The following is a 72,089-nucleotide window of genomic DNA, read 5'->3' on the forward strand; positions in this document are numbered from 1 at the left end:
AAACCTTCTGAAAAAAACAACAACCCAGATTTTAATTTTACTAGTCAGGAAAAAAGTGGGTAAGTAAGAGAAAAGGGAACTCACTGAGATCCATGTCCCCAAATTGTTTTCCCCAGGAGGCATCTGGACTTCCTTGTTTTTTCTTTTGAAGACGTTTTCCTTCTCATCCCTGAAGCTTCTTCAGCTCTGACAGGATAGTGGGGAATGGAGGAGCAGAAGAAGCTTCTTGGATGAGAAGCGAAACGTCTTCCAAAAGAAATAACAAAAACGTCCAGTTATCTCCTGGAAAAACTGTTCTGATCCAGGCTTCCCAAGAGCACGAAGCAAACTCTGGGTCCCAACAAAAACCTCTTTTATTAATTGACTGTGAATTCTGCTCGTTCACATCCAGCAAAGTCTTTCAAGGGAGGATTTACAGTCACAGAGCTTATCTGGCTTGGAGAGCCGATATCTGGAAAACTTGGCAAGGAGTCTCGGAGAGTCACAAACCAATTAAGCAAACTAATTGTCTCCTGCAAACTCCACTCCCCTTTCGCTCCTTTTTTATTTCCTCTGGGAGGGGCCACTCATCATCCACCTGTGGCCTTGCTCCCAAGTCGACCCCTGTTCTTTAGCTGTTCCCTTCATCTGGCAACTCTGTGCATGCGCACACTGGGAACAGGCTCCAGCTCTTCATCTGCCTCACTGACTCTGAAGGCAGCTGATAACTGGCATATGGCTCTGGCTTCCTCTCTGCCTCCGATGCAGAGCCCTCGTCAGAGCCTTCCCCAGACTCCATGTTCTCCCCAATCTCCTCACTGTCCGAATCTGCTGCCAGCTCTGCTGGCGGGCCACAACAAAAAAGGACCTTTGAGACAACCATCACCTGGATGACTGAGAATCTCTACAGACTTTTAACTGAGATCCATAATACATTTGAATCCATGGCTGTTTGTCTTGTGATCTATCAATGAGCTCTGGTTAGCATGACATGTATCCTATCACTCCTGTCCTTATTTAAGTCTTTCACATCTGGACCTTGTACTCCTACTGCCTTCCTACAGGGCATCCTGTGAAAACCTCTCTGGTATTCTAAATTGTGAAGAAGTCATTTTCCTCCCAATTAATGCAAAAACTTCTTCAAAGAAATTCAAAATGAGTTTAAGGTCTTTTTATTTCGGCAATCTAAGGTCAGCTCTCTTCTCCCCACCCTCCAGTATCTGGGTTGTTTAATTTATCCTGACTTTACTTTTATAAACTACTAGCTGGATACCTGTGCTTTGCTACCAAACCATGTGATCGAGCCAGCCCCCAGGCTGGCTGAGTTACGCGCTGGACACGCCCATATAAAACAACTGGCAGTTGGAACAGAGTTCCTTTCAGGTGGGGAGGGGGAGTAGAATGTTTAACTCCTTAGCATTGGTGTGTGTTAATATAATACTGTATAAGACATAGGGATGATCTGATGGTCATTTCGAAAAATCCTTTCTTAGCGGGCACCTAGAAGCCAAGAGGTTAGCGATTTATGCTAATGGTTCGAATGAACTGGTACGATCCGGCAGAATACTACCTCTGCTGCTACCGGGCACAGGTGAATGCCGAGTGTGTAGCTGCCCTACCCACAAAGCGCCTGATGTGATCAGGTTTCTTTTCACATAGCACAGCACAGATGTTTATATATAAGAAAAAAATAAAGGACAACCTTGCTCACTCTGACGGCCACACACGGATTGCTTCAGCCTACGGATTCCATGCATATTTCTCCAGAACTCTCCTTCACCCAAGAGACAGACATCAGTTTAATCCACTGTTTTAGGATTGCATCTGCCTTCCAATCCTTATTTTATCTTTTTTTGGGGGGAGTGGGGGGTTGGGAAGCCCCCTCCCAAAGCTTTTTCCAAAACTCAGGGGTGAAAACGCTCTCGCAGCAAAATTCCCACCCGTTCGAAGAGCGAAATATATGAAAAAGCAGCAGAGCACCGAAATGAGCAGGTGTGTGCAGTTTTATAGACAGGTCTCCAAGAGTCAAGGCCGATCTATTTTCCACTTGGAGATTTGATAACTGGAGACCCAGGAGGCAATTCCAGACACAGTGGAGAGCAAAGATGGGGATGCAGCTCCAAGACCTTTTCTCTGGCAAGAGGGAAGCCATTATCTGCTGAGAATAGCAGGTTAATACATTTGCTCAGCAAGAGTCCTTCCCCATCTTATTTTAAAAGATGCCAGGATGTCTTTTATATTAAGACTATGTTAAAGGAGGTAACTCAGTAGGACCTGCACTTTGTGGTTGGTCATAACTGGCTTTCTTTGGCATTGGCTTAGTTTTCCCTTGTCTGATTGGGAATGAAGGCTTGTAAGGCAGGGTTTGTGGCCATCCAATCCCAGCCAATCATAGTTTGTTCGTTTAAACAATGATTTGATGAAACAAGAACTTACAACAGGCCGAATATAAACCACCTGACATTATTTTTAGTTTAGCAGAGCGTAGTGTGGATGGTCAGTCAATCAATCAGCCTGTTTTAAAAGTGGATCTCTACCAGCATCAGAAAGCATAGATGTAGCTCTCATTGGGATATAATATTCCTCTTGCTTATACTCAGGGTTCAAATCATTTAGCACCCGGTTCTCTGCCCTAATGAAAGGCTGGGTAAGCGTGGCTTGGTAGTCATGGGACTGGGTGGGCGTGGCCAACTCAACGACACTCACGTCGATGGGTCTTGGCTGTTACAATGCAATAAGGTTTAACTGGAGAGGCAGTTTCTATAAGCAGGGCAACAAAGATGAGGCTAGAAACAACACCAGAATGTTTCCTTCCTGCCTTCCTTACAGGATTAGCCCTGTAAAGTGGAAAAAAACAAAAGGAGATTTCTTCCAACAATCGGTTCTATGAACTGCTTAGAAAGTTAAAAACCGGTTCTCCCAAACAGGTGCAAACTAGCTGAATCCCACCATTGCTTATAGTTCATCGCAGGGGTGTCAAACGCAATTTCATTGAGGGATGCATCAGGGTTGTGTTTGATCTTGGAGGACCAGGGGCCTAGTGTGGCCAGGGATGGCTGTGGCCAGCTCAACATTGCTCCTGTCAGGGGCACCTGTGGTGGCCAAATGCTAAGGCAGGATTTCCCTGAGACCCTCCCTCTTTCTCATTATAATCTCCTTCTGCGGGTGGCATCCCTGAGCTCTGTTTTCACTGACAGAGGGCTGCAGGAGGCCTTGAGTTTGACATCTCTGCTTCATCATATCTTCATTATGTCCAAGTAGCCCTGATCCCAAATTCTTCCTTGCTACCTATGAAAAGATGAAGAGGGGACTCGTCCAGGGCCTGGATGAACTTCAGTTGGGTTTACTCTACTAAACAAGCGATTTTTCAGAATTATTCTTTGGACTGCCACTCTTTTTTGATAACAGGGCCGACCATCTTAAAAATCCAAAACTACAAGACTTCCAAAGGTTCAGGTGTTCCTTCTGAGCCCTTCAAACAGTTGTTCGCGAATTGTAATTCTTAAATGTTTCAGGTTTGGGATATAATAATTCATCAAGATATAGTGAATGTCTGACCAGTGGTGAAATTCAATTTTTTTTACTACCGGTTCTGTGAGCGTGGCTTGGTGGGCGTGGCATGGCTTGGTGGGTGTGGCTTGGTGGGCATGACAGGGGAAGGACACTGCAAAATCTCCATTCCCAACCCACTCTGGGGCCAGCCAGAGGTGGCATTTGCCGGTTCTCCGAACTACTCAAAATTTCTGCTACTGTTTCTCCAGAATGGGTCAGAACCTGCTGGATTTCACCCCTGTGCCTGACCCACCAGAACAGGGAGGCAGGGCATGCTGTGGGTCCCATCCCCAAGGGAGATACAACTGGTGAGACCCAGAAGAAGGGCCTTCTCGGTGGTGGCTCTTTCTCTCTGGAACATCATTCCCCCCGCCAAGATTAGAATGGCACTCTTCCAGAAGGCACTAAGACCTGGTTCTGCCAGCAGGCCTGGGGAACCCAGAGTGGGATGGAGCCCATTAAATGGGTCCTATGATGTATTCTCACCGGGGTGGGGAGGGTGGGAGGTTATTTTATTAAGTACAATTCTCTCTTTTATTAGTTTTATTGTTTTTTATATGATTGATGTTTCTACGTTCTTGTAAGCCGCCTTGAATTGCCATGTGCGAATAGGCGGCAATATCAATCTCCTAAATAAATAATGCTAGCAGTATTCACGTTCTTCCAAAGTTGAATTTAAACAAATCCTGTGTAGCTTTGATCCTTCCCTGTCTTTGGGATGTGAGCTACAAGTTAGTCTGAAAACTCCCTAGCATAAGCAGTATCTTTTTGAGCCAGAAAATATTCTTTTTTCTTTGATATAATCCATCAGCCTCTGTTTTCATGCATATCCAACTGTAGGAACTTACTTACATTTGTTATTTCAATTTTCCTTCCTTCCTTCCTTCCTTCCTTCCTTCCTTCCTTCCTTCCTTCCTTCCTTCCCTCCCTCCCTCCCTCCCTCCCTCCCTCCCTCCCTCTTTTCTTAGAAGTCTTCCCTCTTAAAATGTGAGAGAGCTGAACCCAAATTTCTCAGGGGACATTTCTTAGGCAAGGTTTCTGAACATTTCATTCTCTCTCCTCCCCCTTCCTCCCCCCCCCATTTTAAAGGACGACTCTTCCCCTCCCAAAAGCTGCATCTATGTTATTGAGACCTCTGCTTATGACAATTTCCCAAAGAGAGCAATTAGGATACCACTTTTGGCCTGATTTTACAGCTTATGGATGAGGCTAAATGTGTACCTATATGATGCATCTGTGTGTGTGCCTTTGAAGTAGACAAAGCTAGATATTACATCTAATTAGATTTTAGAAGGGAGATTGCTCCTGGTGTTAAAAAGGTCTATTTGATGCCTGATCTCTTTTTCCATCTCCACCTGCCATCAGCTAAGGAATCATAATAGAACTGTATTAGTTCCAGGTTTAAGATGATTGAGCTGAATATGCTTGTGAGTAGTAAGGGGCATTTGCGACATTAGATTGAGTGCATCATTTCCCCCACCCCGCTTTTCAAACAGACTTGGGTCTGTAGCCAGAAATCTTTGAAAATGTCTTTCCTTTCTCATATATTTATTGGATTATTTGAAGAGAGATGCTAACGACTCTTGCATAGAAGTGTAAGAAGTTAGCTTTCTTAGAAAAATGAAATATTTTAGGAAATATTAAAAGGGCAGAATATTTCCCCTAAAAGGGAGGCAGAAAATCAGCCCCCCTACCTTTGTCAATGGGCCATTAAGGCTTGAGCCAGTCTAGTCTACATAACAAAGATCGACCTCCTTCAGGGAGAGCCATAATAGGAATCTCAAAGCCCTTTCATTACATCGTCACCCAGCAAGACTCAACCACGTCTGGGACTCAGGACAGCCTATAGAGTTACCCCTGCAAGGCCCCATGGGAGTCTGACAACCAATCAGAATACAAGCTCAAATTCAAAAGCCCAGAGAGGGCATAAAACTAGGGCACCCTCAACATCTCTTCCCCCTCCCCCAGGACCTCAAACCATGTGATCCTGTCCATCATCAATAAACCTTCTTTCCAGAAACTTCCATGAATCCAGTGTCTTTCCCCCCCTTCTCCCCCACTTGGAACTGAACCCAGATGGACATTTCTTCCAACAGAAGGACAAAAGATACGTCAATTATTTGTCTTTCTTGATCTACGGGGGAAAAAAACCCCGTTCCTTTTGGAAGCCCAGTACAAAGAAAAGATGTAGTGTTGTAGGACAGTCCAATAATAACAGATATAAACCAACAAGATCCAAAGCCGGTTCACCGACAAATGCGCGCTAGACAAATGCGTGGCGACAAAACCGCGGTGACAAAACAGCAATGTCAAAATCGCACTCACAAAATCATGCCGGCAAATGCGCGCCATCAACAAACAAGATAGTGGGACGTGAAAACAATGTTATAGCCCTAACCCTAATCGCGCTTTTGTCGGCACGCTTTTGTGGGCGCGCTTTTGACGTCACGATTTTGTCGCCGCGGTTTTGTCGGCACGCATTTGTCTACTGCGCAATTGTTGGGTAACGTCCAAAGCCTATTCCAGTCTGTTTCTATCACCCTGGTCTATGCAATTTTATCTCGGCTGATTCTGAAACCTGCTTATAAAGCAAGAGGTGAGCAATGTTTTAGGTGGCTGAATTCTTTATTTATTTATTAAATTTATACGTCACCCATCTGGCTGGCATTTGGCTCTGGGTAAAGGAGTATTATAACAGATTAAAGCAACAAGGCGATAGTCAACCACTGCTGAGCCCCAAATTTTTGTTGCTAAGCGAGCCAACTCTTCAAGTGCATTTTGCCCCATTTTACGACGTTTCGTGTTGCCGCTGTTAAGCGAATCCCCACAGTTGTCAAGCTAGTCGCGCAAGTCAAGTGAATCCGGCTTCCCCATTGACTTTGCTTGTCACAAGGTCACAAAAGGGGATCCCATGACCCCGGGACACTGCAACTGTCATAAATACGAGTCAGCCAAGTCTGAAACTTGACCATGATCGTGGAGATGCTACGACAGTCTTGAGTGTGAAAAATGGCCCTAAGTCACTTTTTCCAGTGATGTTGTAACTTTGAACAGTCGCTAAGTAAACTGTTGTAAGTCGGGGATGACCTGTACATTAGACTTAACTCATTCTTTCTCCGTCACTCTGTTTGGTGCTGCGGCAGAAACCCTTTTCACCCCACGTGTTAACGGAGACTAGAGATAAATGAAAGGGACGCGACAGCTCAGTGGCTAAGACGCTGAGCTTGTCAATCAGAAAGGTCAGCAGTTCAGCGGTTCGAATCCTGAGCGCCGCATAATGGAGCTCCCGTTACTTGTACCAATTTCCGCCAACCTAGCAGTTCGAAAGCATGTAAAAATGCAAGTAGAAAAATAGGGACCACCTTTAGTGAGAAGGTAACAGTGTTCCATGCGCCTTTGGAGTTTAGTCATGCCGGCCACATGATTATGGAGACGTCTGTGGACAGCGCTGGCTCTTCGGCTTTGAAACAGAGATGAGCACCGCCCCCTAGAGTTGGGAACGACTTGCACATCTGTGCGAGGGGAACCTTTACCTTTACCTAGAGATTAATGAAGGGGAAGGAAGGTATAGATCAGGGAAAATGGCAAGGTTGGGAAGAATGAAATGTTCCTGGTTGCTCCAATCCAGGCCACTTACCGAGATTTATATTAACCAAAACCAGACTGCAGTTCATTAAAAGAGAGTGGAGGTGGGGAGTGGATACAAGTCAGTTATTTCTTTAAACATTTATTTCCCTTCCGCACTTCGCAGAATCTAGGGCCATAAGAGAATGTGCAGGCTGTTTTGTGCTTTGCAACTTGCCGTAATTTTGTCCGCATGCCAACATCTCACTCATGCCATCGTGCGGGGGTGGGGGTGGGGGTCCCCAAGGTAGCGCCCCAGGCTGCCCCTTGACTTTTAAACCATTTTCTAGCTGTCTTGAAGAAGCGTGAAAACTCGGCGCGCAGCAAAACAAAGTGCCAACTTTCTGCCTCCTCTTTATTTCTAGGAATGCCTCAGGGTCTCAGGTGAGCCCAAAGAAACCGAAGTGGGGGGGGGAGGGCGGGGAGCGGCGGCTGCAGCAGCCTGGTGATTTGTGGGCATCTATTTTAAACACCAAGCCAGCCATTCTCCGGCAATTATTCTTCAGTTTTGCAAATGTGCCAGCAGTTTGAAGGACCTCTGATACAATTGTCTGCATGAGTCCCAGCTGATCGGGAGGAAATGGGGATTTTGCAGGAGTCTTCTCCTGCAACGCCCACCAGGCCACGCCCACAGAACAGGAAGCAAATTTTTTTGAATCCCACCACTGCAATCTGTGTGTATACAATGAGTAGCAATAGCAATAGCAGTTAGACTTATATACCGCTTCATAGGGCTTTAGCCCTCTCTAAGCGGTTAACAGAGTCAGCATATTGCCCCCACAGTCTGGGTCCTCATTTCACCTACCTCGGAAGGATGGAAGGCTGAGTCAACCTTGAGCCGGTGAGATTAGAACCGCTGAACTGCAGATAACAGTCAGCTGTAGTGGCCTTCAGTACTGCACCCTAACCACTGCACCACCTCGGCTCCACAGGATGGCGAAGGCAGGGAGGTGGTTGATGGCCCCTGTGGGATGATGATGTTTCAGTGCTACAATTGACACAAGTAAAGAAGTACCGTATTTTTCAGAGTATAAGACCTTTTTCCCCTCAAAAAAGAGGCTGAAAATCTGAGTGCGTCTGAATACAGCATTTTTTGCCTTCTGAAGCCCCGCCCCTTCATCAAAATGCCCGTGCAGAGCATTTAAGAGGCTTTCAGAGAGCTTATGGGGGCTGGGGAGGGCAGAAATGAGAGAAAAACGCTCCCTCCAGCCCCCCAGGAGCACTCTATAAGGAGCACCCTAGCCTCCTAAAGGCTATGCATGCATTTTTTTTTGGCAAAAAACTGGGTTCGTTTTCACAGAAAATGGGCTTTTTGCTTGTTTTTTTGGGGGGGGCACCCCCCCCAGGAGCACTCTGCAAACCCCCTAAATGGTACTCATGCCTTAAAAAAAAAAGAAAGGGCCCGTTTTCACAAAAAATGGGCCGTTTTGGGGAGGTTTGCAGAGTGCAATTTTTTTTTAAAAAAAATTTCCTTTTCAAAACCCTGGTGCACTTTATACTCCGGTGCGTCTAATAGGTAGGTTTTGCCCTGATGAGGATCTGGAGTCATTGTTATTATTTTGGCATCCCTGTTGTTTGTGTGGAATGCTCTTGTGCACTTGTTTGTTGATTAATTTATTCATGAAATGCACAAACTCCTCTGTAATGTTGTGAGTCTGGGTGGCTTATACAACGTAACAAGGACCGCTGTACAGTATAAAATAGAAAAACCACAAAAAGGTTCAGAAGAAACAACAATCCTTGAAAAATGAGAACACCACAAAAGGCTCCATAAGTCATTTTATTTCAAGATCTGAAAATACAATTCTTGTCTAATTAGAGCTAAAGTGGATAACAGCAACAAGTGATGACCAGAGGTGGGATTTACTTACCTTCCCTACCGGTTCGCAAATGTGCACACTTCCTTTTGTGCATGTTTAGTGATTGTGCATTACATTGGGGCGGGTGGGCGGAGCCTTCCGCAACCGCCACTGCCGGTTCGCCTGAACCAGTTAGAACCGGCTGAATACCATGTCTGGTGCTGCCCTGGGCCCAGGTTGAAGTAGTTATCCCCATGTCCTTTTCCTTTATTTTGTTTGTGAAAATACATATAACAAATGTTTTTGGTCTCCTTTCACTTTTGATTTTTGATCTCTAGCTTCGCCTGTGACATTTCAGATCATGCCTAAGCAGGGAGTTGGATTAGAAGACCCCCAAGGTCCCTTCCAACTCTGCTATTGTATTCTATACTTCTTCAAGGCCTCCTTGTAGCTTTTTAAATTTGTTTTCTTATTCCCTCTCCTTAAATTTAATTTTGTCATTAACTCTTCAACTGCTCCTGCTTTTCTATTAAAACCAGAGGTGGGTTCCTACCAGTTTGCACCTATTCGGTAGAACCGGTTCATCAAATCTACCGAACTGGTTAGAAGAGGTTCCACCAGTGGACCCAGAAAGCAGGCCACACCTACAGAAGAGGTTCCAAACTGTTTTGAAACCCACCACTGGAGGAGAGAGATACACACACACACACAGAGAGAGAGAGAGAGAGAGAGAGAGAGAGAGACAGACAGACAGACAGACAGACAGACAGACAGACACAGAGAATCACATAGAGAGACACAGAGGGAGGGAGGGAGGGAGGGAGGGCGGGAGGGAGAGAGATGCAAAGAGCCACACACACACATACAAACACACTTACATAGAGAGAGAAAGAGAAAGAAGAAAGAAAGAAAGAAAAAAAGCAAAAAGAAAAAGTAAGAGAGAGATGAAAGAAAAAAGGAAAAAGAAACAGAGAGACAAAAGGAAGGAAAGGGAGGGAGGGAGAGAGAGAGAGAGAGAAAGAAAGAAAACACATGGCTGGTAAGCCACTCCTACCAGGTCACATGGCCGGCAAGCCACTCCCACAAAGGAGGCCACACCCACAGAGTAGGTTCGAATTTTTTTTGAAACCCATCACTGATTAAAACGTACATTTTTTCCCCCCTTGAAAGTTAACAGCACAAGTAGAAAGTCTTTGGCACAGGTCTTGATATGTAAAGGCAGAGTGTATAATGGCATTAAAAATGTACTTTGGACAGTTATCATTTCCAAGTTATGTATTTTCTCCCAGTAATTCCTTGCTTTCCTACACGTCCATCACATGTGGTAGTAAGTACCTCAGATCTGGTTGCATTTCTGAGCAACATATTGAGTTTAAACCAGAAACATGCCTCTTAGGTATACTATCGGAAAGTTAGGATAAAGCAACCACATGCTTAATATTACATATACTGACGGCAGTAAGAATTATATATGCTAAATACTGGAAAAATGTGAATACCCCATCGGATGAGGACATAATTAGGAAAATTTGGGGTTGTGCCGAAATGGATAGATTAGCCTTAAAAATTAAAGATAAAGAAGACTCAGAATATTATCGGAGATGGGATAAATTTTATGAATGGATAGAGACAAGAGGTAGAAGTGAGAGAGGAAATAAGTTTACGAATATCAATAATTGTTAGCATGGAAAATAAAGGTGTATAAAACAATAACTATAATAAAGGAAAAATTGTAAATAGGCTAATGTAAGAAGAAATTTAGTTGAAGTATTTTCTTTTGGTCATATCACTACAATTACTGTTATTGTACTATTTTTATTGTTATTAGCTTGTGTATTAAGATTTTGCTTTATTTGTAATTGTTATCCTGACATGTCACTGTCTTTCCAAAATGTTTATGAATAAAAATTAAAAAAAAAATACTTTGGAGCAAACTTTAGTGTTTCTCAAACAATTTTACGAGTGCCCATAAAATTACACAGCCATTTCCCAGGATTTAAGCACCGTTTCTTTATTTTAGATGTATGCATTGACCGTTTTGGTGAGAGCCTGTGTGGGTTCCCCCCCGCTATTCTTCTCCAAGGAAAACGAGAAATTTGCTCCGCTCTATGAATGTACATGGCCTGTTTTTACCTCCATAAAAATGAAACAAAAGAGAACAACGTGTGCTTTGCAACGTAATCCCTTGCAGATGCTGTGTCTGTGTTTACTTGGGAGTATATGCCAGATATCTTTGTTAAAGGGGTCAAGCTAAACCTCCTCTTTTCTTTTCTTTTTCTTTTCTTTCTTTCCCTTCACAACAACAACAACAAAAAGGTACAATAGCATTCAGGTATGCCGGGATATTAGTAAAAGTGTTGACCAAGCAAAATGAGATTAGACAAATGTCTCCTCATTGTATGAAGCATGAAGGCTTGTGATAGATGATTTCAAACAACAAAGCGCAGCCACCGAGACAAAATTAGTGTTGTTTTAATTACCAGTGTCTGCAGTGTTATCTATCCATAACTGTCTTTGAAATAGATTGTCAACGGAGAGGAACAGAAGCAAGATCTAAGCTAATTCTCCCAGCGTGTTATATCTCTTACCTATCTGAAGTCACAACAGCATTGCTTGTCCAAAATATCTTTACTACTAAAATGGTTTTTTTGGGGGGGGGACTTTTGGCAACAACATCTCTTTCTGAATTTGTTCTCTTTCTTGAAAAAGCATACCCTTTTTCGGAAAGCAGGCGTTAAGGAATGCTCTTTAGGGATTGACCAAACTGGATGGGTTTGTGCAGGAAGTCCTTGACTTACGACCACAATTGAGCCCAACATTCCTGTTGCTAAGTGAGACATTGCTTAAGTGAGTTTTGCCCCATTGTACGACATTTTGTGTCACAGTTGATAAGTGAATCGCTGCAATGGCTAAGTTAGTCACACGGTTGTTAAGTGAATCTGGCTTCCCCATTGACTTTGCTTGTTAAGGTTTCCCTCGTACATATGTGCTAGTCGTTCCCAACTCTAGGGGGCGGTGCTCATCTTCGTTTCAAAGCCGAAGAGCCAGTGCTGTCTGAAGACATCTCCATGGTCATGTGGCTGGCATGACTCAACGCCGAAGGTGCACGAAATGCTGTTTCCTTCCCACCAAAAGCGGTTCCTATTTTTCTACTTGCATTTTTACATGCTTTCAAATTGCTAGGTTGGCAGAAGCTGGGACAAGTAACGGGAGCTCAGTCTGTTACGCAGCGCTAGGGATTCGAACCGCCAAACTGCCGACCTTTCTGATAGACAAGCTCAGCGTCTTAGCCACTGAGCTACCACACTGCTTGTTGGAAGGTCACAAAAGTGGATCACAGGACCCCGGGACACTGCAAATGTCCTAAATATGAGTCAGTTGACAAAGCATCTGAATTTGGATCCCAAATCCATGGGGATCCTGCAATTGGTCATAAGCGTGAAGAATGTTGACAATCCACTTTTTCAGTGCCGTCGTAATTTTGAACTAAATGAACTGTTCCAAGTCAAGGACTCTCTGTACTACACTTTCCCCCTTTAAAGTTTACGCAGGATGCTTTGTTTTTTCTTTCTTGCTGTTATGAAACTGAAATTATGGATCAGGAGCATCATTTATGCCTGTTACCTACACACTTAATGCATCTTAATGCATCGGCTGTGACCAGAGGGACCTTTGCCCAGGTTCGCCTGGTGCACCAATTGCGACCCTACCTGGATCGGGAGGCCCTTCAGACAGTCACTCACGCCCTGGTGACCTCAAGACTGGATTATTGTAATGCGCTCTACATGGGGCTGCCCTTGAAGAGTGTTCGAAGACTCCAATTAGTCCAGAATGCAGCTGCGCGAGCGAATGTGGGTGCACCAACGTACACCCACGTTACACCTATCCTCCGCGAGCTGCACTGGCTACCTATTAGTCTCCAAATCCGCTTCAAGGTGCTGGTCGCTACCTATAAAGCCCTACATGGCATCGGACCTGGGTACCTGAGAGACCGCCTCCTGCCGATTACCTCTCTCAGACCAATTAGATCGCACAGGTTGGGTCTCCTCCGGATTCCATCTGCCAGCCAATGTCGGCTGGCGACTCCCCAGGGGAGAGCCTTCTCTGTTGCAGCTCCGGCCCTCTGGAACGAGCTCCCTGTTGAGATCCGGACCCTTACTACCCTCCCGGCCTTCCGCAAAGCCACCAAGTCCTGGCTGTTCCAGCAGGCTGGGGGGAGCTGAGAAGCATCTACCTCCATGGAAATTGTGAATGTTGGTTTTGTTTTTAATATGTTGTCTTTGTCTTGTTTCCCCCTTTTCCCTTGTCTTTTGTGAGCCGCCCGGAGTCCCCTGGGAGTGGGCGGCATACAAGACAAATAAATAATAATAAAATAATAATAATAATAATCTTATGAAGGGGGTGTGTAAAACAGGTAGACCAAACGTCTCTCATGCTACCTTTTTAAACCTTCCAGAGATGAAAGAAAATGGCCTGGCACCATCCAGGCTACAAATGAGCAGGTGAAGCAATCGAGCTAATAGATTACAGTAATTATCCAATCTTTGGCTAGTTTGTATTGGCAAACTATAAATACAGTACACATTAGTACAAGGTGCTTACAGAATCTACATGAAAGGTCAATGTAATTTGCAAGTTGCTAGTCATTAGAATATGGCAAAAAGAAAAAAAAAGCATCGCTTCGGGGTCTCTGCCTTTTTTTTAATTTTTTTATCCCCCCCACCCACCTTCTTCCCCTTTTTAAATGATGAATACATTGATTATTAAGTAGCGGAGGAAAAATGTAACCAAGCTACTGTAATGCAATGATGGGTCGCTTTATTTTGGGAAGGAAATCAACTAAGCTTCAGAATGCATGCATTGAGAAATATAATTGCAGGCAGGGAACATTTCTCAAAGGAGCCTGGCCCATATTAAAAGCAAAAACTTGAGACATGTTTGTGATAAGATTACTAATAAATCTCTGGTAAGTCTTAGACTCCTGACAATAACATGGCAACACAGCACTTCATCTTAGCCGTGCTTTAGAATTTAAGATCGGTCACAAGCCATCTAAATTACGGCTGATCCTAGGCAGATGCAGTGCTGCGCTACGTTGCTCATCATAAATCTCCCATTCCTTATATGCAAATTAAACTCCATTTTAAAAGATAATTTTTCACAGGGTGATCGCCTTTCTTTACAAAATGTGAGAGGTTCTTAATTGGAAGGGAACCATCTCATCAGCTTGGGGTTGCCAGCAGAAGGTGAGAAGAGGGTGGGAGATACACCATGGGTGTTGGTGGTGTTTTTTTTTTTACATTATTATTATTATTATTTTATGTTTTGGAACAGTTTGGGTATTAGTGAGTGGGGTGGTTCCAAGAACTCGTTGAAGTTAGACAAAACTGAACTCCTGTTTCTTGCTCGGCTTGGCTTGGGTTTTTTTTCCAGCTGCTGCCTGAGCCACTTATCTCTCCAAATTAAAGTTCTGCTTTGTTTATGTCCTTTCAAATCCTCAAGGCTCTTGCAGGCTTCAAAGATATCTCTGGGATTTGGGGAGGGAAGGAGGCAAGAGACAATCCAAAGTGTAACAGAAGAAAAAAAAGACAGACAATTTTTTTCTCTCTCTCTAAGGAGAAGGACTCTGTGCTAGGGACTGGGAATGTGGTGGAGTAAATGTATCCATGCTCTTAAGTGAAAAACAATCCAAGCAAACATTCAAAGAACTGACCCACTTCGTGGTAAGGATCACATATACCGTTCGGCCATAATTTGGCTTTTAAAGGTGTTTTTTTTTTAATCTAATACAATGTTAGAATTCAGCTCTTGTGGTTTATAGCAATAACAGTTAGACTTATATACCACTTCATAGGGCTTTCAGCCCTCTCTAAGCGGTTTACAGAGTCAGCATATTGCCCCCACAGTCTTGGTCCTCATTTTACCCACCTCGGAAGGATGGAAGGCTGAGCCGGTGAGATTTGAACCGCCGAACTGCAGCTAACAGTCAGCTAAAGTGGCTGCAGTACTGCACTCTAACCACTGCGCCACCTTGGCTCTTCACAAACCATGGTGGGAGCCAAGCCTGGTTTTATGCTAAGTCTATGCACTCATTCATATTTCCTTCTTTTTGGGAATTTGAATCGAGTTTAGGAATAAGTGGAGGTTAAATCTCATCTTACCATTCCATAAATAGCCAACCCAGTCGGGGTCAGAAATCGTAGTGGTCCTTTTCTAGTTAGAATAGAATAACAGAGTTGGAAGGGACCTTGGAGGTCTTCTAGACCAACCCCCTGCTTAGGCAGGAAACCCTACACCACTTCAGACAAATGGTTATCCAACATCTTTTAAAAACGTCCAGTGTTGCAGCATTCACAACTTCTGGGGGCAAGTTGATCCACTGATTAATTGTCCTAACTGTTAGGAAACTTCTCCATAGTTCTAGGTTGCTTCTCTCCTTGATTAATTTCCACCTGTCTTAGCTTCTAGTGCTTTGGAGAATAACTTGACTCCCTCTTCTTTGTGGCAGCCTCTGAGATATTGGAACACTGCTATCATATCTCCCCTAGTCTTTCTCTTCACTAGACTGGCCATACCCAGTTCCTACAACTGTTCTTCATACGTTTTAGCCTCCAGTCCCCTAATCATCTTTGTTGCTCTTCTCTGCACTCTTTCTAGAATCTCCACATCTTTTTTACATAGTTATCTGAATTACTATCCCAAAGATGCTTTTTTCAAAAGGCAACTGGACTTTCTTTGTTTTTCCTTGAAGAGGTTTCGCTTCTCATCCAAGAAAGCTTCTTCAGTTCTGATGGAATGATGGACCATGACCTGGATGACTGAGAATCTCCATAGACAAACTGACTTTCTACCTTGCCCAATTTAGTGTAGTATACCTGCCCATAGGCGAATCTACTGCTTCATTTTGCAACGTTCCAGTTTGGCTGGATGAAGAGGCTCCTTACCACTCAAACAAAGCAGCTGGCTGAATCAAACAGTTCCATTTTGGCACTTTGGTTTGAGTGGTGCGGTGGCCTAGAGGTGGAGCTCTCCTCTCACAATCAGGAGGCTGTGAGTTTGATCCTAGCTACAGGCTGATATTTCTCTCTCTCTCTCTGGACACTTTGAGATTATGTCTGCTGAACAAAACTCCGCATTGGCAACAGGAAGGGCATCAGGCCAATAAACACTCGGCTTCATTCAGTTGCCCAGACTCCACCCTGAAAGGGATTATGGGGGTCATTAAAAGACAATGATGATTTTGGCATTTTGGTTAAAAGTGACAAAACACAGAAACCCGGTTTACCAAGTCATGGCAAAGCTTCCCATTGGATAGTAGTCACGATGCTTTGTAGTTCGGTGAAGCTACCTTGCAAGGACCTGCACTATGCTAGCCATAACCAGCTTGGTGGAAGAATGGGACATTTTTGATGCGTTCCTTATCTAGGCTAAAGCAAAATTTGGATCTCTGTTTGAAGTCTTTTATTTTCGCTGTGCAGTTTTGCACCAGCACTGGGTTTCCTGGGATCCTGGGATCTATTCATTAGACAGAGGAAAAATCCAAAGACCCCACAAAGTATATTAGTACAGCATATGGATACGAGCACCTGATCATTTCTTCAAAGCCCTCCATGGCATTCAACAGAAGAAGGAAATTATCCTTGGTCATTCCGCTGTTCTGTTTTCTTGGAAGAGAAGGTTATAAGGATTATTCAGTCTGCCTTACCTGACTTTCCAATCTAGTCTAGAAATCATAGAGGATGCGATCCTATCTCTGGTGCTGAAGTAATATTCAAATCGTAAGAGTGCGACCAATGTCATTAACTTTAGCAACCATGTCTGATTACAGGATACATATTTTCCTTTATGGAACATTTATTTTTGTGGAATGTGGTGGCTCAGTGGCTAAGATGCTGAGCTTGTCGATCAGAAAGGCCAGCAGTTTGGAGGTTCGAATCCCTAGTGCCTTGTAATAGAGTGAGCTCCTGTTACTTGTCCAGCTTCTGCCAACCTGGCAGTTCGAAAGCATGTAAAAATCCAAGTAGAAAAATAGGAACCACCTTTGGTAGGAAGGTAACAGCGTTCCGTGCGCCTTCAGCGTTGATCATGGAGACGTCTTTGGACAGCGTTGGCTCTTTGGCTTTGAAACGGAGATGAGCATCGCCCCCTAGAGTCAGGAACAACTAGCACATATGTGCGAGGTGAACCTTTACCTTTACCTTATTTTCCTTTACCTTAGGTAGTAACATTACCAAGATTAAGGAGAGCTGGAGTAGGGAATTATCTCTTTAAGTTGGTTAATCATTAATTCTACAAAGATCTTGATCTTTCCTGAAAAATCAAACTGCACGAAATTCATAGAAATACAGTACCTTATCCAATAAAGAGTAACATCCTTATATTTAAAATCCCATTTGAAATGGTATTTCAGCACAAAGCTCAAAAGAAATAGGAGGATGTGAATTTATCAGAATGTCTGTTAAGGGGCAGACAGTCCACCAAGTGAAAGATATATAAATATATTTTACAGTGCTGAGCTTCCTATCATAAAGAGGTTTGCCAGCCGATGGAAATTTACAACAGGTGCTTATCCTTTGTAAAAACACTTGCAAATAAAAAAAAAATAGAGTTTGAGGCTGTAAATACATTTCAAGGATGGTATGTGCAAGGGAATCATTTGAAAGAAAAAACATTTTTTTTTCTAGATCATATTGAAGGGAATTGGAATAGAGACCCAAATTAAAAGTAGATGGGTTGTTCATTTCTTTTTGTGATGAAGCGTGATGTTAAAATAAGGCACAGTTCTTGGCATCTGTGATCTTCCCAAAAAGTTTATCTGTTTGTAGAAAATCATGCCGATGGATTGTTTGTTTGATTCTGCAAAGGATCCAGAATTTTAATGCAGCATTAATGTTTAATTGAGCAATATTTAATTTTCAACATTGATTAGCAAGGGGATGTGGTGGCTCAGTGGCTAGGATGCTGAGCTTGTCCATCAGAAAGGTTGGGAATTCAGCAGTTTGAATCCCTAGCGCCGCGTAACAGAGTGAGCTCCCGTCACTTGTCCCAGCTTCTGCCAACCTAGTAGTTTGAAAGCATGTTAAAAATGCAAGTAGAAAAATAGGGGTCACCTTTGATGGGAAGGTAACAGCGTTCTGTGCGCCTTCGGTGTTTAGTCATGCCGGCCACATGACCATGGAGACGTCTTCGGACAGCACTGGCTCTTTGGCTTTGAAATGGAGATGAGCACCGCCCCCTAGAGTCAGGAACGACTAGCACATATATGCGAGGGGAATCTTTACCTTTAACCAAGAGGAAGCCATATCTGGTGTCTAAAAATAAGAGGTTTGAGGCCAACGGGGGCTCCTCAGATTGACTATTCTGATTTATTCTGAGGATGGTTAGAGTACTTACTTAGCAGAGAAATCTCTACAGAGGACCAAAAGGTGGACCAGCTCATCATTAACTTTATTTAAGTGGTTAAAATATAGATTGGGAATCCAGAACAATACCAGGAAAGGGTATATTTAACTGGTTCCTTGTTGATTCTTATTTTGCAGATTGTGGAATCTGTGATCCTCCAGATGTTGTTGAGTCCCATGATCTTTTAACCATTAGCCTTTCTAGTTGCGGCTGTTACGAGTTATAAGCCCATGAGATATCATTATTTTTACAAATTTGGTGGGGGATAGGAATACGTAAACCAGCAAACCATGGGCATTTGTTGAAAGTCAAATTAGTTTCAATTAACGACCCGAAGTTCCTGATTCACTTAATGAGTCCTGTGATTCACCATAAAATCACGGCAATAAAAGATAATAAAACTGGGCATGCTTCAAGTAACAACTGCCATGCTTAGCAATAGAAAGCCTGTCCATTGATGTAAGTCGAGACCCACCAGTAGTCAATGAGAGACTAGCTCTCAATTTTTATTTTAAAGAGAAATATTGGTGACCACGTAGGTCTTCTAAATATGGTTGGATTGCAACTCCATCATATCTACCCTTCGCATGATATCAGAAACTTATGGGAGCTTGTTTCCATCTGGAGACCAACAAGGTGTCCATTCCTGCCCCACATGACATTTCATTGGTGCTCCGGGTCATCAAGGGAAGCTTAAAATGTTGGCGAAGTGGGTTTTCTATGAATATAGTTACTCTTATGTAGTTACAGATATGCAGATGATACCACTCTAATGGCAGAAAGTGAAGAGGAACTAAAGAGCCTCTTGATGCGGGTGAAGAAGGAGAGGGCAAAAGTTGGCTTGAACCTCAACATTATAGAAACTAAGATCATGGCATCCGATCCTCTTAATTCCTGGCAAATAGATGGGTTAGAAATGGAGGTAGTGACAGATTTTGATTTCCTGGGCTCCAAGATCACTGCAGATGGGGACTGCAGCCAAGAAATTAAAAGACGCTTGCTCCTGGGGAGGAAAGCTATGGCAAATCTAGACAGCATACTAAAAAACAGAGACATCACCTGGCCAACAAAAGTGTGTACAGTCAAGGCTATGTTTTGCCCACTTGCAATGGATGGCTGTGAAAGTTGGACCATAAGGAAGGCTGAGCGCCAAAGAATGGAGGCCTTTGAACTCTGGTGCTGGAGAAGACTCCTGTGAGTCCCTTGGATTGCAAGGTGATCAAAACAGTCAGTCCTAGAGGAGATCAACCCTGACTGCTCTTGAAAAGGCCAGATCCTGAAGAGGAAACTCAAATACTTTGGCCACCTAATGAGAAGGAAGGACTCACTGGAGAAGAGCCTCATGCTGGGAACAATGGAGGGCAAAAGAAGAAGGGGATGACAGAGAATGAGGGGGCTGGATGGAGTCACTGAAGCAGTCGGTGTGAGCTTAAATGGACTCCAGAGGATGGTAGAAGACAGGGAGGCCTGGAGGAACGTTGTCCATGGGCTCGCGATGGGTCGGACACAACTTTGCAACTAACAACAACAACTTTTTACTTTGAATAGTCCTGAAAGAGACTCTGGATACAATTCTAAGTGTAAATAATATTTGCTTGGAAATGCTTTGCTGTGATCCTTTTCTCCCCTTTTCTCCCCCCCCTCCTCCTGGAGTCTATTGTTTAAGGTAGGTTCCTAGATACACTTGTTACGCAGACAGTAATTAGCCTGTAACAGAGATATTAATTAACATGTTAGAAATGTTTTCTTTATTAATGAGAAATTCGCACATTCGATTTAAATTAATTTGTGTAGTTTAAAATTAATTTATGGTGGCCTTCAGTGACCTTGCCTCTTCCAAGACAAAATGGGAGCATTGTAGTCGTGGTTAAAGCAATCATCGAGCATTTTATGCAAATAGTGTTTGTTTATAAACAAATTAACTGCAAGGATTTTGAAAACAGGTGCTGTGTTGTGAATGCGTACTAAATGATGTGGTACTGAAAGAATTAATTAGACCTTCAGATGTAATTAGTCGCAATAATTTGCGTGATTAGCGGCTTGGTTAAGAAGTAAGACACACACATATCGCAATGTTCACTGTTGTCGCTGTTGCAGTAGCTTTTTGTCTTTCAGACGGCAGAGATTGGTGGGGTTTTTTGTCGGCGTCGTTCTCCCTGTGTCTCAAACCTTCTTCCAAATATTGCTGACAATGCTTGAGTTAATTGTCAAGCATCCTTTGGGGGGTGGGGGTGGTGTTAACATGTTATTTGGCCCTTTCTTGTCCCCAATGCATGGATTGTCCCCTTCCCTGGCAGAGATACTATGTGTACCTTAATGAATTTTTAAAGCACCAAGTTGTTAACCCTAGATCCTGGCTCCCCTTGGGGCTGTGTGGAGGTTCAACTTGTCTGGCGTTACAAGACAGTTCATGGTTGTCGAAAGGCAAATGAAACATGCCTTGTGTTTCAAGTATCCATCCAGGTGCAGCGAAACAGCTTTTTTCCATCCTGGCCTATAATTTGATTCGTTCACATGAATAGTAGCCTAATGAAGCTTGATTTGAATCCTTGTTACACCTCACTCTTTTCTCTAGCTTCAGCTATAGACAATATCATTCCTGTCATCCATTTCTGGAGGTCTTTCCGTTTTCCCAACCACCTTGTAGAGTGGTGTCTACCTCAGGGACATCCAACTTTGGCAGCTTTAAGATTTGTGGACTTCAAACATGGCTAGTTGGGGAATTCTGGGAGTTGAAGTCTCCAAGTTACCAAGGTTGGACACTCCTGGTCTACCTCCTGATTTTAATGCCAAATAAGGACCTCGGTCTGGTTCTTCAGACTTGGCAGTGGGATTCAGCCAGTTCGGACTAGTTTGGTCAAACTGGCAGCTCCGGTAATCAGCTGGGGAGCGAAGTGGTTCGCTCCAACGATCAGATGGATCTGCCCACTCGCTCCTGTGCTTTACTTACCTATATCCTCTCATCTGATTTGTGGGGCAGAAGAGATTGCCACGCCTCAGCTGTGTTACTCCACAGAATAATATGGATGTTTTGTTTAAGTTTTGTTAAAACTGAGCACATGATCACTGAACTGGTTGTTAAACCGCCAGGATCCCACCACTGCTTAGACTGGACTTACTGATTGTGTTAATTCATGGTTGACTTAAACATTGTTTCTTGAATAAATTACAGCGGTCTATTTATGCAGCACACTGAGCTAAAATCTCTGACTTAATGTCCCACAAGGACTGAGTTGGCTTCACCCAAAGTGCTTAACCAAATCCAAGCAAAGTACTTTATGGCTGCATTCATTGTGTGAACCAGCCATCAAGCATTATCTCATAATGCATGGTTTCTTCCTCCTCATTGTTCCCTACAGAAGTTGAATGAGTCAGTAGAATAATTAAACAAGGTTAGGTACAAGTTGCTACCTGGTAGGCTGGAAGCTCTTCAGCTTGTTTTTTGTTTAACCATTAAAAAAAAAAGAATAAAGGAATAAATATGAAGTCTAGAGGTTGACTGTTTAAAGAGATATAACATCACTGATTGCATTAATTATCGGGCTCACGGAGAGTCCTATTATCCAAATGAAACTGATATTTTCCTCATGACCTCTGGAAAATTTGAAAACACCATAATTGATTGAGAAAAAAAATCCTCATTTCCACTCCCCTTCACAGTATAGATTTTCATTCACTTTGATCTCAAAATGAAGACTATCTCAGCAAATAAGAAATATTCGCTGACATTCTTTTGAGGTGCGTGTGACATTTTTGGGACTTATTTTGTCATTGCCTTTATGTATGGAAGTCTTCTTCTTGTGATCTTTCATGTTCTAGAGCATGAAAAGGCTGGAAAAATATGCCCAATGTATGATCAGGCAGTCCAACTAGCTTAGAAAACTACCAAGAGGACATTGATAGAAATTATCAAGCAGTTTGGATGATTTCAAACAGTCTGCAGATAAGATTCAAGAATAAGTGAAGATAGTATTTTAAAAGCTGCAAGGACATTTTTTATTCAAGAAATAAAGTCACTGAAGCAGTTGGGGTGAGCTTAAATTTAGTTTAGTTTAGTTTAGTTTTATTGATCTTGTATGCCGCCCACTCCCAAAGGATTCCGGGCGGCTTACAATAAAACAAGGGAAGGGGATAATACACAAAACAACATATTAAAATACACAACAGTCACAATTTCCGAGGGGCTGGATATTTCGAAAGCCCCCGGCCTGCTGGAGCAGCCAGGACTTAACAGCTTTGCGGAAGGCCGGGAGGGTAGTAAGGGTCCGGATCTCCACGGGGAGGTCATTCCAGAGGGCTGGAGCTGCAACAGAGAAGGCTCTCCCCCGGAGAGTCGCCAGCCGACATTGGCTGGCAGATGGAATCCGGAGAAGACCTAACCTGTGTGATCTAATCGGTCTATGGGAGGTGATCGGCAGGAGGCGGTCTCTCAGGTACCCAGGTCTGATGCTATGAAGGGCTTTATAGGTAATGACCAGCACCTTGAAGCAGATCACGAGACTAATGGGTAGCCAGTGCAGCTTGCGGAGGATAGGTGTGACGTGGGTGTACCTCGGTGCACCCATGATTGCTCGCGCGGCTGCGTTCTGGACCAGCTGAAGTCTTCGAACACTCTTCAAATGGGCTCCAGAGGATGGTAGAGGACAGAAAGGCCTGGAGGAACGTTATCCATGGGGTCATGATGGGTCGGACACGACTTTGTAACTAACAACAACAACAAAGGACATTTTTGACATATCTGCATTTATATTATCTGTTTTTGTTTATGGTTGATTTTGTTTTGCTAAAAGCCAGAATTTTCATACCTGATTTTAATAGCCAAATTTGAAATTCCAGGTTGAACCCGATCTATGCATCAGATTGAACAGCACTGTTTAGCTCAAGTCTTCCATCACTAAAGTATTTTTAATCAAAGCTCTTGAATCTATGATATATCTATATTTTTATTGATTAGAATGATATAGTGCAGCAGTCAAAGACAAGCAAGTGGAATTAAAAAAAATAAAAAAGATAGTTTTCAAGATTCACACATAATATAATTAGATTACTGAAGAGGTGGGGCCACCCATGCTAAGGATTTTCCCTGATTGGTTCCGCCATCTTCCAAAATGAAGTATTTATTTCTCTGATTCTGCTTGCAATTTAAATGCATCTATGCCTTTCTGAGAAGCCAATTAATCAAACCATATTCAACAACCCAACACTAACTAACTCCATTCATAATAATTAGCTCAGCTTAGCTTAATCGTTTGTCCCCAGTCAAGTATTTTGGATCATGACTGTCATTCTTAATATTCACTGCATTTTGTTCCATATATTATAGATCCATTCTATGACTCCTTCTGCATCTTAGACCAATAAGAGTGGTTGTTGTGGGATTGAAATGAAGGGAGACCTTCCATATGTGTTGACTTGAGCCTTCAGAGGAAAAGTAATTGTAGGAAATGACAGGGCTGAGTCCGAAGGAAGGGGTTAAGCGTGTCATCACTTTGGAGTCCCTTTGTGCTCACAAGAGATATAAGTCCAGCCCACCTTGAATTCTGCTGACTCTTACGTCTATGGAGATATGGACATGTTGACTCTTACCTGTTCTGACCCCCCTCTGTACGGTGAGTCATGCTGACACAAGATTACTTCTAGAGAATTTATTCACAGTAAATTAACACACCGACAAGACTTTGGCAGTAATTCCACAGATAAGAAATACATACAAGAGCTTCTCCAGCTTTAGTATAACTGTTGTGTCCTACAAAAGGCCTCCTCCAAAAGTCTCTTCTTATATACTCTCTTGGGAGGAGCCTAATCATAACCACCTGGCCCCAATTATCTTCTATATCTCCGTAGTTGCTGTCGGCGCTTATCTGCCCATCTTTGCCTGGCATCTGGGACCAACTCCCTTAGCTCCTCCTCACTGCTCCAGGGCCTGACGTCTTCACCACTGCTCCAGGTGCTCCAGGGCCTGATGTCAGGGACAAACTCCCTTTGGCTGTCACCACTGCTCCATGCCTCAGGCGCCTACTGGTGGCCAACCAGCCTCTCTGGTCCCTGCTTGGAGTCTGAACCCTGTCCAAGGTCCTCCACATCTTCCAGAGCCGACTCATAGGGTCTCTCGCTATCGGAGTCTGTTTGCAGCTCCAACGGCTCCTGCTGGGCCACAACACTTACCTACCTCCAATTGGACTTGACTTTTAGTACTTCAGATTCTTGTTGAGAGATAGAATAAACTTGTACTCATTGAATAACCCTGGTCTCCAATTTCTTGCATCTGTGAATAATAGATAAGCCATCCTCAAGTTCAGTTTGATTTTAGATGGCCGCATGGACTCACCCAACGTGTTTTCTTAGGAACAATGGAGTGCTTTGCTACTGTATTACAGTACCTTCTTTAGGGGTATTTTTCCAACCTCCCTGTTTAGTTTGCAAGACAGAATCTCCAGGTGGTTTTCCTATCCAAGGACAAAACATGTCTGAACTGCTTGGCTTAGTCAGGATCAGTCACATTTGGCTAGGTACTGGATCTTGTCGTAGGAAAGGCAGCATCCAAACACAACGAAATGATGCTGAACGGTTGGACCAGAACACATAAACCTCTTGCGAATGTAAGATTTTGACATATGTGGGACCACTGCAGTGGTGGGTTTCAAAAAATTTTGCAACCTCTTCTGTAGGTGTGGCCTGCTTTCTGGGTCCACTGGTGGAACCTCTTCTAACCGGTTTGGTAGATTTGATGAACCGGTTCTACCGAATAGGTGCAAACTGGTAGGAACCCACCTCTAGACCACTGCCATAGAAAGAGCTCTGACCAAGATGGCAACCTCCAGCATGGTGAAGGTGGGGGGAAAATCATTCATCCCCACCCCTACTACCATATGGAGAAGGAGGACAACTGAATAGGCCACAACAGGCATCCATAAAATCAATAAGTTAGGAAGTATCTCCTGCCTATAATTTCATCCCCCAAATTTCAGTTTTCTACTTATGGAAAAACCTTTAGGAAAATTGCAAAATTCAACCCATATAAAGGAAGGCTCCCAAGTGATAAAATTATAGTACTTTTTTTATTTGACCCAATTAGAGCCAGAGAAACTCCATCTGGTGAGATCTCAAAGAACACTATCACTTTCTGTGATGATATGGATCTCTCTCTCTCTTTTTTAAAATAAAGTAAGTACATTTTCTGCATACCATATCATTAAAGCACCTTGAAGGGAAACTCTTCCTACAGAACATTGGTAGCATAGTGCATTACTGTTACTTATTGTTACTCTGTTTAGAATACATTGCTTCTGTTCACTAGGGAGTGTATTCATTTGAATATATGGGGTATGTGGCGTTCGCCAAGCAACCAATACTGTGTAAGAGATGCGGAATGGATTGATCTAAATCAAGTTGACTTAATCACCAAGGGGGAAGGGAAACACACCGATTTAAATCATTGATTTAAATCAAGTTGCCCATTTTATAATTCATGCATTTCCTGAACCAGTGTGCATACTAATTTAATTGCTTGCTGAAACAATGAAAACGTAAATGGTTTTCAACTGAATAAAAACCATCACACAAACGAAGACTCTACTCCATTCCAATTTTCCTGGGGATGCTACTCTTTCCAACCCTTATTTCTCATTTACCTCATGGGAAAACAACAGCACAGAGACAATGGGGCAATTGTGTAAGGAAAGGGTTTGTCTGGATCTTTCTGTCTCTCCACACTGGCAAAGATGCATGTATGCAAAATTGCTTTTTTCTTCTTCTAAGCAGAAACCAATGTTTTTGAAGCTCTTTTGATATCCATTCATACTTTTCATGTACAATCAATGCATGTGAGGGAGCATAGGTACCACCTTCTTTTCTAAGGTACCAACAACAAGGGCCAAGAGCCAGTTTGGTTAAGGCATTAGGCTAGAAACTGGGATAGTGTGAGTTCTAGTTCTGCCTTAAGCATAAAGCCAGTCATTCTCTCTCTGCCCTAGGAAGCAGGCAATGGCAAACCACTTCCAAAATCTCGCTTAAAAAAAAATGGCAGGGCCAGATAATACCCAGGAGTCAACAATTAACTTAAAAGCATAAAAAACAAAATAAACCATAAAACAAATTAAAAAAAAAACCCAAATGCCATGTTTTTATGGGCTAGGTGAGAAAACCTGAATCTTGCAATGATGATTGTGGCCCTGTATCTCTTTAATGCTGGAAAAGACTGCAGTGTGAACTTAGGCCACCTTCTTTCCATTTTCTCAGATATTTCCTATTCTGTTGTCCTGCTTTTTTAGAAGAACAGAGTTGGAAGGGACCTCAGAGGTCTTCTAGTCCAACCCCCCCCTCTCGCTCAAGCAGGAGACCTTATATCATTCCACACAAGTGGCTTCTTAAAAGCCTCCAGGGCTTGGTCCTCCAAGATACCTTTTGGGGTTTTGAGCTTATGCTACTGCTGAAAGTAGTCCCCATTGCTACAGCTCAGGATCTGTTCTGCTACTCTTCTTTTCCTTGAGAAAACCCTGGGATGCGAAAATTCACCCTGGTGTCCCCCTCTTGGATTGAACTGCAATGTGGGAAGCCAAGGAGGTACAAGGGTTAAGAGAAACTCTTAAAATCATACATTTTTCTGGCAGTAGAAATCTGAAAATGTTCATAAATATCTTCCCCATTTTTCTAATCTGGCAGCCCTGAAAGGGTCTTAAAACATCAATGCCGATGGCCAACACATACACCTTTCTTTCAAAACCTGTAGCTAAGCAATACCTAGAGCTCATATATCTTAATACAGTTGATGTACATCAATGCACATTGTTAATTGGTTCCAGAGGCACAACGAGTATGAAAAATGAGTATCAAACAGATTTTCCCCATAAGAAATAATGTAGTGAGTCACAAGGTAGCCAATGTCGACAACTTGTGTGTTGAGTACCAAACAAATGATGAGTACCGGGGCAAAACTTTCACGTCAAAATGTGTTGAGTACCAAGTTCAATGAATTTCAAAGCAGTTGAATACCAAAGTACCACTGTACTTCAATGTGCAGGAAACAGCATCTTTTATTTATTTTTTTATTTTATTTATTTTGACAAGCATGTATAAGACAACAGTTATAAGTATAAACATGATTATGAATACAGGAAATGGGTACGAATAAGTGGGGGCAGTAGGACAGGGACGATAGGCATGCTGGTGCACTTATGCATGCCCCTGTCGGACCTCTTAGGAATGGGGTGAGGTCCACGGTAGACAGTTTGAGGTTCTGATGTTTATGGGGATGTAACAATGGAGTCAGGTAGAGCATTCCAGGCATTGACCACTCTGTTGCTGAAGTTGTATTTTCTGCAATCAAATTTGGAACGGGTTACCTTAAGTTTGTATGTATTGTGAGCTCATGTATTGTTGCGGTTAAAGCCGAAGTTGTCATTGACAGGTAGGAGATGTTGTAGCAGATAATTTTGTGTACTACGCTCAGCAGTGGTGGGTTTCAAAAATTGTTCGAACCTACTCTGTGGATGTGGCCTCCTTTGTGGGAGTGGCTTGCCGCCCATGTGACCGGATGGGAGTGGCTTGCCGCCCATGTGACCGGATGGGAGTGGCTTGCCACCCATGTGACTGGATGGGAGTGGCTTGCCGCCCATGTGACCGGATGGGAGTGGCTTGCCACCCATGTAACCGGATATGAAGATGCCGATGACACTTGTCAGAACCACCTTAAAGTACCTCACACACAGCACTGGCATGCATAAGAATGTGATGTAAACTTGTTTTTTAAAAGGCATCTTTGGTTTGCATTAAAACAACTTCAACACACGCAATGTTCTGATTGCACCACAAACGCAGTAGTCATCCTTACCTTTCACAGAGGCACTGAGTTTTATAAATATGAGCATGATAGTGTAGAATAATCATATCCAAGGACCAGTGCTGGGTTTCAAAAAATTTGGAACCTCTTCTGTAGGTGTGGCCTGCTTTCCTGGTCTACTGGTGGAACCTCTTCTAACCGGTACGGTAGATTTGACGAACGGGTTCTACTGAATAGGTGCGAACTGGTAGGAACCCACCTCTGACGGTCAGGTCAGATTGAAGGCAGCATAGTTCTAAGTTGTCCAAGCCCAAAATTTCAAGCCTGGTGGAATACGGGATTCTGTTGCGAGCAGAGGAGTGGAGGACTCATGAACTATCTCTGGACTCACTCTGGACTCATGCGGTGCGGATTCCCGAAAGATGAGCTGTATTTGAGAATAGGTCTAGCAATCTTAGCTTAACCTTTGAAAGGTAGCAGCGGCAACTCCAAGGGACGGTGTATTCTTCGTACTGGAAGACAAAGAATTTGAACCTCTCCTAACCTGATATTCTCCAGGTGTTTGGGGAGACATCCTGGAACCCTCAAGTTAGAAAAGATGGGCCTTCATTGCAATGTTTGTTTGAACAAAGATGATTCATACTGGGCAAGATAGTGTTGAGTTAAAGGGCGGGGCGGGGATAGAAATGAGAAAAGCCTGACAGTGTGTTAAGGGAATGATTAATACCAACACTCAGCTTCTAAAAGCCACGAGATCTTTTAATATCAGCAAACTATATGAGGCTTCAGCAGAAACTCTTGTTATCTGAAGGATGGCATCTAGGATGCTATTTCATCTTCAGACATCCAGAAGGGGAATCATTTCTGAAAACCCTTTTGCATTGTTGCAGGATCAATTCTCACCCGGGTATTACGCTGCTCTTCTGGATCAGATGGATTTGGCCGCTGCTCAGCAGTTTTCTTCCCCTGGGGGAAAAATAGTGTTTCTTTTCAAGGTGCTTTAGAATTTCTTGAAAATTTCCCTGAATTGTTTTAAAGGTACTCCTTGTTGAAAATGACTGGTGGTGGGGGTAATTATTCTTTCTTTCTGCACCTTGTGTAGCCTCCGTGGCTGTCTATACTTTCCTTGGTCATTATTTATTTTATTCTATTCTTTTACCTCTGTTCTGTTCACACACCTTTCATTGTTCTTTTTATTATTGTAAGCTGTCCAGTGTAGTCCTATGGCAATCAAACAAGCAAACAAATAAATAAATGCTCTCAAAAGTTGTGGGAGCTTCACCACTGGAAGTTTTCAAGAAGAGACTGGACTGCCATCTGTCAGAAATAGTGTAAGGTCTCCTGCTTGGGTGGGGGTTGGACTAGATGACTTATAAAGTGCCTTCCAACTCTGTTATTCTGTTAAAAAATACTTCCCAGGGTGAAAAATTAGCTAGGGAAGGGTCCTTTCTGGACTCTTTTGAGGAGGGAATCTAATGGAAGCATGAAAAGCCAAGAGAGATAATTCTGCAGAGAAAAGCGGGACATGGATCCAGGGGTAGGATTCAGGGTTCCACCACAAAACCGCGAAGCCCTTATCCGCGCCAACATAAGTGCGGAGGCAAATCCGCGCCGTCCGAAGCGCTAAGGAAAACGCGACCCTACCGCGATGACATAACCGCGGAGGGCAAATCCGCGCCTTCCGAAGCACTCGGCACCCTAACCCTAACCCTAAACCTAACCCTAAACCTAACCCTAAACCTAACCCTAACCCTAAACCTAACCCTAATCCTAACCCTAAACCTAACCCTAACCCTAACCCTAACCCTAAACCTAACCCTAAACCTAACCCTAAACCTAACCCTAATCCTAACCCTTACCTTAATTTAAATCGGCTTTCTGCTGCCGCGCTGTTTTAAAGCGCCCTTCTGTCGGCGCGCTGTTGTCGCGGTGGTGATGACGCGCAGTGATGATGTCGTGGCTTTAGCGACGCGGTTTTATCACCGCTATTTTGACGAGCGCGGTTTTGTCGTGCCAGGGGATTCAGCCGCTTTGGACCGGTTCAGGCAAACTGGATTCTAATTTTACATCTGGTTCAGCAAACTGATAGTTGCAAGGACTGGCAACGGCCACAGCAACTGGGGAACCAGTTCGAGGGCCTGCCCAGCCTGCCGTCCCTACCGATTCGGCGAGCAAGTGCCAATTTCCACCACCGGTTCACCTGAACTGGTGCAAACCGGTAGCAACCTACCCGTGGTGTTTTTGATGTAATTTTCTAAAAGGAACAGTGATGGTACTCATCCAGTTTGGACCGGTTCAGGTGATCTGGTAGTGGCAACCTGCAGCTCTATGCCATCCTATTTAGCCATGTTTTCTAAGCTGTGTGCAAGTTGCAAGTGCGAGCAAAGTGCATGCATGGAAGGCATGCACACTCATGAAGCGTGTGTGTTTGCGTGCATGCTCACAGTTTTGGTGTGTGGTGAACTGGTGGTAAAAGCATGTGAAACTCACCTCTGACAAGGAAGTGTGTAAGATTTTCTAATCTTCTACCTAGAAACGTTTAAAATGCAACTACACAAGACGAGTGCAAGATAGGTTTTCTTTCATCAGAATGTACCAATCTGGAGACAACTCTCTGTTTTTGTCTAAAAGGCAAATGATTCCTAAGATAAACATAGCTGACAATTTTGTTGACTATTATGCAAGGAAAATGATTGCACCTTTAATTTTTTTTCAACTCTGCCCGTATAGCGTTTTACATTGCCTCTTTACTCAGAGTAGATAGATTTATATTTGCAGGGTTTACCACGTGTACACATATATAACAGCGAGATGCTTTACGTTAACACCATTTGTAAATTGCGCCAAATATGCTGCATTTTCAAAAATGAAATGTTTTGTATTGTATTGTATTTAGTTTATTTGTATGCCACCCTTCTCCAGGAGGGACTCAGGGCGGCGAACAACTCAGGGGGGAAAGGGGACATAAACACAGTACACATAATTAAAATACACGAAAATCACACAGCCATACCAGTCGAGAGGGGAGGGGAACTCATCAACCCCAGGCCTGCCGGCACAGCCAGGTTTTGACGGCTTTCCGGAAGGCCTGGAGAGAGGTGGGGGTCCGGATCTCCGCGGGGAGTTCATTCCAAAGGGCCGGAGCTGCTACAGAGAAGGCCCTCCCCCGGGTAGTAGCCAGATGGCATTGGCTGGTGGATGGAACCCGGAGGAGGCCGACCCTGTGAGATCTAACGGGTCTTTGGGAGGTAATTGGCAGCAGGCGGTCTCTCAAGTACCCAGGTCCAATACCATGAAGGGCTTTATAAGTTACGACTAGCACTTTGAAGCGTATCCGGAGACCGATCGGTAGCCAGTGCAGCTCGCGGAGGATAGGTGTAACGTGGGTGTACCGAGGTGCACGCACAATCGCTCACGCGGCTGCATTCTGGACGAGTTGAAGTCTCCGAATACTCTTCAAAGGCTGCCCCATGTAGAGCGCATTGCAGTTTTCTAGGCGTGGTCGTGGTTTTGTGGAACATATTTGCGAATTATAGGCTACAACATGTGATCAAATGGTACTACAGAAAACTTAAAGCAAAATAAGCCCCGAGGACAGAAGCTGGTTAAAAACTATGGAGGATAGAATAAATGGAAGTTTTAGCAAAGCTATCTCTGATTCCAGCCGATAAATTACCCTTCTCTCTATTTTGCATCTCTTTGGGACTGTACTACATAAATTATGACCAAATATAATTTAAGCTATCAGTGCATATTTCTGAACATCCATCTTGTACATTTTAAGTATAAAATTACCATTTTTGCAGAAGTATAAAATTGAGACAATTTTTTTTTTCATCTGTGCATTTAAGTTTCAAATACTTTATAGCAGCTGAAGCTTGGAGGACAACCGTATTACGATCCAAACAGCCTTGCTAATCGGATGACTGTATAACTGTATTAAGAACCGTATAAATGTGTTTAGACATTAGAAGGCAGGAATATAAATGTGTCCATCAAGGCAAAGGAGCCATTGCACCTTTATTCCAAAGCATCAAGAGGAAAATAATCAGTGCTGTGTTATGAATGATCTTACTGACTGAAAATGTTAAGTTTTAGAATATCGGAATAACCTTAAATTCCATTCATTAACTATTCAGAAGACAAGCAATCTGTTCCATGCAGGCTTCTATATCTGCAAGTTGAAGAAGTGTGAACTTCAAGTCCTAGAAATTCGTGGTAGCATGGCCATCGCTGAGAATTCTGGGAGTTGAAGTCCACATATATGAGGGCACCTACTGGGGAAAGCAATTCTAGACTAACTGCCTCCTTCAAAATTCGCATGGTGCATTAAATTGCTGTCTAAAAGAACATTTCTGAAGACATGCGCGGGGGACCAGTCAGTGGTGGGATTCAATTTTTTTTATTAGCGGTTTTGTGGGCATGGCTTGGTGGGCATGGTGTGGCTTGGTGGTCATGGCAGGGGAAAAAATACTGTAAAATCTCGATTCTCATCCCACTCCAGGGGAAGGTTACTGCAAAATCCCCATTCCCTCCCGATCAGCTGGCAGAGAATGGATGGGGGCACGGCCAGTCAGAGGTGGTATTTATTGGTTCTCTGAACTACTCAAAATTTCCACTACCGATTCTCCAGAACTAGTCATAACCTGCTAAATGCCAACTCTGGTACCAGTGGAGGTCACATCTGAGCAGAGAGATTAGGAAGACCAATTACACTACAAAGCCAGTGGAGCAGTGGCTAGAATGCAGCATTGCAGGCAAACTCTGGCCACAGTGAGGAGTTCAATCCTGACCGGCTCAAAATAGCAATAGCAATAGCAGTTAGACTTATATACCGCTTCATAGGGCTTTCAGCCCTCTCTAAGCGGTTTACAGAGTCAACATATCGCCCCCAACAATGCGGGTCCTCATTTTACCCACCTCGGAAGGATGGAAGGCTGAGTCAACCTTGAGCCAGTGAGATTTGAACAGCCAAACTGCAGAACTGCAGTCAGCTGAAGTAGCATGCAGTGCTGCATTTAACCACTGCGCCACCTCGGCTCTCTTGACTCAGCCCAGTCACATGACCACCTAGCCACACCTACCCAGTCACATGACCACCAAGTCACACCACCCAGTCAATCTGGCTCCCCAACAGTCTGAGGGACCATGAATTGGCCCCCTGTTTAGAAAATTTGAGGACCCTGCACTAGGCTCAAAGTTGACTCACCTTCCATTCTTCTGAGGTCGGTAAAATGAGGAGCCAATTTGTTGTGCGGAAATAAGCTGACTCTGTAAACCACTTAGAGTGAGCTGTCAGGTAAAGATAAAGGTTCCCGTTGCACATATGTGCTAGTTGTTCCCGACTCTAGGGGGTGGTGCTCATCTCCGTTTCAAAGCCGAAGAGCGAGCGCTGAAGACATTTCTGTGGTCATGTGGCCGGCATGACAAAATGCAGAAGGTGCATGGAACGCTGTTCCCTTCCCACCAAAGGTGGTTCCTATTTTTCTACTTGCATTTTTACCTGCTTTTGAACTTCTAGGTTGGCAGAAGTCGGGGCAAGTAATGGGAGCTCACTCCATTACACAGCACTAGCGATTCAAACTGCCAAACTGCCAACCTTTCTGATCGACAAGCTCAGCGTCTTAGTCACTGAGCCACTGCGTCTCTCTAGAGAGGGCTGTAGAGCACCGTAAAGCAGTATATAAGTCTAAGTTCTAATTGGTAATTGCCAATCTTTGGGTTTCTGAAAACTCTACCAACTATCCCTCCAATTGCAAGTATTTTTGAACTGAAATCCTCTTTCTTTTTACTCTCTCCGTAAAATTTAAAAAAAGTACGTATGGCAGAGATTTGCAGACTCCTTGGGTAAAGCCTGGGTGGGGAATCTGCGTGTCTCAGAGTTTTGCTGGCTATGGATGCATTACTTGGAATCCTGACAGCCTCTGTCCTGATTTCCAAAACAAAATTTCCGTTCTGCTGAAGGACCACCCCAAAGCTGACAATGACTCTTTCCACAGGTTCACTGTAGCAAGGAACATTCCCTCTAGGCTAAAGGTTTTCCATCTTGCCATGACAGGCTGCATTTAAAGAAATCTCCTCTCGAAGAGAGGCAGTGTGAATTCTCCTGTAAAATTCAGAGAAGGCAGGGCAACTGGCGTGTGAGTGTTCTGTGGGCACCTTTTCCATTGTAAATAAATTATAAAAGGGATGGAAATTCGTGCTGTAAAAAGGACGATATGTATATATGTACCAGTGGTGGGTTTCAAATCCTGTTCCAACCGGTACGGTTGAAACGGGGCCGGTGGCGTCCTCATGCATGCGCGCAATGCATGCTCAACACACACAGTGTGTGCATGCATCTTAGTGCCTCCATGACGCTTCAGCTGCTCCATGGAGCATTGCACAAGTGCTGTACACGGCATGCGCCTGCGTGGAAGCGCAGAAGCCTTTAAACACCAGTAAGGAGCTCGGGCGGGCTCTGGGCTGGCTCCGCTACGTGCGTACTGGGGAGTACCGCCTGCAACCTACCACTGATATGTACGATATACATATATGTGTGTATGTGTTACCCGTCAAATGCGTGCCCAACAAAAGCGTGCCGACAAAACCGCGACAAGAAAACCGCGAGGTCGAAAGCACTCCCAAAAAAGAGTGCCGACAAAAGCACGCCCACAAAAGTGCGATTAGGGTTAAGGTAAGAGTCAGGGTTAGGGTTAGGGTTAGGGTTATTATGTTGTTATTACGTTGTTATTACGTTGTTTTCACATTTATTGATGGCACACTTTCATCGGCGTGCATTTGTCAGTGCGCTTCTGTGGGCGCGATTTCGACCTCGCGGTTTTCTCGCCGCGGTTTTGTCAGGCACGCATTTGTCGGTGAACCGTGTGTATGTATATATGTATGAAAGTAACACTTTACAGCTTCATCAAATAGATCTCTTAACCAGAAGCAAAGCTCCTCACTGTATGGAAAGGATGAATTATGCTGAATGTGTTAATGGTGCCAAAGAAAAATGCACAGACAGCTACTGAATTGATGGGTACTTTTAGTCAGGAGTGTGGTGTGCTCTCACGGAAGGTGCCAAAACAGGACTGCCTTCCAAGAAAAATGGACCTTTATGTGCCATGCCCAATGATGATTTCAGGTGATTTTTCAAGCATGGGAATGGGATCAATGAACAGGCATTTTTCTACCCAATAAGGATTCCATTCGATCGGAAATAACCCTTGTGAATCATTGCATCACTCCATTAGACACACCATCCATGTTTGAATATTACAGGTAAATTGCAATAGCACTTAGATTTATATACCACTTCACAGTACTTTACAGCCCTCTCTAAGTGGTTTACAGAGTCAGCCTCTTGCCCCCAACAATTAGAAGAGCCGAGGTGGCGCAGTGGTTAGGGTGCAGTACTGCAGGCCACTTCAGCTGACTGTTATCTGCAGTTCAGCGGTTCTAATCTCACCGGCTCAAGGTTGACTCAGCCTTCCATCCTTCCGAGGTGGGTGAAATGAGGACCCAGACTGTGGGGGCGATATGCTGACTCTGTAAACCGCTTAGAGAGGGCTGAAAGCCCTATGAAGCGGTATATAGGTCTAACTGCTATTGCTATTGCTAATTGGGCTCCTCATTTTACCCACCTCGGAAGGCTGGAAGGCTGAGTCAGTAGCAATAGCAATAGCACATAGACTTTTATACCACTTTACAGTATTTTACAGTCCACTGTAAGCGGTTTACAGAGTCAGCCTCTTTCCCCCACAATCTGGGTCTTCATTTTACAGACCTCGGAAGGATGGAAGTCTGAGCTGGTGTGATTCGAACTGTCAAACTGCTAGCAGCTGGCAGTCAGCAGAAGTAGCCTGCAGTATTGCAATCAAACCATTGCACCACCACGGTCTGTATTCATTCTTACCATCTATCTTATCTACTCAGTTGGACTCAGGCATGGCAAGGAAGACAATGTTCAAGAATCTAGATGATATAAATGGGGACATGTTTTATATTGTCTTCCTTTAAAGTGGCAGGAGAAGAGCTTGTTTAATGATCTAGTGTGCATAATAATAGAACTGGAAGGGGCCTTGGAGGTCTTGTAGTCCAACTCGCTGCTCAAGCAGGAGACCCTATACCATTCCAAACGAATGGCTATTCAGACTCTTCTTAAAATCCCCCAGTGATGGAGCTCCCACAACCTCCGGAGGCCAACTATTTCATTGATTAATTTACCCCATTGTAGGCTAAATAAATTTCTCTTTAGTTCTAGCTTGGTTCTCTCCTTGATTAGTTTCCATCCATTGCTTTTTGTCCCATCTTCAGTTGCTTCTTTGTGGCAGACCCTTAACTGTTGGGACACTGCTATCATGTCACTCCCTTCTTTTCATTAGACCAGCCAGAAGATCAATGGTGGGTTTCAAAATTTGTTGGAACCTACTCTGTGGGTGTGGCCTCCTTTGTGGGAGTGGCTTGCCACCCATGTGACCGAATGGGAGTGGCTTGCCACCCATGTGACCAGATATGAAATTATGAATTAGTACTTAGGTCGGTCCAAGTAGCTATTCAGAAACTCTGGCATTGAAGCATGCAAGTCTTAAAGATGTCAAGTTACAAGATCCTTGCCAGTGGTGGGTTTCAAAAATTTTTGGAACCTCTTCTGTAGGTGTGGCCTGCTTTCCGGGTCCACTGGTGGAACCTCTTCTAACTGGTTCGGTAGATTTGATGAACCGGTTCTACCGAATAGGTGTGAACTGGTAGGAACCCACCTCTGCAGAAGATGCTCTTCCACCTGTCACTTCTAACCCTGCCCTCAAGCACTTTGGAGAATAGTTCAACCCCCTCTTCTGAATGTCAGCCCCTCAAATATTATTTTTAAAAAAACATTTATATTAGCCTGTTTGTTGTCCCATAGTTGCAGTTTCTGTATCTAAAAGGTTTGAATTAGCAAAAATTAGCCGAGTGCTTTTTGACCCTCTCATTTCATGAGAGCTCAAAATTCATGTCAATGATTTGCTGGGTCAGATTTAGTTGTCATGCTGCTTCGTTCTTATGATTTTTTATGGTTCCACCACAAAACCGCGGAGTACAAAATCGCGCTTGACGAAAGCGCGCATTTGACGTCATCACAGCGCGACGAAAACATCGCGCTGTGATCGAAAAATGTAAAAATAAAGCGAAAACCTTACCCTAACCCCCCCAAACCTAACCCTAAACCTAACCCTTAACCTAACCCTAAATCTAACCCTAAACCTAACCGTTAACGTAACGCTAAACCTAACGCTAACCCTTAACCTAACGCTAAACGTAACGCTAACGCTCTAACCCTAACCCTAACCCTTAACCTAACCCTAACCCTAACCCTAAACCTAACCCTTACCTTTATGTGAATCGGCTTGCTTTAATTTTATTTCAATTTTTAATTTTTTTCGTCGCGCTGTGATGATGTCACATGCGCGCTTTCGTCGATCGTGATTTTGTCCTCCACGGTTTTGACGGGTCACGGATTTTTATGATTAGGCTCATGATTTATTGCTTGTTGCTTGTATGTACACTGAAGAGCTTATGCACTGGGGACAAATTTCGTGTGAGTCCAATCACACTTGGCCAATCAAGAATTCTACAAGAAAGGAGAATATTTGTAGCTCAGCATTGCAACGAGGGCTCCTTGGTACTCTCTGAGCTTGCCTGTTTTCTTGCAGACATTTCATTAGCCAAACTAGGTAACATCATCAGTGCTAATAAGGAGTGAAGTTTGCTTTTACTAGCACTGATGATGTTACCTAGTTTGTGTAATGAAACGAAAGGACGCAAGCTCAGAGAGCACCAAGGACCCCACAGTCCTCTTCTTCTTCTTCCTCCTCCTCCTCTTCCATTCTGCAAACCCCACTCTCCTCTAGCACTGATGATGTTACTTAGTTTGGGTCATGAAAGGTCTACAGGGAAACAAGCAAGCTCAGAGAGCACCAAGGTCTCCTCGTTTGATAATCAATTTTACATCCTATAAAAGCCCCCAAAACCTTTCAAAACCTGGCCTCCACTAAGCCACCATTGTTTGCCTTTCTTGCTTATCCTTCTGTGTGGAACATTGAACTCCCGGAAAGAATATGCATTCCTACTATTTCCACTCCCCCCCTCTCTTCTAAGGGTTACTCACTTGCCTCAATTTCTCCCCTGATTATGTTGAAGCCTGTCAAACTGAGCAGCTCTCCCCCTCTTTTGCTCTTTCGTCCTAATAGACAAGAAACAGCCCAGTCAATAATATTTTACTTGTCTTCCCACTGCGCGCGTCTCTTCCTCCCGATCAGTTTACGTGGGCTTGACTGGAAAAAGTCAAGAGGGAGGTTAAGATCCGAAAGTTCAGCCAAATGTTATCAGCCGCAGAAGATGCTGCTCAGAGAAAGGCCTTGCAAACTCACAACCCCCCCACCCCCCCCACCCCCAGCCATACCCCAAGCCAATAATCACTACACAGAACTGATAACATCAACAGCTGTCAAAGATCCAGGCATTTGTGGTTCATCTGTAAATCCAAACACCTGTATTCAGTCAAGCTTTGATTGTTATCCTCTCTTCCTGTCATTCCGATTCCTTCCTTGAAAGTCCTGCCAAAGATATTCTAAGCTGCGAGTTGATTTATAAAGTGAAAGGGGGCTGGGGAAAGAGAGGTTCAAGAGGGGATGGAGTGAAATTGACAAGATGCTCGCATTCACAAGGTGACAAGCCACCCTGACGTCCATATTGACAGTCTCTTTTATACATTACCGTTTTGGAGTCTTGTCGGTGGAAAAGAAAAAAAACACCCCACAACGATAATAAGATCAGAGCCTCGGAAGGGAGCTGTTGAGAAGACTTTTAAATGTTTCCAATGTGTGTGTCACTGGAAAGAATGCATACTTATTTTAGGATTTTTATTATTATTATTTTTGAGAGGGGGGAGATGGGCAGGCGAGTGATGGATTAGATCAAAGTAAGTAATAAACATTTGGCTTGAAAGCTCTTCAGAACAGAGAATATATTTATATATGTTGGAGATGTATAAAGATAGAGTTTCAAGGATCAAACTGTAAAATAAACCAGTGTGTCCTCAGCGGATAGATGATGCTTGCTTGTCCAGCTACAATCAGGTTGATATGGAGATCAAAAACAGGCAATCTTTCCCCATCTTCTATTAATTTTAGGGAGGAAGTCTCTGGGAAGAAATGAGGCTAGGGGATCTAATATTTTGCTCAAGAGAACTGCAATCTCCCAAGCCAGAAGTGAAAGCAGTAGCATAACCAGTACGTCTAAAGAAGGATGGCCCCAGTAAATGAGGCACAAGAGTCCAGAGCAGAAAAAAAATGACCAATCAGTTAACTGGAGAAATTGTTTTATTAAATAGGGAAGATAAAAAGAATGCAAGATATGTGGTAGCTACATCAATTGCCCTGCTTGCTTATTCTGTGCAAAGTGAGAAATGAAGAAAGCCATTTTTTTCTTTATCTTGTTACTTAAAAAAAAATCTTTTTATTTATATATGGTAGCAAAAATCTGGAAATATGTCTGATTATATATCATGAAAAATCAGGAAAGATTACTTACTTATATCTACTTAATGCTGCATACCTTCAAGTGTTTTTTTCATTCTTTTAGAAAAACATGAAATCCTTCTCTTCCCTTCCCTTCCCTTCCTTTCCTTCTCTCCCCTCCCCTTCCTTCCCTTCCCTTTCTTTCCTTCTCCCCCTTCCCCTTCCCTTCCTCCCCTATCTTTCCTTTCTTTCCCTATCTTTCCTTTCCCCTCCTTTCCTTCCCTTCCCTTCCCATTAATAGATTTTCAAAAGTTTTCCTCCTTAATTCCTTTCCTCAAGAGTCAGATAGATTGTTTTTAAGTGTGAGCTGTTCTGATATTTTAATGAAAAACAGTCGATAGATGCTTTAAATTAAGAAAAATATGGAGAAGAAAATTTTATTGGTGGCTTATCCGGGTAATGGAAGATCCAGGGACACTGGGGTATCACTAACACTTTTATAACTTGAGCAACAATCTTAAAACTTCTACATTGATAGTGCAAACTTTTTTTATTAGCAGTTGATGATCTCCTTTTCTTTTGACAGGCTCTTTTCTATGCTTTTTAACAGCCTGCACCAGGTGCCCTTTTAATTCTAAGTTAATTCTAAACATAAATGATTTTAATTCTGGGGTAGAATAATAAGAATGTTAGCAGCTGAGTCAGTGGTGGGTTTCAAAAATTGTTCGAACCTACTCTGTGGGTGTGGCCTCCTTTGTGGGAGTGGCTTGACGCCCATGTGACCGGATGGGAGTGGCTTGACGCCCATGTGACCGGATATGAAGATGCCGACGACACTTGTCAGAACCACCTTAAATCATCTCACACACAGCACTGGAATGCATAAGAATGTGATGTAAACTTGTTTTTTAAAAGGCATCTTTGGTTTGCGTTAAAACAACTTCAACACACACAATGTTCTGATTGCACCACAAATGCAATCCTTACCTTTCACAGAGGCACTGAGTTTTATAAATATGATCATGATAGTGTAGAATAATCATATCCAAGGACCAGTGGTGGGTTTCAAAATTTTTTGGACCCTCTTCTGTAGGTGTGGCCTGCTTTCCAGGTCCACTGGTGGAACCTCTTCTAACCAGTTTGGTAGATTTGACGAACCGGTTCTACCGAATAGGTGCGAACTGGTAGGAACCCACTTCTGAGCTGAGTCCACCTACCAACTTTGATGTTCCCACTAGGGAACCTGGACCCGTGATGGTGAACCAATGGCATGTGTCTCTGAGCCGTCATCGCCCCAGTTCAGTTCTGCTGCGCATGCACGCTCACCTCCAGCTGGTATTCGAGTCTCTGCTGTGTGAGGGCAGGGCATGTGCAGGGGGGGGCATGTGCATATGTGTGGGGTGCAGGATGTGTGAGGAGACACATGCATATGCAGGGGGAGCACGCAGGAGGGCCACACGGACATTTATAGGGGTGGGGTACATGTAAGGGGTGGTGCAGGGGACACGCACACATTGCATTTTGGAGGTTCAGGCGCGCGATTTGGGCACTTGGTCCGGAAAAGGCTAACCATCCCTGAGCTAGACCAGATGTATAGTTTATGAATGAATGGGTTAATTTAGGGACTAACACAGGGTGTTGTGGGATAACATCCTGCCATGGACTTCTGTGGGAGCCAATGACAGCAGACATGCCACGACAACTGTATGCAATGGATGCAGTTTAAATACTTGGAATCAGACATCATCACACAATTGACTCATTTGCGTGGTGGCCCAGGGACACGCGTGTCATTGCTTTTGTATCATGGCTTGCTACAGACCTTGTTGAATCCTGTGTCTATTGAGATGTCAACTTTAATAAATAGAAGGAGATGTGATTCTAGGTAACTGTATATACAGCACAGTGGGGGGTTTCAAATTTTTTTAGAACCTCTTCTGTAGGTGTGGCCTGCTTTGTGGGAGTGGCTTGCTGGCCATGTGACCAGGTGGGAGTGGCTTGTCAGCCATGTGATTGTGTGGGCATGGCCAACTTGTAAAATGTGGTGAAACTCACTTAACAACACTCTTGCTTAGCAACCAAAATGTTGGCTCAGAAACTCTGGCATTTGAAGCACGCAAGTCTTAAAACTGTCAAGTTATAAGACCCTTGCACCCCTAACCCTTTAGAAAAAAACCCAGGGGTGTTCAAACTTGACAGCTTTGAGACTTGTGGACTTCAACTCCCAGAATTCCTCCTCCAGTCATGTTGGCTCAGGAACTCTGGCATTGAAGCATGCCAGTCTTAAAGCTGGTAAGTTACAAGAACCTTGCACCCCAAACCCTTTAGAGAAAAAACCCCAGGGGTGTTCAAACTTGACAGCTTTAAGACTTGTGGACTTCAACTCCCAGAATTCCTCCTCTCGCTCTTCATCTTGATGATATGCGGACGGGCGGGGGGCGGGATCTGGAACTGGTTCTAAACGGCACTGTAGATTGGTGGAACCTCTTCTATAGAAGAGGTTAGAACTGGCAGGAACCCATCCCTGATACAGCACCTTCAGAGGTGTCTGCAGTGGGCATCAGAACAGGTGAAACTTTGATCTTCATCTTGACTTTTTTGACCAAACTTTCAGGTACTTCTGAATACACTGGAATTTGCTACCTAGAAATGCAGCTACATTTATCTAATCTTTCATTAGCTAGCAAGCTTTTCTTTAGAGTTTATATTCTTTCCTCCTCTTCCCCTCCCCTCCTCCTCCTCCTCCTCCTCCTCCTCTTCCTCCTCTTCTTCTTCTCCTCCTCCCTATTCTTATTCTTATGGGTGATCCACAACCATATCTGTAATGTGCTCTAAGCGGAGATATGCATATTTTGTTCCATTTTTAGCTTCCACTGGAAATAAAATTCCCCAGGAGGGGAAATATCTTTTCTTTGCAACAATCTCTAATGCCAGAGAATTGGTTGCATCTTCTACTTTTTAAGGCATCAGGGAATTTAGGGTGGCAATTTGCAAAGAGATGGTGTAACAAGACTCTGATATAGAAATACACCCCCCCCCCTAGCCTGGCAGTGATTTATGGATTTGAAATTTTAAGAGTGAGATGCCTTCTTGCTCTCCTTTTAATTTTCAGACATCTGGATTGTTCCTTCATTGGGACCACAGGGGTAGATGACAAAAGCCATATGCTTGTGAAATAAGTGTGAGGAACATGGTCATTGAGATATTGCATACTGGGAACAAAATCAAAAGAGCCCTCCTCAGTCTGGTTCCTTCCAAATGTATTGGGATTGCAGTTCCAAGATTTCCAGTCTGTATGACCAGTTTGATGATTTCTGATTTAGATTTCATGCATTGTATTTGTTTATCCACGCTAACAACATACCAAGTGAAAAAAGTGGACCTTAAAAACTGTTCTAATCTCATAGTATTTCACATAACACTAAAAATGGTTTAAGGAAACATTAAATATGAATCCATTTGCAGCAATTAAAGTTTAGAATGGTTGCTTTGTCTCCAAGTCTAGAATAGGAAATAATTGATCCTTTAAAGCAACAGATGTATGGTATTTTATTATTACCATTGATATGACATGCATTTTTTTTACAAAGGCTGTCAGAAAAGACGATAGCTTTTTAAGTTCTTTTTTAAAAACTTCGTTTTTTTTAAAGAAAGTCAAATGCAAAGGACCTCATTACATGCAGCTACCATGAATAAAGTCTTACATCATCTTATTTTTTTAACATCTCTTGGCCAGCCAAGATGAGCTGCATCCTTTTTCACAAAAGTTTTTTGCAAGATCTTAAAAAAAAAAATTAAGGCTTATTACAACGTAAAACACAAATACAAACAAAAGTTGAAGTTAAAAAGAGAGAAAGAGATAAAAAGGAAAGAAAAAAGATAGTGACTTCCAACTTTTTTCAGCGCAGTAAAATACAAAAAGAATTGCAGCCTTAACTTTTTGCTTTGCATTTCTAAATATTTCAAGCCATTTGTACAAGAACAACAAAACCATTGTAATCATCAAAACCTGAAATTAGACTTTTTTTTCCCAGTTTTGGATGCAAAATCCAGAAGTGGTTTCTTTTCTTTAATTAAAACAGTCACTTTTGCCATCTCTGCCAATTCCCATCTCCTTTATCATCTCCTCTTCCATAGTTGGAATTAGTGTATCCTTCCACTTTTGTACAAGTAAGAGTCTCACCACTGTTAACATATGTATTAGCACAGTTCCAAATGTTCTTTCAAGCTTTGTCACTGTTTCTCATGCGATTCTAATTAATAAAATAGTTCAAATATGGGACAATTATATTCCCGTTGAATAGACTCATAGTTGTCCAAAATAAATAAATAAATAACAACTTGTCAGAGTTTGTTGCAAAAACCAAATCCAGAAAGCACACACAGATAACTGATTCAGCAGGATTCATTAACTTTTTTATTTATAATAATAACACAGGAATAAATGTACAATACCAACAGCAGATTCTTCTAACGTGGTACAGAGGAGAAACAGGTTTCCAGTTTCAATTCAGAGAGCAGACACACAAGGAGAACCTCCCCTATACAGGGCAGTTAAGCTAAGCCTAAGCTATGCCCAGGTGCCTAGCTGTCTCCAGCAAATACTGTTTCGGTCTAAACAGTCCTCATTGGCTGTTTTAGTTGCTATGCATATTCATTGGCTGACCTTGTTGCCATGCCTTACTCCAGTCAGTCCCCGATGGCTCATTTGTTGCTATGTCCTATTCCAGTTCATGAATATTCTGACACAACAGCAGAAGGTACTCCTAAGAGGTCCCCTATCAGATTGGAGAGTAATATGTAGTAGAGCCCCAAGGTTCTATCCTGGGCCCGGTTGAACATTTTTATTGATGACCAACACTTTAGAAGAGAAAGAAGATAAGAAAAAGATTTGTGAACAGCAGCAAACAGAATGAAATTTAGGGAAGAGAAATTTGTGGTCCTTCTGGACAACAATAAATCTGATTGGTCCTTCTGGAAGACAATAAATCTGATTGGCCACAGTGTTGACATAAATGCTTTTTCCTGAACACCTTCGGTCACAGCTCTGAACAGAATCAAAGTCTGAAATGGAGACATTCTGGATTCTTGATCACCAAGGGCCATGATGGCGAGCACGTGTGCCAGAGGTGGCATGTGGGGCCCTCTCTGTGGGCATGTGTGCTGTTGCCAGCTGCTCTTCTGGTTTCCAGCTGGTCTTCGCAGATGCCAGAACACCGTAAAATGGCCTGAAAATGGCCCGAAAAACAGCCCAAAATGCCCCCAAAACAGGCTGTTTTTTGTGCTGTCTTCCAGGCCATTTGGGGGCATTTTTAGGCTGTTTTTGGATCGTTTTCCAGGCTGTTTTCAGGCCATTTTCCCTTCATTTTCAGGCTTTTTTTGCCCATTTTCAGACCGTTTTCTGGGCCAAAAATGTCCTGAAAACAGTCTAAAAAACAGCCCAAAATGGCCAAAAAAAAACAGGCATACGCACACTGGCCAGCTGGTCTTCAGGTTTGGGGCATGCACAGACATGCACACACATGCAGGAGTGTTGCAGTTTGGGCACTCGATGTCCGTGGACAGCTTAAATGCTTGCAATTTTTGGATTCTGAACAGAATATATGAAGCCAAAAGAACTCTGAATCATATACCTTTTCTCGATATGCATATTCATGACCTAAGGAGATAAGTTAAAAGTGCCAGGCCAGATGCCTGTTTGGCGTGGAGGTTACGTTTCCCTTCCTGCACAACGGCGTTTTAATAATGCTTCTGTACATGCTGTTGAGTGATAATTCTGCCATTAAGTTTAAAAAGCAAAACCAGAAATGGAAGGGAACAGCCGGCTTTGGTTGTCGCTTGTACTTCACATTTTTATGGCACACTGTATGTCTAGGAGACACTAGTGCATGTACCAGCCTAATAAAAGCAGTTATCGGAAACATAACTTTTTATATTTATAATTGAAATTGTAAATTAGGGTGTAAAAGAAAGACCAGGCGTTGTTCTTTTGGTGGGAAATGAAATCATTGTTTGGGTATACACGCTTTGTGTGCCATTAATCAGCGCAGTTGGCCACTGTTGTTTAACACACACTTTGTGATTTGCAATCACGCTGCTTGCTTAAATCAACAGGCTTGATTCCCGACCCCAATCCTGTTCTCTGACATACAGTCTGTCTCCTCCTTTTTTTTCAGGCTCTAGTTTGAACTTAAATCATTCAGGAACTTGTTTTTGTCATGAAGAACATCCTCCCCCCCCCAATAATCTCTGGGATACCCTCTGTAAACTGAATGGACTAGGTGGATAACACATGATTGAGCCATTCTGTTTAGTTGCTCTGGAGAGAGAAGGGGGAGAGAGGGAGAGGGAGAGAGAGAGGGAAAGAGAGAGAAGAAGAAGGAGGAGAGGGACAGGGAGATGGAGAAAGAGAAGGAGAAGGAGAGAGGGAGAGGAAGAGGGAGAGAGAAAGGGAAAGGGAAAGAGAGAAGGAGAAAGAGAGAGGGAGAGGGAGAAAGAGAAGGAGAAGGAGAGAGGGAGAGGAAGAGGGAGAGAGAAAGGGAAAGGGAAAGAGAGAAGGAGAAGGAGAAAGAGAGAGGGAGAGGGAGAAAGAGAAGGAGAAGGAGAGAGGGAGAGGAAGAGGGAGAGAGAAAGGGAAAGGGAAAGAGAGAAGGAGAAAGAGAGGGAGATGGAGAAAGAGAAGGAGAAGGAGAGAGGGAGAGGAAGAGGGAGAGGGAAAGGGAAAGGGAAAGAGAGAAGGAGAAGGAGAAAGAGAGGGGGAGAGGGAGAAAGAGAAGGAGAAGGAGAGAGGGAGAGGAAGTGGGAGAGAGAAAGGATAAGGGAAAGAGAGAAGGAGAAGGAGAAAGAGAGGGAAATGGAGAAAGAGAAGGAGAAGGAGAGAGGGAGAGGAAGAGGGAGAGAGAAAGGGTAAGGGAAAGAGAGAAGGAGAAGGAGAAAGAGAGAGGGAGATGGAGAAAGAGAAGGAGAAGGAGAGAGGAAGAGGGAGAGAGAAAGGGAAAGGGAAAGAGAGAAGGAGAAGGAGAAAGAGAGAGGGAGAGGGAGAAAGAGAGAGAGGGAGGAGAAAGAGAAAGAGGAGGAGAAGGAGAGAGGGAAAGAGTGAGAGAAAGAGAGAGAAGGAGAAGGAGAAAGAGGAGAAGGACAGATGGAGATGGAGATGGTGGAGTGGAATGGTCCTTGGTGCTGTCTGAGCTTGGTTCTTTGCTTATAGATGTTTCATCACCTGACATCATGAGTCCTCAATGATGATAATCAGTGTAGTCAGCTTTGTGATTTTGTTTTTTCCAGATTTCTTTGTGTATGCTGTTTTTTCATTTCTACAACCATATTAGGCTTGTTTTGAAGATGTACAGTACATAGTTTAGTATCTTCCTCTTTTAAAAATAAATAAATAAAACAATGGCAAATATCACCTCTAAGTTGCATTCTGGAGAACATGGCTTTTCCATCTGAGATCTGGAGACGATGGACGCAGTGGGAGCATCTCAATCCCTCCAAAGGACAGAACTTATTATGTGAAATTGATCTCTAGGTGAAGAATATAACTGTATTAAAATATAGATGCTTTCCCCCCACCGCCCTCTTAATTTCCTTTTTGGTTTCACCATTCTGTCCTTTAGATTGAAAATCCCTTCCAAGTCCACAATTCGATGATTCCCTTTTTCTGTTTTATTGATTTATTTTTCGCATAATGAGTGGAGTATTGAGAATTAGGTAAACGATACTACATTGAAGAAGAGATTAGGAATTACATTTGATTTAGTTGTTCACATTGATCGGGAAAAAGTAGCTTCTATCTGTGCAAAAGTTCTGAAAATCTTTTTCCAAATGTTCCAAAGTGAATATTTGTCCCCATCTAGCAATTTATTATACCAGACTAGGTGGCTTTTCAGATTAATCCCTGGGAAACAAATACTCTTTTGGCTAAATTTTTTGATTGTTAGACCCTGTTTGAGGCTGCTGGGATATTTTACAGTTCTGATGCTCTAGAGGCTTGTGGCAGATTTCCTTTATGTCCTAGTAGGCAAAACTATTACATCCCAAAAAAGTTGACTTGTCAAATCACTTTTAAACTAGGGTAATAAAATAAAATAAATGGCAAATCTAGGCAGCATACGAAAAAGCAAATACATCACCCTGCCAACAAAAGTGTGCATAGTCAAGGCTATGGTTTTCCTAGTTGCAATGGATGGCTGTGAAAGTGGATTATAACAAAGACTGAATGCCAAAGAATGGACGCCTTTGAACTCTGGTGCTGGAAAGACTTCTGTGAGTCCCTTGGACTGCAAGGAGATCAAAGCGATCAGTCCTAGAGGAGATCAACCCTGACTGCTCTTTAGAAGGCCAGATCCTGAAGAGGAAACTCAAATACTTTGGCCACCTAATGAGAAGGAAGGATTCACTGGAGAAGAGCCTCATGCTGGGAAAGATAGAGGGCAAAAGAAGAAGGGGACGACAGAGAATGAGGTGGCTGGATGGAGTCACAGAAGCAGTCAGTATGACCTTAAATGGACTCCGGAGGATGGTAGAGGACAGGAAGGCCGGGAGGAACATTGTCCATGGGATCGCGATGAGTCTGATAGGACTTCACAACTACCAACACCGATAAAATAAATTGCAATTTGAACTAAGGAGATTTGTACTTGTGATGTGGATGGGGTGTGTGTGTAGGAGGAAAGAGTCTAAAGCCAGAATTGTACATTTCCATAAACCCCTAAAAATCAAATTGGATAGCGATGTAATTGTCCTGGCCCAACATCACACTAACCACGTGAATGCAATTTGTTTTGTAATTAATAGCATTTAAGTTCCAGCTTAGTCAGTTTTGATTAAGCAAACATTAAATTAATTCTATCTGCAAACGCTTAGTCCGGTAGGGCTATTGAGGGCTGAATGCATTTGGATGGACAGAAGGACGCGTCTTCATTGGATTGCTAGCCACCTCTTGAGTAGTTAACGGTCAGATCAATACAGCTCCTAGAGCTATAATAAAATGCCTTCGACAAGCTCATCTCTTGCTGGGAACACGGTATACACATTGATTTCCTGGCCCGATATAACCCATTTACCTATTCAGTTATCCGTTAAGGAAGGTGTGAGACCGGCAAAACTCAAGGGACCAATGATGTTTGCAAGTAGGTTAGCAGCTACTTGACAATGTCTTAATCCGCCTTAGAGTTACTCATTCAGAGCAGAGGCATTTCCTAAAATTTGGGATTGAAAAAGGGTGAAATATCCTTTTTTTTTTCATAATTCAGTCTTGTTTAGAGATGCGATCGTGTTGTGCTACAGACAGCTCAGATATCCCTAGTTGGAGGCGGCTCCTCTTCGCACATAGTTGCAGAATGCTCTGCTTCTGAGGGCACAGTGGTTAGAGTGCAGCACTGCAGGCTGCTTCAACTGACTGCTAGCTGCAGTTCGGCAGCTCAAATTTAGTTCTTCATTTCCATGGTATCCGCTTTATGGAACATTCTCCTCCCCACCCAGACTCCTTCCTTTATTTCATCCATCCATCCATCCATCCATCCATCCATCCATCCATCCATTTTCTATAGCTGCCCATCTCAGTCAATAACTCTTGATGTTCTGGAAGTCCCTCAAGATTTGGTTATGCCACCTGAGGGTCCCACAGAACCAGAGACCTATTTAGATGGCTCCATTCTCTCTTCCTCTTTGCTTGGGGTTTGTATCTATATGTATTAGTTTTAATTCATCTCCATTTGTAATGTTGATCTTTATATTATTAAATGTCTGTTTTTATATGTGTATTGTTTTTTGTATGCCATCCAGAGTTAATCCTATCTATTCTATTCTATTCTATTCTATTCTATTCTATTCTATTCTATTCTATTCTATTCTATTCTATTCTATTCTATTCTATTCTATTCTATTCTATTCTATTCTATTCTATTCTATTCTATTCTATTCCATTCCATTCCATTCCATTCCAGTCTAGTCTCCATCCATCCATCCATCCATCCATCCATCCATCCATCCATCCAATTCTATCCTATCCTATTCTGGCTCTTCTGCCTTTTGAATGCCTTTGGAAAGCTGTTGAAATAAAACTTTTTTTGCCCACTTCTGATTCCTCTAACAAGGCTGACATTACATTTCAGCCTTAAAATGTGCATGTTGTATGAAAAACGAAAACAGACAAGCCCAAGTTCTGCTCCTATCTGTCATTCTCTCCACCTCTTCACATGACTTTCTTGAACCTGATAGAGCAAGAAGCAATAGAGATGGATATTTAGTTGCAAGGACAGATGAATCAACATTGCATCGACCGGAATACAACTGGTGGCAGTTTTATTTATTTCTTTATTGCAAAGGTTTTCACCCACCTTGCTCAAATCTCCTGTGGCTATCAGATCTGGATCACGGAACGAGGAAAGGAGAGAAAAAGCTTTTCAAGTATCTTGGAAAAATAGCTTTGATGTAGAAGGAGAATCAAAAAATGGGAATAGATGCTAAAATTTATTTGGATTTATTTGCAACCCAACTTTAAACTTTGTATGATGCAACAGACACAGAGTGCAATTTATTCTTTGGTTATTTTTAGTGTCCCAGTATAAGATGTCAACCCAAATTGAGGTCCTCATCTATGCTGAGATAGTTTAGAGATTCCCACCTTACAGATTTTTTAAATAAGAATCTTATCCTGTGCAGCATGTAAAATGCATGCAAGAAGATAAAAGATCTTTGCTAGAAGCCGACCAATCACATCATGCTGATTGATGCCATCAGAAGAAGCATCCAAGTCCATACAATTTTGGAAATCACTCTCCCAAAAGGGACAAAAGGACTTTGTTGTGGCCCGCCAGCGAAGCTGGCAGCAGATTCAGACAATGAGGAGGTTGGGGGAGGAACATGGGCCAGTCCTGGAGTCTGGGGAAAGCTCTGATGAGGGCTCTGTGTCGGAAGCAGAGATAGGGGCAGAGTCATCTGACAGTTATGGAGCCTGTTCCCAGTGTACGCTTCACACTGCCAGGTGAAGGGAACAGCTAAAGAACAGGGGTTGACTTGGGAGTAAGGCCACAGGTGGACGATGAATGGCCCCTCCCAGAGGAAATAAAAGAGGAGCGAAAGGGGAGTGGAGTTTGCAAGAGACAATTAGTTCGCTTCATTGGTTCATGACTCAGTTTTGCAGATATCAGCCTGGCAGCTCTCTATGCCAGATAAGGTCTGTGACTGTAAATCCTCCCTTGAAAGACTTTGCTAGATATGAATGAGCAGAATTCACAGCAAATTAATAAGAAGGGTTTTTTTATCAGGACAAGGAGTTGCTTCGTGGTTTGGGGGGCCAAGGTCAGAACATACTTGCCTTAAGTCCTTTTCCTGCAGGTGATATTGAAAGTTGATTTGGCAGAATCAACACCGCCTTGTCTTAAATTCCTGTCTAAATTATAGAATGAACAGTTTTTTTCCACCTGGCTGAATCAAGATTTAATAGAGCTCAGTAAGCTGCCATAATGGAACTGTTGTTACATTCTCTAGTATCTTACCACATGAAATAATAAAATCTTGTACAGTGGATGGAAGATTTCCTGGAAGGCCATTTTTCTAACAAAATTACTCACAACTACATGGTCTGAGGAACCAAACTATTTGTAGGATTTTCTTTCCCCCATTACTTCTACTCAGCCCACCAGGGTGGGAAGGCAGAGTATGTTGTAGGTCCCATCTATTAGGGATTAGAACCGCTGAACTGCAGATAACAGTCAGCTGAAGTGGTCTGCAGTGCTGCACCCTAACCACTGCGCCACCTTGGCTTTGCTGGCGGGCCACAACAAAGTCCTTTTGTCCCTTTTGGGAGAGTGATTTCCAAAATTGTATGGACTTGGATGCTTCTTCTGATGGCAATGGTTGCAAGTGTGAAATACGGTAATAAGTCACATTTTCCTGTGCCATTGTAACTTTGAATGGTCAGGAAATCCACTGTTGTAGGTTGAGGGTTACCCGTGGAGGGGTACAGATGTTGCCTTAAATCATTTTGAAGCTTTTTGTAGAACGGACAACGAAGTAGTGTATGGTCTACTGTTTCTGTGGCCTTTCATCTCTGTCGGTGTCTTGGCTTTCCTCTGGTGATTTTATTATATTTTCCCTCCCGCAATAGGCGGTACAGGATGGACAGGGGTCATGCATAAATTAATTATACCTATAGTTATCTGTCCATTTATATTTATCAAATTAAATATTAAGTTACCTTAAATATTTAATAACGCAACGGTACAGCATAAAGCTGAGCTGAAATGGCCACCCCAAATTTACTCCGTTTATAGATTGTAAATCTGAGTCTTGGTTTTCATTATTTGCATGCTTGGAACAGAGGGGATGGATTGCATTATTTTTTTTTTTGCCGGCATCTGTTTTGTTGTGGCCTTTCCTCTTTCTTTCTATAAACTCTTTTATCTATATCATTTTTTTAATAGAAAGAGGGGAATTAGGGCAGTGGCTGCTCTGTTTCTTTGTCTTTGCAGAAACAGACCCTGGAAATAGATTGTAGGGGGGAAAAAAGAGAGATATATCGTACCCATAGATTAAGAAAAAAAAAAGCTTTCTGTTGCAAGCTGACTGCCAAAATCTGGAACCATTGAATAGTTGGACAGCAATAGCCAAGCCATCACTATGGCTAACTGCCAAATCAATGAGAGAAGGGGTTAAGGATGTCACAGAGTTTTGCCAATATTCCCCTAGCAGAAGGGTTCACGGAGTAATCAAATCAAAGCTTATTTTGGTCCAAAAAAGGTTTAAAGGTTTCCCCTGTCCAATCGTGACTGACTCTAGGGAGCGGTGCTCTTCTCCATCGCTTGGCCAAGGGAGTCAACATTGTCTGAAGACAATTTCCGTGGTCGTGTGGTTGAACGGGACTCAGATGCTACCATCACTTTCAGAGGGGAGACACTTGTTGAACAGGGCAGCTATTGGAGAAAACAGAGATGGAGAGAGGGCCCAAAAATGAATGTCCAGCTCGGTTTGTCTCTTCCTCGGAGGACAATGGGCCTTCAAGATCCATCTGCTTTTCTTCTTTTATGATGATATTGCCACACACTTTTAAAATAGGTTTATGATCCACCTTGAAGTTCTCTGCACCTGATAGCAGGACACTACTCAAAATAATTAAGAAAAGCATTGTCCTGGCTTGAGTAATTTTAGCAATCTCATTACATAGCTGGAGCAGAAACAATCACCAGAAGTTCTTTCTATACGGAGGGTGTCCTTTTTTTTAGTTTAAACAGAGAGGGAGGGTGGGAGGGAAGGAGGGAGGGAGAGAGGGAGAGAGAGAGAGGAAGGGAGGGAGAGAAAGGAAGGGAGGGAGAGAGAGAAAGAGAGAGAGAGAGAGAAAGAAAGAGAAAGAGAGAGAGAGAGTGCATTCCCTACACATTCCTTTTGTGAACATTTTTTTTTATTACCCCTATGATTTTCACATGCTGGTACGAGCCCCCCCCCCTTCTGTGAGGGGATAGATACTCAAACCATTCAAGGGGAAAGATATATTGAAAAAGACAGAGCGATGAAGCTGCTGATACGTAGTTATTAGATTCAGATAAACTGTAATCTTAAGTCATCTTACGAGCCTGCTAATTACAGAGTGACATTACCTACGTAGAATGCCTTTGCTTTGTTAACATGCTAGGCAAGGTCCTTTATTAACAAGGCAAGAGAGGACTTCCTTTCATTAGATGGTTATGCAAAACTATAATTATACTTGCCTGTAAAAAAAAAAATGAAGTTATGAAAAGATTGCTTCTCCAGGGCTTTGATTCCCCCCCCTCCCCTCTCTCTTTATTGTAATAGCTTTCTTTTTTGACGGAGCATGGACGGAGGCAGAGTTTAAAAGAAGAGATTTGCTTCCACTGAAGGTTTAGCTTTCCCTAATCTTTTTATCCATCTCTTATAATAATGCGATATCCTGCATTTATTGGGTTCCCTCCCCCCCCCTTTTTTTTACAAAAAGGTTCTGTTCTTTTTCTTTAGAAATCTCTCGAGGGTAAGAATTTCAACTAAGAGCCGACATCGTTTCTGTCCTTTGTGAAATTTAAACGGTGTTAGGGATTTTTTACACAGGAGCTGAAAATATTTACTTACAGTGGGAAGAATTTGGAGACGAAGGAGATCCCTCAATTCTAGCTCATTAACTGACTGATTTCTGTTGCTGCTGCTGCTATTTAGGCTCTGAATTTCAGGTTTGCCTGCTCTGAATGGAATTCTGTTTCTCTGCTTTCTCAGTGTCTATATCTTCAGTGCAAGTGGGATTAGAATTAGATGGGTGAGGATGCTGGAAAGGTAAATCGAACATTATGGCAGGACATTGGTTTGGCGGGCTAAGGACTCATGGACCACAATAAGTTTCCTCATCTAAAATATAATATTAATCTCTCCAGGGATTGGTCCTCATCTTCAGGAAACATGAAGAAATCATGCCTGCCTTTGCAAACCAACAACCCCAGACCAATTTTTTTTTTTAAAAAAAACCCCTAACCTCATAGCTTGAAATTCTGGAAATTGTTCTGGGTCTCATCTCTATAAAGCCAGGACGAAGAACCTGTGCTTTCAAAGATGATATTGAACATCAATTCCCACCAATCTTAGGCAGCGTAGTGAATGGTGATGAAGGAAGAAGATAGAAAGGAGGCCTTTGATATGATGTTGTCTCGATTTTCATTACATTGCAAAATACTCAATATTTTCATTCTATTACTACTGAGACAAGGACTCATGGCACTATGATCCTGGCCATCTCATATCTATCAGTGCTAAGTGGAGCACCAAGTCTTTCGCATTTTGAACCATTCAGTTAAACGTTGTTGGAGATTGTGGAAGAGCTGGTTGCTTTGACTTTTCTTAAGGGTTCCCCTCGCACATATGTATTAGTCGTTCCTGACTCTAGGGGGCGGTGCTCATCTCTGTTTCAAAGCCGAAGAGCCAGTGCTGGCCAAAGATGTCTCCATGGTCATGTGGCCAGCATGACTAAACACTGAAGGCGCACGGAACACTGTAACCTTCCCACCAAAGGTGGTCCCTATTTTTCTATTTGCATTTTTACATGCTTTCGAACTGTTAGGTTGGCAGGAGCTGGGACAAGTAACGGGAGCTCACTCCATTACGCAGCGCTAGGGATTCGAACCGCCGAACTGCCGAGCATTCTGATCGACAAGCTCAGCGTCTATAGCCACCGAGCCACCGCGTCCTTTTTGCGGCTTTCCTGGAGGGCGCATATATTTTCAAATTGCCACGAAGGTGCTTCTTTACAGCTCGAAAATGCCCTTAATTTAATTACAACTTCTTGGTGTGCATGGATTTGCAAGTCGAGGCCCCTCTGCCCTTGCTCCTTCCACTTAGTGGAATGGATGACTGAGCCGGGTGACATAACCAAATGTCAGAAGGAGATGAATGTAATGAACACAACATGTAATTAGATTCCAGCTGTGATTGGGTGATGCTATCTAAGAGGGCTGCTTGAATCCAGCATAGTACTACAAACCAACAGCCTTCGATGCTTGCAGTCAAGCTGCTTTACAGGCAGGAGTTTGCAGACTTCAAACATCTCCTTGAGTGGGCTGTTGTTGCTAATACTAGGTTGGTGAACTACAGATTGTATACAGTTTATTGTTTCTTCTGTGTATCATCCCTCTCATTGATCACGTCCAGTGGTGCGTTGCACTTGCCTTCACTACCGGTTTGCTGATTGCGCACACATGCATACCTTTCACACATGTGCCTGACTCGTGCTCCATGGGCATGTGCAATCCACTGCCCCGGCTACAACCAGCTGATTGTCAGGGCTCGTGCAGGCACCACACACTGTGCACCAGTGGTGGGTTTCAAAAATTGTTCGAACCTACTCTGTAGGTGTGGCCTCCTTTGTGGGAGTGGCTTGCCACCCATGTGACCGGATGGGAGTGGCTTGCCGCCCATGTGACCGGATATGAAGATGCCGACGACACTTGTCAGAACCACCTTAAATTACCTCACACACAGCACTGGCATGCATAAGAATATGATGTAAACTTGTTTTTTAAAAGGCATCTTTGGTTTGCGTTAAAACAACTTCAACACACGCAATGTTCTGATTGCACCACAAACGCAGGAGTCATCCTTACCTTTCACAGAGGCACTGAGTTTTATAAATATGAGCATGATAGTGTAGAATAATCATATCCAAGGACCAGTGGTGGGTTTCAAAAATTTTTGGAACCTCTTCTGTAGGTGTGGCCTGCTTTCCGGGTCCACTGGTGGAACCTCTTCTAACCGGTTCGGTAGATTTGACGAACCGGTTCTACCGAATAGGTGCGAACTGGTAGGAACCCACCTCTGCTTACCAGTTACGGGACTGCCTAGTTTACGTGCATTTGTGCGGCATTTTCAAGAAAGTCATCACTGAAGGTCTCAGAAGCAGATGGGAAGGATATGATCCGTGTTGAGAACATTTCTGTATGCAACACAGACATGGTAGACAAGCAATGCATTGATGTTCTTTCATGATTACTGTTAAAACACAGACGAAACAAAATTAAGTCTGGGAGCATAATCTGTGGCACATGATTTTGTTACGGGAAAAGCAGCGGAGTATGAAATGACAAGAAGAGAAGTCAATGGAGAAGGGAAAAAGTGATGGAGAATTAATATAAGTCAAAAATATACGTCTGGGTGGGAGACTTCAAGTGGACTAGAAAGCTGTCATGTTGCTGAGTTTAGGGCATGTTGAATGCTCTAGAGGAAAAACATAGTTTAAATAAATTTATAACAGTGTTACCAGGGATGCTGCCACATTTCAGGAATAATAGGCTCAAAGTACGTATTTTCCCAGCTTGCAATGCTCTGCTCTGTTGTAAGTAAGTTGACTTCTCCTAGAATTCTTACTCAGTTCAACAACAGCAACAAAAATGTTTGGAAGGGGAGAATGCCAGGTCCCAAGAATCAGGAATGACACATGGAGTTACTTCTGAATAGTTTCTTTATTGTTGTTCACTTAAAAACAGAATCTTGCCAGACTAAATCTAAATAATTGTAGATATGCTCTGTGAAGTGCTGGGTAGGGACTGTCTTAATCCTCTTCCTGCCCCCCTGAATTTTCCAAACACTGCTGCTCTTTGGGAAGCAATTCCTCCTACTTGGAACTCCAGACTACATTCTACCACAGGGTGGGATCAAAGGGGGGGGGGGGGCAAATGACAAAAGCAATCTCTTGCTGCTGTGATGCAAACTCCTTTCTTTTTGTGTATGTGCCATGACCACGCAGTGCTGCTTTGACGAAAGGATTGGGCTTTGCAGATGTTTCTAGCTCATTATGGAAACAAAGCTGCAGGAAAGTATGATTGCTTTGGTGGGCTTGAAGCAATCGGGGGGGTTTGAAGCAGGTTGATGTGGTTCGTGATCATCAAATGGAACAATAGCAGTAGCAACAGCACTTAGACTTATATACCGCTTTGTTTATAGAGTCAGCATCTTACCCCCAACAATTTGGGCCCCCATTTTACCCACCTTGGAAGGATGGAAGGTTGAGTCAACCTTGAGCCAGTTGGTCACGTTCGAACTCCTAGCAGTGGGCAGAATTAGCCTGCAATACTTCATTCTAACCACTGGGAGGGAGGGAGGAAGGAAGGAATAACAATAGGACTTAGACTTATATACCACTTCACAGTGCTTTATATCCCTCTCTAAGTGGTTTACAGAGTCAGCCTCTTGCCCCCACCAATCTGGGTTCACATTTTACTGACCTGGGAAGGATGGAAGGCCAAGTCAACCTTGAGCCTGGTGAGATTCGAATTGCCACATTGCAGGCAGCCGGAATTCAGCAGAAGTAGCCTGCAGTACTGCATACTAACCACTGCACCACCATGGCTCCTTAATTATTCTATTCTATTCTATTCTATTCTATTCTATTCTGTTCTGTTCTGTTCTGTTCCGTTCTGTTTAGAAAAACCATCATGATGACTAAACAAACGAGGCAGGGATAGTAGGGTTGACTTACACTGACTCTTGCTCAACATTGAGGCATGCTGGTAGTTATTGCTCTAGAATGTTTTCCCATTTTATTTCTGGAAGGGATGACAGCAAAGCTTAAGAGCCAATTCTCAGATGATCATAACCAAACAACCTAATAGGGGATCAGTTGGTTACAGAAAGAAAATTTGTTTGTCAAACTCGGGGTTGACATATTGTCATCATGTGATGTATCACAACTCCCCCCCTTTGCTAAAATGGGGGTGGGCATGGCCAGCATGTGACACATCTGACCTGCGGGTCATGAGTTTGACACCCCTGGGCTACAGCAACCATTAAAATTATCAAGACTACATCTCCCAGAATTCCTAGCCTGTGTGAAGGCTGTCCCATTGGGGAAACTGAGTTAGAATCATTCACTTTCATGGCCCTGGATTTCTGCTGCATAGAAGATTTAGCATGATGTTACTGTCTGCCACAATATAGAGATGATCACTCTTCATCATAGGGTGGGAGAAAAGAATAAAAAAGCAGTTTATAATATTATGCAAACTTACCAGTGAGTGACAATGATAAAATAGGACATGGCATAAAACAGTGATATTGTGGCTTTGAAAGTGGAAGGAATATCACACCAGTTTATGATACTTTTGCTGAAGGAGCAGATACTGATATAGCAAAAAAGGGGCTTAATATTCTCATGAGCTACTTTGTTGTTTTTCCCCTCTTGAACTGAAGAAGCTTCTTGGATGAGAAAAATTTCCAAGGAAACTAACCAAGAAAGTCAAACTGAACGTTGAAAAGCACTTTTGGGTCATTGCATCTTATGCTAATCTTGGATACTCGTATGACCTATACCTTGGGGTTGTGGAACAGACATCTGTGATCCGTTGTTTCATATTTGCATCCAGTTTTGGTTGCCACAATCTAAAAAAGATGTTGAGTCTCTAGAAAGAGTGCAGAGAAGAGCAACAAAGATGATTAGGGGACTGGAGGCTAAAACATAAGAAGAACAGTTGCAAGAATTGTGTATCTCTAGTTTAATGAAAAGAAGGACTAGGGGAGACATCATAGCAGTGTTCCAATATCTCAGGGGCTGCCACAAAGAAGAGGGAGTCAAGTTATTCTCCAAGGCACCTGAGAGTAGAACCGAAAGCAACGGATGGAAATTAATCAAGGAGAGAACCAACCTAGAACGAAGGAGAAATTTCATGACAGTGAGAACAATTAATCAGTGGAACAACTTGCCTCCATAAGTTGTGAATGCGCCAACACTGGAAGTTTTCAAGAAGAGATTGGACAACCATTTGTCTAAAATGGTTTAGGGTTTCTTGCTTGAGCAGGGGATTGGACTAGAAGACCTCCAGGGTCCTTCCAACTCTGCTATTGTGTACTGGGGTCATTTGTTCTGGCATAATCTGGGCCCTATCCAAGCAGCAGGCTGTGTAAAATTGGGTGTTTTTCATACAAACTGCCAGTTTTGTGACATCACTGCACTCCCAAGTACTTAGGAGGGGCAGGGAGGGAGGAGAGAGAGAGAGGGAGGGAGAGAGAGAGAATGAGAGAGAGAGAGAGAGAGAGCGAGGGAGGGAGGAAGGGAGGGGTCTCTTGCTAAATTATAAATTTTCTCCAGAGCCAAAAAAATGTCCTGTGACTTTCTTGCATTGCTCTCTCATCAGTTGCTGATTTGCCTTGTTGACATAAACTGCTTGGTGTTTGCTTGAAAAGTATCTGTCACACCAGCCTAAATGTTCTTTTAATGAGGAAAGTCTAACAAATAAGAAAAAAAGAGAGGGAGAGAAAAAGAAGAGAAAGAGAAATGCAGTTGGAAATAAGCAAGAGTTTTGCTGTCGGTGTGATGTGAATCAAATCATAATGTGGCCATATACAAAGAAAAAAACAGGAGAAATAAATGGATTGTAGCTTTGGAATTAAAATATTGCTTGGCTAGTACTCATCTGATCCAGCATACGAGCGCGCAATAGCACTAACAGTAGCACTTAGACTTTTATACCGCTTTACAGTGTTTTACAGTCCACTGTAAGCGGTTTACAGAGTCAGCATGTTGCCCCCAGCAACCTGGGTCCTCATTTTACTGACCTCAGAAGATGGAAGGCTGAGTCCACTTTGAGCTGGTGAGGATTAAACTCCTGGCAGTGAGCAGTGAGTTAGCTTGCAATGCCGCATTCTAACCACTGCACCATAGAGGTGGGTTCCTACCAGTTCGCACCAGTTCGGTAGAACCACTTCGTCAAATCTACTGAACCAGTTAGAAGAGGTTCCACCAGTGGACCCGGAAAGCAGGCCACACCTACAGAAGAGGTTCCAAATGTTTTTGAAACCAAACACACACACACACACACACACACACACACACACACACACACACACACAGACTCACAGAGAGAGAGAAAGAGAAAGAGAAGAAAGAAATAAATATAAAAAGAAAAAAAGAAAGAAAAAGTGAGAGATGAAAGAAAAAAGGAAAAAGGGACAGAGAGACGAAAGGAAGGAGAGAGAGAGAGAGAGAGAGAGAGAGAGAGAGAGAGAGAGAACACATGGCCAGCAAGCCACTCCCACCAGGTCACATGGCTGGCAAGCCACTCCCACAAAGGAGGCCACACCCACAGAGTAGGTTTGAAAATGTTTTGAAACCGACCACTGCTGCACCACCACAGCTCTGCAAGCAGGTAAACCTTTCTAATGGGCATTCATTAGCTTTTTCTGAGCCAATTTCATATGAAGAGATGAAGCATCTCCCTCTTCAAAAAAAAAAAAAAAAAAAATACAAGTAGGAGAAAGAAAGAGGGAAGTCTAAAAATTAATCACCAGGAAAATAGGTTAACTCCTCCCTTCAGTTTTTCTTTTAAATGCAAGCCAGAAGTGTAAATGAAACCAAAGAGAAGATGATGTAGCAAAACAGAGAGGCTTTAAAAATAAACTTTGAAAGAAATGAAAAGAATGTACCTATGGATCAGCCACATTAATTGATGGAAGGGTTGCTGTTTGTTCTGGCAAACAGGAGGGAAGGAAAGAAAAATCCAGACTCAGTTTTGACTGACGTTAGATCAATGCTGCTGATTGAATGGCAGCAGATCTGCCAACAGATGTGAGTCAGAAAGAGGGACACAATAGAATAGAATAGAATAACAGAGTTGGAAGGGACCTTGGAGGTCTTCTAGTCCAACCCACTGCTTAGGCAGGAAACTCTGTACAGTTCCAGACAAATGGCTATCCAACATCTTCTTAAAGATTTGCAGTGTTGGGGCATTCACAAGTTCTGGAGGCAAGTTGTTCCACTGATTAATTGTTCTTACTGTCAGGAAATTTCTCCTCAGTTCTAAGTTGCTTCTCTCCTTGATTAGTTTCCACCCATTGCTTCTTGTTCCACCCTCAGGTGCTTTGGAGAATAGTTTGACTCCCTCTTCTTTGTGGCATCCCCTCAAATATTGGAGTACTGCTATCATGTTCATCCCTAGTGCTTCTTTTCATTAAACTAGACATACCCAATTCCTGCAACTGTTATGGCCCTTTTTTTGCCATGGTTTGCAAAGTGAACACCACCATCATTCAGTGGATCCCTTTTTCACAAGGGCGTTTTTTGCTGGAAACCAAACAAGTTGAGAATAGGAGTCAAGGAGAGAAGCAACTTAGAACTGAGGAGAAATTTCCTGACAGTTAGAACAATTAATCAGTGGAACAGCTTGCCTCCAGAAGTTGTGAATGCCCCAACACTGGAAGTCTTTAACAAGATGTTGGAAGTCTTTAACAAGATGTTGGAAGTCTTTAACAAGTTGTTGAGGTGATGTAGGGTTTCCTGCCTAGGCAGAGGGTTGGACTAGAAGACCTCCAAGGTCCCTTCCAACTCTGCTATTGTACTGTATTGTATTAAGTTTTCAGCCAAAACAAAAAATGTTGTAAGTCACAGTCAAAAAGGGGACATGACGCACTTGGTCATAAATGCAGGTCAGTTGCCAGATGCCAGAAATGTGATCATGTGACCACCAAGGACCCCCCCCCCCCCGACACACATACCACTATCATCAGGAGTTTGAATGCACCATTTGTAGGCATTTCTTCTCTTAGGCCAAAAGGCATGAATGGAAAAAGCCATTATTAACTGGAGCTGAAGCAGGGTTCACAATTGTTTCTTGACCTGTCCTCTAAGTCCAAACAAAGAAATATGTCTAAACAAAGAGTGACAATTAACTGTAGATGAAAAGATAAATTTTCATTTGCAAGTTCGAATCATTTGGTTATATCGTGTGTCCCCCGCACAGAGCCTTTGAAGGCTAAATTGTAAATACATTGGTGTTCTGTTGGATTTATGTTATTCTTCCTGCTGTTCAGTTATTACAGCTGATTTCCATCTTCTCTGACACACATACTTGGTTCCTAATATTTTCCTGTAGTCTAAGAATGTCCTTGAGTTAAAAAAAATCTATGTTTATAAAAATCAGTACGGTAGTGTTTAATGAATTAATTGACTGAGAAGGTGCTCTGATGGATGGGGATATGCATAGACTTTATGTTTTAATATATCAATTTATAAAACAGTTATTTACAAAGAGCGACATGTAGCCCTTTGAGGATTGCACTAGTTGCTGTGCCGCAAATAAGTGGAACTAGACAGAAAAGCTAGATTAGATTCAATTTGATTTTAAATGGAAGGGGAAATCCCATTTGTTAAAAGGTCACCCAGTTTTAGTTGCCACAATATTAAAAAAAAGATTTTGAGACTCTAGAAAAAGTGCAGAGAAGACCAACAAAGATGATTAGGGAACTGGAGGCAAAACATACCAAAATGGTTGCTGGAACTGGGTATGTCTAGTTTGATGAAAAGAAGGACTAGAGGTGACATGATAGCAGTCTTCCAATATTTGAGGGGCTGCCACAGAGAAGATGGAGTCAAGCTAATCTCCAAAGCACCTGAGAATAGGACAAGAAGCAATGGGTGGACACTAATCAAGAAGAGAAGCAACTTAGAACTAAGGAGAAATTTCCTGACAGTTAGAACAATGAATCAGTGGAACAACTTGTCTCCAGAAGTTGTGAATGCTCCAACACTGGAAGTTTTTAAGAAGATGTTGGATAACCATTTATCTGAAGGTTGTTTCCTGCTTGAGGAGGGGATTGGACTAGAAGACCTCCCTTCCAACTCTGTTATTCTGTTAGGTGGGATAGATCATTCAGTTTTGTGTGTGTATGTGTGGTGTGTGTGTGTATGTGTAAGAGAGAGAGAATGAGACAGAGAAAGAGAGAGAGAGAGAGAGAAAGATAATGAGAGAGAGACACACACACACAGAGAATGAGAGAGAGACACAGAGAAAGAATGAGAGAGACAGTGAACAAGAGAGACTATAATGATATCTTGTTGTTGATAAATAATTTTAATAAGGGAACAATTGAAAATTGGTATATATATGTAGTGACTATTTAGAATATTTTGTTGAAAAATGAAGGAATAAGACCTCTGTTTGAAAGTACGACGTACAAGGATAATAATGAATATAAGCATATTTTCTGGGAAAAAATAATATTAATGGTAACTGAATATATAGTGTAGAATGAAAGTGAGATATTTACTTATACTAGATGAAAAGTCTGAGATGGTAAATATTATTCGAGAATATGGATGTTAAAACACCTGTAACCAAACGACATGCTGTATGTGATGATGGTTTTTTTCTTTTTGTGTTTTTTTATTGTTGTGTGTATTAAATATATAAGTATATAAATATATATATAACAGAGAGATACAAAGTGTGTGTGTGGGGGAAATATAGTTAGGATAGATTAGTACAGGTAAGGGAATAAGAAATAATAAATGTAGAAGAATGATAAATGTTAAAACACCAGTAACCAAACGACATGCTGTATGTGATGATGATTGTGTTTTTTCTTTTTTCTTTTTGTTTTTTCATTGTTGTGTGTATGTGTTGTTTATGTAATTAAAAAAAAACTAAAAAAAGAGAGACAGAATGAGAGAGAGAGAACGAGACAGACACACACACAGAATGAGAGAGAGACACACAGAGAGAACGAGAGAGACAGAGAACAAGACATAGAGAGAGAGAGAGCAAAACAGAGGGAGAGAGTGACACAGAGAGAGAGAGAGACTGAGAGAGAATGAATGAGACAGAATGAGAGATAGAGAGAGAGAGCAGTATGCACACACCTTCAAATTAAGGAGAATGGGAATTCTTAATTGGCGAGAAATTGATATTCTCCCTTTACTGATTTCTCCAAATGTTTTTTTTTTGGGGGGGGGTGGTATTGAAGAACTGGCTCGCCCGTCAGGCCTGGGGACAAGGATAGTTCCCCTCCCGAATGATGAATGTATGTTGTTTATTATTTTATTATATGTCTTATCTTAATGTCTGTATCTCCCCTTCCCCGATTTTATGTGAGCCGCCCTGAGTCCCCTCAGGGAAAAGGGCGGCCTACAAATATTAATAAAATCTCTAAAATATTAAATATTAATAAATTGTCCCTCTGAAGCACCTCTCCCCCCCCCCTCCCCAACAGCAAAAGTGAAAAGCAGATATGCTGGCAAGCTGTGTGTCATTTTCTGTCTGGTGACAGTCCTGGTAAAGATACTGCTGTTCTAGTACATTCAGCAGTGCTTATCTGCTACATAAGTGCACATTATTTTCCACGGACTTGGATCACTTTAGACAGTATCATTAAATGCCACGTCTTTACCTGTTATGGAGCAAAGCTCCAGCTTCAAGTGCCTCCTGGGATAGACGCAGGGGAGAGAATGATGGCTCAAGATGGAGCCAGACATTAAATTTTCAATGGGGAAGCGCAATTGTCTCTGACTTTTCAGGAGCCTTATCTGTTAGACGGTGTTTGTCACTGAACCTGTAAAAGCCGGCGATGCTGTTCGTCAGAGGAAAGTTGCAGTCAGTTGAACGATGTGGACAGGTGAAGGCTCCAGAGGGATCGGCTAGACTAGCTTTGAGATGGAGGGGGTAAATTGAAGGTTTATTTATCCAATTCACTGTCAAGGTCAGGCTTGGCTCGAGAGCTGTCCTGCGGGCGGGCGTAGAAAAATGCCAAAAAATTGTCTGCGCCGAGCCTGAAAAAGACTGACCTTTGGGGCATCTCTATCAACATGCCAGGCTCTCTTAACGCAACCCTTAGAAAGCATTAAGTGGTTTGTACATCTGGCTTTTAATGTCAAGGAGGGTGGGGGGGAGGGGAAGGGGAAAAAAAGAAAGAGAGAGAAAATGGGGACGAGGAAAAGCAAGAGGAACTTCTGGGTTCGTTGGCTTTCAGCTGCATCTGAGGGGGGGCGGGGAAGAAATAGGTAGAGACATAATGAGGATGGGGGAAAAGATTTGCAAAACAAAACTCAACTTTGTAGGTTTTTTTCCCCCCTTTCTAAATTTGAATCGTTTTAGGCCCCGTTAGAAGCTAAAAGCTCCCCCCCTCTTTTTTTTTTTGCTTGCTTGCTTGTTTTGGCTGAGGAAGAAATAAAGGTTGTGGCCCTAAGAAGACTCTACACTTCCACGTTTCACCCTGAGGGTGAAAAAGAGACAAAAATTGGATAGTTGAATGGAGAGCCTGTTGCTCTGGCTCTCAGTGTGCAAGGTTGGATTTTTATTTTTTATTTTTTTTGTTCAGCCTTGAAATGAAAGAAATAAAACAGGGAACGAGAAAGGTGTGTGTGTGTGTGTGTGTGTGTGTGTCAGTGGTGGGTTTCAAATTTTTTTAGAACCTCTTCTGTAGGTGTGGCCTGCTTTGTGGGAGTGGCTTGCGGGCCATGTGACCAGGTAGGAGTGGCTTGCCAGCCATATGACTGAGTGGGAGTGGCTTGACAGTCATGTGACTGGGTGGGCATGGCCAACTTGTAAAATGTGCCGAAACTCACTTAACAACACTCTTGCTTAGCAATCAAAATGTTGGCTCAGAAATGCTGGCATTTGAAGCAAGCAAGTCTTAAAACTGTCAAGTTACAAAACCCTTGCACCCCTAACCCTTTAGAAAAAAACCTCAGGGGTGTTCAAACTTGACAGCTTTAAGACTTGTGGATTTCAACTCCCAGAATTCCTCCTCTCGCTCTTCATCTTGATGATGTGCGGAGGGGCAGGGGGAGGGAGCTGGAACCGGTTCTTAATGGCACTGTAGATTTGTGGAACCTCTTCTATAGAAGAGGTTAGAACTGGTAGGAACCCACCCCTGGTGTGTGTGTGTATAAGTGCACCAGTATGCCTACTGTCCTTGTCTTACTGTCCCTATTTATCTGTATTTACTTCCTTTGTTCATGTTTATGTTTATACCTATACTTGTTATCTTGTACATGTTTGACAAATCAACCAACCAACCAACCAAGGAGGAATGGTGCCTTGAAGTAAAATAATGGAGATAAAGGATTCAGAGATGTGAATGAATTAGAGGAGGGGGTATTTAGGATCAATTGTGCAAAGTCAATCTATGACTGTGTAGTTACCTACAATTTTGTTATTTATTTTTTTCATTTTTAAAAAAATTTTTTTTTTTTGCAAACCTGTGTACACCTGGCAGAGGTTTCTCCGACAGACAATGGAAGAAAAATCATCTTCAATAAAGATGATCCTAATAGAAATATACCTGCAAGTAAAAATAAAACACAGGTCCAGCCATGCTTTCTTGTTCTGCTTGGTTTCTACCCGTTCTGCTTTCGGGGTTCCAAGTAACACCCCCAATGAAAGAAGACTCCGAGGCTTGAGTTAGCAATAGCAATAGCAGTTAGACTTATATACCGCTTCATAGGGCTTTCAGCCCTCTCTAACTTACAGAGTCAGCATATTGCCCCCACAGTCTGGATCCTCATTTTACCCACCTCGGAAGGATGGAAGGCTGAGTCAACCCTGAGCCGGTGAGATTTGAACTGCCGAACTGCAGTTAGCAGTCAGCTGAAGTGGCTGCAGTACTGCACTCTAACCACTACGCCACCTCAGCTCAAGGCCTCGAGCTTTGAGTTTCCTCAAAGATACATTTTTATTGGAGATGTCGTATTTCCCCACCCAAAAGAAAGTTCAAGTCCCTGCCCAGCACCCCCACATGCCCATCCCACGATCCAATCAGACACTATCCAAAACTGGAGATGCCTCCCAGTCATCTCATCGCAGCTGCAGGGCAAGATGACCTTGACTTTCTGAGAAAGAATGTTGTTATGGCTACATATCACCCATACGCCATATAATCCCCTCCTCCCATTTTCCCACAGTAGAAAATGTGGCAGGCCTGAAGGCCCAAATGTAAAAGATGGCTTCCAAGTGTGACATCTGCAATTCTTCTTGGCTGAAATTGGTCACTTTAGGTACCTTCTGAGCAAGTAACGTCTTCATTCATCACCTCATGTTCCTCAGGATTTCATCTCCCTGTTCTGTGGCATTTGTAGAATAGACAGGCACAAGTGTCCAACCTCTCCAGAGGAATCTGGATTAAATACATTATTATTTATTTTTTTTAAAGTGGAGAAAGGATCCATTCAGGTAGATCTTGGAGTGTTCATATTAATGGTATGAAAGGTGCCGGCCATCTATTTCTTCACAAATCAATTGGAATTTGTGAAGGAATACTTGCTTCCAAAAGCTGTTGTCATTTTAGACTTCTCTGAAAGGAAAGAGGGTCAAAAAAATAACCTTCTTCCAAACATTTGAATACCACTATGAAACAAATAAAACCAAGTTCTAGGGCATTATTGGAAGGGACTAAAGATCAAGATGGTTAAAAATAAAAGGAAGGAACGTAAAATTGGGTTATTTGATCAAGGTTAAAATAGATATGATGTTATCTCTGATGACCCTTAATGCGCTTTTGCTGATCAGGACTGGAATGACATGGCCTTAAGAATGTATTAATAGATAAGAGATAGGACATGGGAAGAGAAGATCATTTGTTGTATTTTAAGATAGTTAAGAGATAAATTATTAAAATTGTGTATACTTGTGACTGCCCTTTAGAAGGCCAGATCCTGAAGAGGAAACTCAAATACTTTGGTCACCTAATGAGAAGGAAGGACTCACTGGAGAAGAGCCTCATGCTGGGAACGATGGAGGGCAAAAGAAGAAGAGGACGATAGAGAATGAGGTGGCTGGATGGAATCACTGAAGCAATAGGCATGAGCTTAAAAGGACTCTGAGGGATGATAGAGGACAGCAAGGCCTGGAGGAACATTGTCCATGGGGTTGCAGTGGGTTGGACACGACTTCGCAACTAACAACAACATACTTGTGATGAATGGAGAAGTCATTTCTTTATATATATTATCTTTTTCTTTGCTATAGTCTTATTTTTCTTTCTTTCTTTTCTATGTTTCTTTTCTGTTCTTTTTCTTTGAATTTTTAGTTTGCATTAGCTTTTATCTTTTTAATTATCATTTTTAATAACATTACTATTTAAAAAGCAATCATTTGTCAATGAGCAAATCACTTTTCATCACTGTAAGCCTAAAGATCTCTCCAGATGTGCAAGCCAGTTGGGGTGCAGTACTTTGATCTATTGAAATCTAAGTCCATGTTGAATGTGGTGGCTGGATCTGAGAAATAGCAAATTCCAGTTTCCCGTGTTCAATACAATGGGCTATAAGTTAAGACTTATGTGCATACTCGGCTCCTAATTTATGCGCTAAAAATGTCAGCTATACCTGCTTTAAACAAGTATGATGCATTTTTATAACACAGAGAATCTCAAGAGGATGTATTTAAACAATATAATATTACCTTCAATTGTTTGCTGCCAAGAGAGAATGTATTGTGTTGTTAGCTGAATCTGAATGCGCTTGTGTTAACCCCTTGTACGGCCTTGTAGCTATAATGGTCACACATGAAGAGCTTTAACATATGACTAAATTTACCAAAAACATTTATGTAGTCTTCAAAATGCACCTTATATATACCATATGGACTTGCTGCAATTCTTATACCTCTGCAACATTCATCATTGCTATCTACATATTGTGCCTAAGGGCATGATGTAAAATGTACATTTTTTTCCTGTATGGGGCTTCTTAAAACATAAAGTCCTAGAGAAGGGCTGATTCATCCCAAACTCAAACCCAACTTACAAAGTTTAGAGTGGCTGGATCAGATGGTAGTCCAAATTCTGCTCGAAATGTCCACATCGTCTCCAATGCCTGGCTGGCTGTTTTTTTGAAAATGAGCTGTTTTACCATCAAGTTTCTTCTGAAGTTCTACCAACATCTATCCTCTTGTAATTTAAGGCTGTTAATTTGCTGGGACAGCAAAAAATAAATCTTTCCTGTCATAGCTGTTACGACTTTATAATGTGCTCCTATTGTGGGGAACAAGTAAGAAGTATTCTGGCTTAATTCATTCTCTCTCTCTCTCTCTCACTCTCCCTCTCCCTCTCTCTCTCTCTCTCTCTCTCTCCATCTCCATCTCCATCTCCATATCTCTCTCTCTCTCTCTCTCTCTCTCTCTCTCTCTCCCCCTCTCCCTCTCCCTCTCCCTCTCTCTCCGTCTCTCCGTCTCTCCGTCTCTCCGTCTCTCCGTCTCTCTGTCTTTCTCTCCCTCTGTCTCTCTCTCTGTCTCTCTTTCCTTCCCTCCCTCCCTCTCTCTCTCTGCCTGCCTGCCTGCCTCCCTCTGTAAATAGCACTGTAGCACTGGTATGAAAGTTCAGGGATGTGAAATTGGAGATTTTACATACAATAAAGAAGGACTTTGGGAGCCACATGAGTTCGATGGATCATTCAACCTTAACTTATTTTCTAGTTTGTTGGTAAAATTTATAAACCATTTTAATCTAAACAATCTAAGAGATGTACAGAATAGGTTAACAAAATTTACTTGAGTTTTGTCATCAGTAGCGACTTAGACACTAGTTACGTAAAACAAATTTGTTAAATCTTTGTAGGAAAAATGGACATTAATACTTGGCCAGTGTTATCAATTATGGAAGGGAAGCCAGGGTTTGAAGGCATTGCATTTATTTTAATATGCAGTTTGACCTTTGCCTCTTCCTTCTGTACTCTGCTCCTCGTTGCTACTACTTTGGTAAAAAAAATGATTAAGAACAAATCTCACGAGGATTTGGAAACATAGGAAGTAAGGGCAAAGCAAGTTCTAATGAAGAAGAACATAAGACAGTATCTCTTATGATGGGGAAGTTCTGCTGGTTTAGAGAAAGGCTCTGGTTAGAATCTCCCGTCAAGAGTGTCACAGAGTCTTAATAAGTTTATCCTCCTGTGAAGCAAAAGTTTTCCAGTAGGATAAACACTCCCTGCTTTCTAACTTTCAAAATTCCACTTTAATGGAACACCATTAATTCACTTATACACCCAATTTAATGGCTAACACCATTAATTTACTTATACATTCAATTTCTTCACCTCCTTTAAAAAAATATAAAAGTGTACCCCCTCCCTTTTTCAGGCTTCTATTTATTTTGAAACTACGTTGAAAGGAACCCAAATGTGACACTTCAGACAATAGCAACTGTCCAAGAAGATTGAACATGATATATTGGTTTACTCTTTCTGATCGTTGACCAGTTTGTAGTTTGTGATATATTTCTTCAGACACCTTAATTTATTTGTTTAAAAGACTTATATGGTTGCCAGTCTTATGGGCGGTGGTGGCACAGTGATTAGAGTGCGGTACTGCAGGCTACTTCTGCTGACTGCCGGCTGCCAGCGGTTTGGCAGTTCGAATCTCACCAGACTCAAGGTTAACTCAGCCTTCCATCCTTCTGAGGTGGGTAAAATAAGGACTCAAATTGTTGGGAGAAATATGCTGATTCTGTAAACCGCTTAGAGAGGGCTGAAAGCCCTATGAAGCGGTATATAAGTCTAACTGCTATTGCTATTGCTAAAACATGCCGCACCGCAGTGACGTGCGGTGAGGTTTATGGCTGGTGAGGCACTGACACAGTGGTGGGTTTCAATTTTTTTTTAAACTTGTGGACTTCAACTCCCAGAATTCCACAGCCATGCAGGCTCAGTTCCGATTTAAAGTGACAGCATTTATTTTTCTCCTTTGTGAAAAAGTTTCCTTCATTCTTTTTCTTCTCCATCCCCGGCAGGAGAATGACGTGCCTCACTTACGTCAGGAATTTTTCAGCTTTTAACCCTTGCTTAACTCTGCTCGAGTGATCATAAAACGCCTAAAGTCAGACTAGATGAGGCACACTGTTCTCCTGCCTCCTCCTGTAGAGGGCGCTTTTTTAGAGGCTTTTTTAAACAGTTAAGGAGAGTCATCCACGGTGACTCTGGCAGCAACTAGCTCAGCCTGACCTCAGCTCTTGCCCTTTTCCTTTTACATTTTTTTTTCTTTTCATGATGACAGTTTATTTATTTATTTATTTTATTTAATTAATTTGTATGCCGCCCACTCTCAAAGAGACTCAGGGCGGCTTACAAGTAAAAAAGGGAAAGGGAAGGACATACAAAAACAAGACAACATTAAAAGATCCACAACATTTACAACTTAGGATGGGGCTGGATAATTCAACAGCCCCAGGCCTGCTGGAACAGCCAGGTCTTGGTCGCTTTGCGGAAGGCTGGAAGGGTAGTAAGGGTCCGGATCTCCACGGGGAGATCGTTCCATAGGGCCGGAGCAGCAACAAAGAAGGCCCTCCCCCGGGGAGTCGCCAGCCAACATTGACCGGCAGATGGAATCCGGAGGAGGCCTAATCTGTGTGAGCTTATAGGCCTTAGGGAGGTAATTGGCAGGAGGCGGTCTCTCAAGTAGCCAGGTCCGATATCATGTAGGGCTTTAAAAGTAACGACTAGCACTTTGAAGCGTGTCCGGAGACCAATGGGAAGCCAGTGCAGCTCGCGGAGGATAGGTGTGACGTGGGTGTACCTAGGTACACCCACTATCGCTCACGCAGCTGCGTTCTGGACTAAATGGAGTCTTTGAACACTCTTCAAGGGCAGCCCCATGTAAAGCTCTGTCTCCCCTGCCTCCCCTGACTGCACATCCCTGCCGCACCAACCAGGCAACTGATTTGAGGCATGGCAGGCCTGGGTCACGGCGACCCAAGCCAGCAAACCACTACCGGTTCGGCCGAACTGATCCGATTCGGTAGGAACGCACCTCTGCTCGGCATGCCAGAAACCAGGCCGTGCGAACAAGCGAAGCCCCATTTGTGGGATACAGGCAACAAGGGAAGCAATGCCCCTTCCAGTCTGCGTAAAAAAACACTCTCCATTGGAACCGGTTCCTGGGGCTTAAAAGGTTGGGGGGGGGGCACTGAACTAGACTATATCTATATCTATAGATGAAACGAAAGGATGATGTGTAAGAATTATTGTAAGCTAAGAAAAGTGAAGAAGTACAAATGAAAAAAGTTGAGAACAGGTTTTTTTTTTAAAAGAGAAGTATTCGAAAGCAATTATATTCATATTGACCCTTTATTTTCCCCTTTTCCCTGGCTATCTGGCGGTTGCTTATTATTAACCTGAGATCTCTTTTCTTTGAAAGGTTGTCCGTCACACATTGAATTGCTTCTCTCCATGGGTACATTTTCTAATCAGTTCACATGATTGAACTTGCATCAAGTGATGCTTTACTTAAT

The sequence above is a fragment of the Thamnophis elegans genome, chromosome 14 (assembly GCF_009769535.1).
Source record: "Thamnophis elegans isolate rThaEle1 chromosome 14, rThaEle1.pri, whole genome shotgun sequence".
In the NCBI taxonomy this organism is placed as follows: Eukaryota; Metazoa; Chordata; class Lepidosauria; order Squamata; family Colubridae; genus Thamnophis; species Thamnophis elegans.